Source organism: Gymnodraco acuticeps, unplaced genomic scaffold, assembly GCF_902827175.1.
Source record: "Gymnodraco acuticeps unplaced genomic scaffold, fGymAcu1.1, whole genome shotgun sequence".
Classification (NCBI taxonomy): Eukaryota; Metazoa; Chordata; class Actinopteri; order Perciformes; family Bathydraconidae; genus Gymnodraco; species Gymnodraco acuticeps.
Window position 1 is genome coordinate 1,216,584 of NW_022990368.1, and position 72,089 is coordinate 1,288,672.

The 72,089-nt window shown below is 40.6% G+C and overlaps 4 protein-coding genes across 9 annotated transcripts in view; 3 read left to right on the forward strand and 1 right to left on the reverse strand.

The window, feature by feature from the left end:
- The window catches only part of LOC117551458 (delta-like protein D), an 8,698-nt gene extending 6,860 nt beyond the window's left edge, over positions 1–1,838 (reverse strand). The window contains 3 exon segments of the mRNA XM_034224367.1: positions 211–271; positions 953–1,252; positions 1,356–1,838. Coding sequence (XP_034080258.1) covers positions 211–271; positions 953–1,252; positions 1,356–1,409 — 415 coding nt within the window. The 5' untranslated portion in view covers positions 1,410–1,838.
- Positions 1,839–12,481: 10,643 nt separating this feature from the next.
- Positions 12,482–31,012, forward strand: fam120b (family with sequence similarity 120B). 3 transcript variants are annotated; one of them, XR_004569789.1, is made up of 15 exons: positions 12,482–12,574; positions 12,880–13,017; positions 13,783–13,973; positions 14,414–14,547; positions 14,709–14,831; positions 15,136–15,327; positions 15,411–15,675; positions 16,942–17,125; positions 17,839–17,940; positions 18,236–18,408; positions 20,578–20,670; positions 24,162–24,399; positions 24,542–24,677; positions 29,458–29,662; positions 30,127–31,012. XR_004569789.1 is itself a non-coding variant. In XM_034224351.1 (15 exons), exons 2-15 carry the CDS (start codon positions 12,882–12,884, stop codon positions 30,155–30,157), a joined length of 2,172 nt encoding a protein of 723 aa, XP_034080242.1. In that variant the 5' UTR covers positions 12,482–12,574; positions 12,880–12,881; the 3' UTR covers positions 30,158–31,012. The 3 variants fall into 3 exon arrangements, 2 of the variants coding, with proteins under 2 accessions (XP_034080242.1, XP_034080243.1); XM_034224351.1 differs by having other exon boundaries at positions 24,162–24,368; XM_034224352.1 differs by having other exon boundaries at positions 12,880–13,011; positions 24,162–24,368.
- A 22,361-nt stretch (positions 31,013–53,373) lies between these two features.
- Positions 53,374–59,869, forward strand: LOC117551446. Its single transcript, XM_034224345.1, has 2 exons — positions 53,374–53,796; positions 59,138–59,869. The coding sequence occupies exons 1-2, from the start codon at positions 53,455–53,457 to the stop codon at positions 59,465–59,467; spliced, it is 672 nt and encodes a 223-aa protein (XP_034080236.1). The 5' UTR covers positions 53,374–53,454; the 3' UTR covers positions 59,468–59,869.
- Positions 59,870–60,548: 679 nt separating this feature from the next.
- rufy2 (RUN and FYVE domain containing 2) overlaps positions 60,549–72,089 on the forward strand; it is a 24,268-nt gene continuing 12,727 nt past the window's right edge. Inside the window, exons 1-8 of one of the 4 annotated variants that reach the window (XM_034224288.1) lie at positions 60,549–60,935; positions 63,100–63,347; positions 67,829–68,002; positions 68,122–68,239; positions 69,165–69,266; positions 69,438–69,561; positions 70,732–70,796; positions 71,352–71,417. In XM_034224288.1, the coding sequence (XP_034080179.1) occupies positions 63,272–63,347; positions 67,829–68,002; positions 68,122–68,239; positions 69,165–69,266; positions 69,438–69,561; positions 70,732–70,796; positions 71,352–71,417 (725 nt within the window). In that variant the 5' untranslated portion in view covers positions 60,549–60,935; positions 63,100–63,271. Of the gene's footprint in view, positions 60,936–62,132; positions 62,272–63,099; positions 63,348–64,171; positions 65,652–67,828; positions 68,003–68,121; positions 68,240–69,164; positions 69,267–69,437; positions 69,562–70,731; positions 70,797–71,351; positions 71,418–72,089 lie in introns of those variants that run through there. The other 3 variants (XM_034224287.1, XM_034224289.1, XM_034224286.1) reach the window with 3 other exon arrangements.

Genomic DNA, 72,089 nt, shown 5'->3' on the forward strand with positions numbered 1-72,089 from the left:
ATGTCATTTACTTATATATTTGTAGAAGAGAAGTGTTTATTTTGGTCATATTAGGAGTGTAGGCAGAATGTATCTAAAATATTAATCAAACCCCATGTCGCCCTGAGTGTGCACTTTGTGAAAAACATGCTACTGAAAGAAAACAAAGCCACTATTAGCCTTATGGCCTGTCTTTGAGTTACACTGGTGCCTTCTCTGGCTGCCACCCACCTGTTGCCAGGTCGTCCAGGGAGTCAGTGTGCAGGGCTTCAATGATCAGTGAAAACGTCCCCTGAGGAGAGAGACAGAGAGAGAGTCAACAGCTGCTCGGCCTGGAGGCTCCCTCCCTCCGCAGAGCAGCAAAGGGCCATAGGAGGCCTCCCAATAAACTTCACAGCCTAATTCCCGTGTTGATTAGGGGCCTAATAAGGGCTATACCTGCTCATTTTTCACACCCCTGCTACTATCACACTCTGACACTGCCGTAAAACCAAACGAGACGGAATTTCACGCTGCGCTGCCAATGATGTGCCAACTCAGAGGATGTTAATTTTCCTACCACGCCTGGTCGGAGGAGAGGAGCGTTTGGTGAAAACACCCCCCCCCCCCCCCCCCCCGCTACTCCACACACACGCCCACCTCCCCTCCCCGTTTTATCCTACCAAAGAGCACAGAAATACTACAATAGCCCCTCTCACACAGTGCTGACAAAGACCCTCACAAGTGTTGAGTTTGGGAGCATCTGTTGCGTTTTGCACTCTTCAAAGCTAATGTGTCCCACTGGAATAAGACTATAATAACTTCACAGTCTCACAGTTATACTCCTTAAACATCATAATGCAGACCACATGACATATATCACAGTAAAAACTATCAATTCAATGCATAATAAGTGAACATTATACAGTAATTAGCATGAAGTGATTCCCATGGGGGCAGAGATACAGTAATGCATGATCATTAGAGGTCTTACCGGCCATGTGAAACCGAAGGGGAATCGGATTGGGTTGGTGAAGCTTTCGGCGTTGGTCTCCGGCACCTGGAAAGAGTTGGAGCCGAGGACGGGAGTCACAGCCCCGCCGTATGTGCAGGGAGGCTCGGGGGAGACATTGGCCTGGTAGTGCTTCAGACAAACCCGAAAGAAAGTCTTGCACTCACACTGCTGGTGCTGGCTCTGAGCAGAGCCTCTGGGGCAGCAGTTTGAGTTCCCCTGTATCCCTTTCTTGTTTAGAAACTCCTGCAACTTCAGCTCAAACATTCCGGAGCACAACACCTAAAACACACAAGCAGCAGTGTGTTTGAGAAATCCATAAAAGTGTGCAAAAACACACACAACGTAATAGCTTTACACATTATCATACTCTTGTTGAACTTACCTGGCAGGTGAGTGAGGAGAGAGTGACAACCAGTAGCAGACACAGGCGTCCCATTGTGTTGACAGCCCTTCAACAAGCAGTGAAAGCTGCACAAATCCGTAGCCCGGATCAAACACTCATGGAGAAAGTGTTTTTGTTAAAAAACCTTCCCGATATGTCACAGTCAAGGTGAGGGAGGATGAAGTGAAACTTTTTCTGTGGTGCGTCTGTCTTCTGCCCCTCTATTAGTCCATACGAGGCACGAGTTTTTGACAGAGCGAGAAAAAAAAAGTTTTACAGTGTAAAGTAATCCTCAGCGGAAGGATCCCCTTGGAGAAGCGTGAATGAAATCCTCGATGAAAATGTAATTCCAGTCAATCGCTGTAGGATGAATATTTCGACGGCCTTGTTTATTTTCGCACTTGATTGATAATGATATGCTGATGCTAAATATCCGTGTCTCTGTGGCGCTCTCTCGGATAACAGTGCGTGTGTCTGATGGGTCTCCTGCCCTGCACAGGGTTTTATACCGGGCCAGCAGGCGAAGGGTAATAAGATGCAAATGAGCCCCTCGGCTCCTCTTCTTCCCCTCCCTCCACCACCACCACAAGTCCGCCCCGGGGCCATCACAAAGAAAGAAGAGGGGGGGAGAAGGGGTGCACACAACTTTTTCTAAACCCGCCCCCCCTCCTCTCTTTCTCTCAAAGGGACAGACCAAATGGCTAGTGAGCTGTTAAATGTGCAACAACCCCTTGCTTCCCCTGATGCCTCCCTCCTCCACAACATGGCACATTTACATTCCGACAAATTCTTTAACCTCTGCACGAAATCCTCCACATCTCAGCATCAAGTGATTTATACACAGGCAGTGAGACGGTGGCATCTCATATTTGGGGTTATGCTGGTGGAGCCTTGGCTGGCCTGTTTCCCTGCATGGCCAGCCGGCAGCCTGCCGACCCAACTGCGTTACAACGACCATCTGCTCCGCCACATTCCTATGGTGTTACCCCTGCCGTGGTTTTCACATTTTCACACCCCCAAAACAAGTCGATTTATTCCTAATACCTTATCTTTTTTTCTTAGTTGTTTGTCCTAAAATACACCTTGTCAAGTCCGGCTCTACGTGATGTATTATGTCATCTTACATAATGTGTTAATGCTGGTCTGATCTACTAATTAAATGAGAAATTTAAAAAAATGGCAGATCGTTAAATGCTTGTTGTTTATCTTAAATAATTGGATTGTCATATAACTGTATGCCAAGAGGTTTGGACTAATTTATAGTTCACTCATAACTTCGACTCTATCGTGATGACCAAAATTAACATTGTCTGTATTTATACTCCTAAATTATATTTTTAGAAATTTAAATGGGTTTAATATCAGCTATTTTTATGTAGTTTTAAGGAGGTTAAACGTTTGAAATCATGCGTAAAGACGCACGAAATTACGCACACTCTGGCTGCAGGCCAACACACCTCCACTCTTTTGACCGCATGCCTCTGGATTTTCTTAGACTATATCATGCTGTTAGGTAGAGCCAGTAAAAAAACTTGGTGGTGTGTCACTCGCGTGGCTGTCATTAAGGGACTTTGTGAGGAGAAGGAGGGGGAGGAGGAGGAGGAGGAGGAGGAGGAGGGGAGCCGTAGAGGGAGTAAAGTTTTTTCTTTGTGCTTTCAGCTGTATGGTAATTGGGACGGCAGCACCTGCTCTCCCACATAATAATACAACACCAGAGAGAGAGAGAGAGAGAGAGAGAGAGAGAGAGAGAGAGAGAGAGAGAGAGAGAGAGAGAGAGAGAGAGACCCGAGATATAGAAGAAAAAAGAGACGGAGAGATAGATAAGACGATATTCGACGCTCTCTCTCTCTCCTCTCTCAGCCTGTCTATCTAGAGAGAGAGCATGGCCAGTTGCATAAACAGTAATCTTACAACATGTTTGATAACAAAATATCACATTTCCATGCATACAATTACAAGGGATACAACATTATAGACTATAAGTCCCTGAAAAAATACTATGTGTGTAGTCTAACATGGAAACATAACACCGGCTCCAGACACACTGTCTAATTTGCATATCAGTGTGTATCCGCAGAAAAATGTGGGGAAGAATTCACACTTGTTGGCATGATGTTGTGATGAGCTTATCCCTGGCTGTGGGAGATGTTGGTATGGCATGAATATTGTCCATCTCTCATCAAAGTGAAACAAAACCCAAATCCATTGTGCTCTTCTGATTTGTGAATTGTTTATAAGCTCATGATTTATAAAATAAGGAGTATGGCAATTAACTATAATTTAACTAAACTTCAAAAATACAGCTTAGCAAGGAAAACCATGTATTTCTGACAAAATATCTTGATATATATATATTACCATATCGTATGGTTGACTATTGGTGTTTTAACAAAATATTACATACAGTTTTTTTTACAAGTAATTATCAGAAAAAGGGATTTAATGACTTATATAACTTTACTGCAATGCAACCTTTGAATTACAGGAAAATACAACACTTTTGCTATATTAAGATATCAAAGGTTGAGATGATCAATATATCTATTTTGATAGCATTTCTTTAAACATTAATAATAATTAGTAAGTATAAAATATGTTTGAATAACAGTATGTATCTATCCATCTATCTATCTATCTATCTATCTATCTATCTATCTATCTATCTATCTATCTATCTATCTATCTATCTATCTATCTATCTATCTATCTATCTATCTATCTATCTATCTATCTGTCTATCTATCTATGGCTGAGAGGGGAGTTGCTGATTGTTAGCTGCTGCACTTGTCAATCAACTCAACCCCTTTACAACACATTGTAACAGAGATCCAGAGGGCCTCCTTTCTGAAGGATTTCTTCATTAATGTGTTGGAGCAGGTATGTGACATCCGCATAAAACATATGACTGCAGAGTGATACACCACCTCTTGCTTGATTAACAACTTTAAGTGAAGCTGCTCTCTGTGCACAGCATCAATGTTTAGGTCTGTTGCTGTCCCCCAAGAAGGCATTCATTCACAGTGGTGGACAAGTATAGTCAGATCCTTGACTTAGGTAAACTAAGAACTTAAACAACAATATTTGCCCATTTGAAAAAATGTAACAAAATTGTTTTAATAACTAATTCATATGAATGCGTAATTACTTTTTATTCATATTTATTTTCATTGCTATCGGGATGTTAAGAACATTCCATGGAATATAACAAAAAGTGTATCTCGAGCCGGTTTCTCAAACTTACCTACCCCACCTTTAACCGTTCAAAATAAAAATAATTATAATGTAGTTTTTACAAAAACGTATAGCTTCATGTGTAAACATACTTTTGTATTGGTGCATAGAACACTAAACTATTATAATGATAAGTATAGCCTTACCAAAAGTTTGCCAATGAACAGGTGCCCTATTATCATATATATAGCTCACATGATTGCGCGACAATTAATTGTTAACAGTTAAACTATCATCAATATTATGCAAAATGAATCTTATGAAGATCATAAACATTTGGATGTTTCTTTCTTTGGGTGATCTCTAAGGGACCCGAAAACATGTGTGCACCAAACTACCCCCGTCTCCCCTAAAGTAAATGTGATCCACCACTGCTTATCCCTATGGATAACTCTCAGTCCATCATGTCAACACACACAGTGCTGCTGATGCATTGCTGTGTATAGAGCTGGTGTTTTCTTATATCATTGCATAAGTTTAATGACCCTGCCCATCTATAACTCCCTCTGGGGTCAGTGTATAGAAAAATGAGAATCCTAATGTGGTTGCGTGTCCAATATGTGCTCTTTAGACCCCTTGAGGCTGATTGAAAGGCCTTTAACCTTAAGCTTTAACACTATTATCTGTGCCTGCCACAGTCTTTCCAGATACCCGTATGTGTGTTTAGCTATAGGACGCTGCTCCTAGCTGCTCATTTCATTTAACCAGTTGATTTCAGCCCCCTTCTCAATAGCATACAATGCTCCTATGTGGCGTGGCGTAAAATCCCTCTCTTGAAGCCTTTTATTTACACTCATCCCGACGTTCAGAGGTCCTGGTGCTCTTTCTCTCCCTCTCTGTATTAGGCCAATATACTATCAGTCATTCATCACCATGACGTGGCACACATTTTCCGATTACTGCAGCAAAGCTTGACTGAAAGGCATGGTGAGATGGAAAGTGACCCTCCCTCCCTCATTTATCAGTATCAAGGCGACATTTTAGCCTAAAACATAATTTATGCCAGGAGATTCTCTAATTGTGTCTTAAGGAAACAGCAGAAAGTTTAAAAAAAAACTCCTCCCATCTGATCAACCCCTGTGTGTGTGTGTGTGTGTGTGTGTGTGTGTGTGTGTGTGTGTGTGTGTGTGTGTGTGTGTGTGTGTGTGTGTGTGTGTGTGTGTGTGTGTGTGTGTGTGTGTGTGTGTGAGGTTAAAAAATTGTTTAACTGGAGGTCGATTGTTTAACTGAAGTGCTTCCCTATTGTCTGTGTGTATGTGTATCTGCGTGTGCGCGCGTGTGTGTGTGTGTGTGTGTGTGTGTGTGTGTGTGTGTGTGTGTGTGTGTGTGTGTGTGTGTGTGTGTGTGTGTGTGTGTGTGTGTGTGTGTGTGTGTGTGTGTGAGCAGGAGCTCTGTGACACGCAGGGGGACAACAAAGGCAGAGGTCTCGCGCCCCGCCGCCCATTCATCCCTTTCTCTCGCGAAGTAATTCCCATTGATTCTTATTGAACGGCGAGTCGCGAGCCCCTCGGGGGAGAAACCGTGTGATTTGTGAAGGGTCGCGAGGACAAGACACGCCCCTCCTCGAGCCCCGGCCATCTGCTCACCAAACACCAAAACACTAACCAACTACCAAATGGCTTCCCTCATCCCTATCTCTCTATAAAGTCTCTCTCCTTTTACATTTCTTCTTCACCCAGTTCAGTACTTAAGTGCAGTTTTGAGGGTTTTGTACTTGAGTATTTTAATGTTGTGCTACTTTGTACTCGACCCCATAGACAGTTTACCATATGTGATAAACACATTAATGCATCAATAATCATCATATTATTATAAAATGTATAATGAGTCGAATTACTTTTGGTACTTTAAGTATATTTTGATGCCAATACCATTGTTCTTTTATTTGAGTAACATTTGCAATGCAGGACTTTTACTTGTACAGAGTATTCTTAGACTGTGGTATTTCTACTTGAACTAAAATACAGCATCTGAGCACTTCTCCCACCTGATCCCCACTCTTTATGTCTTTCTCCATTCTATCTGTCATTCCTATATCTCTTCCTCCTTTATCTCCCCCTTTATACAGGCCAAATGCCTCCATAGAGGGATGCTACTAGTTGCTTGATGGGACTCTGGGCCAAATCACAGTGGAGGCATGCGAGGGGTACGAGGTGGCCATATGGCCTGTGTGTGTGTGTGTGTGTGTGTGTGTGTGTGTGTGTGTGTGTGTGTGTGTGTGTGTGTGTGTGTGTGTGTGTGTGTGTGCCAAGAAATGGATGGATGGCCGTCGTGGGAACCACCACAATATTGCCATCACACCGACTACCCCCACACACACACACACACACACACACACACACACACACACACACACACACACACACACACACACACACACACACACACACACACACACACACACACACACACACACACACACACACACACACACACACACACACACACACACACACACACACACACACACACACACACACCGTTGCACACAGCCTTTGGTCTGGTCAGTTACTTAAAGAAATCAAAGTTCACTCTAGATCATTCAATTTGAGCCAGAACAAATGTAACTCCACATCTACGCTGATCAGGTTCCCACAAGCACAACCATAATACTGTTTTTTTAATCAGACAGGGTGCTGACTGAGATATCTAATTTGTGCCCTAGACTGAAAAGGTTTGATGACGGCTGAATGGAGACCGATATTCAATTACAGAAGTGTTTCAAATTCCTGTGGTGCTTTTTATTTCATTAGTCTGATTCATTGCATTTAGAGCTGTCACAAAATCAGATTGTTTATTACTCAATTATCATGACAAAAATGATTCAGAAGAGCAATATTAATGCGCCATCTATAAAACAAAGAGTTTTTTGTAAAATAAAAAAACTGATACAGAGAAAATCTGTAACAGTGCAAAAGCATATATATACTTATTATCTGATTGATAATTTAAAAACTGTTATCATCTGTGTATTTTTAATAGTGTTAATACCAATATTTTGAGAACCTTAATTGGATTCAAAGTGGATGGATTGGTCGATAGATAGATAGATAGATAGATAGGCAGGAGTTGATTATGATCATTCCTGCACTTATGGTAATGATAAATGGAGAGTCGGGCTAACTTGATGGTTAAGACTCCCCCAGCAACAACATCTCAGTCATATCAGAAACTTGAAACTCACAGTTCTCCTCCCCATCACAGCCACAGCGATCTGAGGCAGCACACCTACCATCCCAGTCAGGAATGTAACAACTTAGACCACCTGTTAGCCTCCATATGTGACACAAACTTGTAGTATACCTGTGTTACAGTACAGACATGATATACTGACAGGAATATGAAAGATAGGAAGTCCATTTAGTGAAAACATATTTAAGTAGTCTGTGTTAAGGTATCATTTTACTTTTTAGATTGGCTGTATTTTCAACATTCCTCTTAAATGTATTGATTGATTGAAAATTGTATTAACAGATTGCAGAATGGGTACAATACAGTACAGCTCAATACACACAATTGTTAAGGGGATGCAGACCAGAGAAAGACTTTCGTCTTGTTTACATCAGGGTCCCCCATTTTTAATAACTGTGAATAGTTTCAACATAAACATATTTTGCCCACTTTGACATGTGTTTTATTCATCTGCATGTTCCATTCTTACATTAAATCTGTGTTTTTAATAATTTAAGGTAACTGATTAAGCAACATTGCCAAACAAACTTAGTTTTAAAACCTCTAATTTGAGGATATGCTGTTTTTTCCATGTCTTTTGGGACATCAAATTGAATATTTTTAAGCAATCTTCCCACATAACATTGTTGTCACAGTTAAAGTCTTGCTTCACCATGAAATGTAATGTTTGATGTTGGCTTAAAACAAGCCAACATACAAACAAATAACCCTGCATTTTGAACAAATCGCACACTCCCTGCTCCCTGAGATCCCTGCCCTGTGGCCCCCCGGGGGTCCTTGGCCTTTAGTTTGAGAACCAGTGGCCTCCAGCAGCAGGATTAGCCTGGCCAGCTGCCCAGAGAGACCCTCGGCCCTGGACGCTGACACCAGGCCTGACCCCGAGGTGGCTACTATCAGCGACACTGACGGGATTTGGACAGCACTTGGTGTGTGTGTGTGTGTGTGTGTTGTTCATTCAGTTGGACAACTGTTGAGCCAGTACAGATTTGTGCAGCGGTGTTCTTTGTACGTGTGTGTGCGTGCTTGTATGGTCAATTCTTTCCGGGGGTTAACTGCTGATCCAGTACAAATGGGAGGGGTTGGGGGAGGGCTGAGGGCAGTCGTGTGCTCCTGGAACATCTGCCTCTGTTTCTCCTGAGTCAAGCTTTGGTCAGGAGTGGGGGAGGCAGCAGGGGGGAGGAGATGGAAGAGGAGAAGGAAGAGTCAGTGTAGGAGGAGGAGGAAGTTGAAAAGATACAACGTGAATAGGCGACAGACCCAAACACTGACTGTTGAAAATGGGATGCAGGATTATATAAACCCCTCTCCACCTCTGGTCTATTGTGTTCACATATAGGGGCATGAATTTAAAGCGTGTGCAGTGCTGAAGTGTAACTAAGTACATTTACCAAAGTACTTATGCTTATACTCGACTGCATCTCAGAAACAAATATTGTTATTTTTACTACACTACATTAGTCAGACAGCTGTGATTACTTTTCAGAAAGCAGTCTTTAAGACACTTCTTGTCGAGTGAAACCATACATTTGCATACGTTGAGGTTAAACGTACTATTTTAAAGCTTTTTCGATGAGAGTAAAATGCAACATGCAATGATGTATTAATGTAAAAAATACAAATGTTATATATAATCAGAGACAATGGAAGCTTACAGATTTTAAACAAAAGAGGCCCCAGAATAGAGCCTTGGGGAACTCTGTATGCCTGATTGTCGCTCAGATGTGTGATTACCTATTATACTAGATAGTAGTGCCTGTCCTTCATTCAGAGTTTCCTACTGTGCCAGGAAGTCCCACACAGCATTTTCAATGTCAATTCAATTCAATTCAAAACCTTTATTTATCCAGGTAAAATCCCATTGAGATCAATGATCTCTTTTTCAAGGGAGACCTAATGTATCACTACAGTACTGAGTTCCAGTAATACTACTGAGACTTTGCCACTATCTGTGTTTAATGTCATTAAAGACCTTAACAGGATAAGTCTCAGTGCTGTGGTGTGGGTGACTGTGAGGCAACAGAACAGTTATTTAGTGCCAATGTTTTTTTCAATATTACCCTAAAGCAGGTGGTTTGATGTGGGCCTAAAGTTTTTTTTTGGCAATGAGTGGTTTGATGACTGCAGTTTTCAGTGGTGAGACACCTCAGAACAGAAGTTTACGTCGCAGATCTAAATCCATGAGATTAGATTCGATTTTTGAAATTCAAGTTGTCAGAAAATAAAGGTGTCTACATGGGGGATTTCAGATCTTGTATAAAGTCCTTCAAGTTGTTATTGTTAATTTGATACAACTGTGTCATATCCTGGTCCTGGGTGACATTGTATGCCTTATTAAGACTTAACCATCACAACCATGTTTATGTATGTCTGTAAGTTGTTGCTATTGTCGGGACCCCCTTGAAAACGAGATGGTGCATCTCAAGGGGTTTATCCCAATGAATAACATTTATATATATAAAAAGCATTATTGGTGGGTAAAAACACTACGTTGCTGATCTGGAAAGATACAATTAATTAAAAAAATAGCACTCAATCTGTTGACAGAACAGAAAAAAAAACGAAAACTTTTAAAGGATAACGTCAAACAAACTGCATTTACAACTATACAGTATGTGCTTGTATACGTTGTAAGCCTTGGTCATCGGTTCGTCTCTTGCTCGTCTAGTTTTATTTTGTGTGACTACACTACTACGGTTGTATGTTGATGTACTTTGTATTGCATGGTTGTTGTTTATGGATCTTTAAAGTTTAAAAGTTTTGAACAAGGGCGAAGAGAAGAAGAGGTAGAGCAGCTGTTTATTCAACGTATTCACAGGTCTGCTGCCTGATTCATCAGGAGCAGAATCTGCTGAATTGGCCACGTATGAGTTCAACACCAGGAATTGGAATCACATTTTTCTGTTGTTTTATTGTATTTACACCAAAATAGAAATAGTAAAAACAAGGCCAAACAAACTGAACAAGAGTAAACATAAACATTTAGCTAATGTAGGCCTAGAAGTTGGTAAAACAAGATGAATACATATTTTAAAAGTATATACAGTATAAACACACTACAAGAAGGAAAATTAAATACAATGTAAGACTGTTTTTATCAATGGTAAACAACAATAAAATAGTGCAATGTTGTAAAAATATGCTGGAAGGATTTATGTAACAGATTTTTCTAATACTTGACATTGGTTGATATTTACAGCATGTATACCTTATAGACTTAAATTGGATCTTTGATCATTATTGTCGCAGGTGTTTTTGGAAACAGTATGAAAGCCATTCTGGATAAGCTGTCATCATACATCATATCCCAACACGGACTGAACTGCTCCCCTCATCATTGGAAAAGCCTTTAAAAAGACTTTGAGATTTTGAAGTTTTTTGAAGTACAATGTTGAATGATTTGGTTGGGACCTGTCACTGTGCGTAGCATTCGAACATTTCAAGATTTTATGCATTACTTAAAGTTTTTCTTGTGGTAGTTGTTAACTTTTTATGTTGCCGTCTTGGGCAGGTCTCTCTTCTGAAAGAGATTGTTGTTCTTATCCCGTTAGATATGGGTTAAATCAATTATACACATACAACAAAACATTGCACAATTTCTGTCTAAAACCAAGATGCATATGTGGTCTTCATGAGTTCAGTGGTCATAACTTTCCAGTGCAATAACGGGGGGCAGGTTTACAACACAGCTCCTCCCTCCTTGAAGATCAGTTGACTAGGAGGGGCTGGATTGTCCTCCCAGTCCACAGAGCATCTGGCTGAGGAACGACAGATGCTGACAGCTGGACTGACACCCAGCATATGTCCCTTTCTTTATTCCTGCTCCACTCAGACAATAGAGTAGAAGGGACGGGGGTGCTTTGTGTGGAGAAGGTAGACCTAATAGCTTGTGACTCCAGAAAAGAGCCCCCATTCTCCAGGAGAGCCTGGAGAGCAATTAGCCCGTCTCTGATCCTAGCCTGGGGAGTTATTATGGGTGGACTGAGCCCACAAAAACCTCTATAGTCTATTCTCATTCATGCCACATTAAGATGTTTATTTTTTCATTACTGCGCCAGTACAATGATGATTTAAGTTTGTTGTCCAAATTGTATTTCAGGGATAACTGCACACAGTCTTTTATAATAGTATTAATCAAACACATGGTTGGCTAGTAACGGATTACATGTAATCGGGATAACGTTAACAGATTGCAATAAACAAATAGCTAATCAGTCCAGATAACATTAGAAGAAAATGCCGCAATTAGATTTGAGTTACATTGTTGAGGTTTATTTGATAACATTTCTGATCATGTCTTTAAAATAAAACAAATGTAAAATGATGAAACTTTAAAAAATATGATAATGTTGGTTTGATTAAACAACATCGGCACGAAACAAGAGACAGTACAAAACAAGTAAAATATGATTTGCTTTTTTTATAGTAGGTCACTTTTCTCAGGTTGCTCTTTTTTTTGCAAATGGTGACTTTACTTGAAAATGTTCGTAACATTTTCAACAGAAAGACAATTTTTTTGTGTAAATGAATTATTTTCAATGTTTGATCCTGAAGTCCACATTATTCAGATTAGATCGCCTATGTGATTACAAATGTAATGTGTTCTATTCAATTCAGTAATTTCAGAGTAATCTGACCCAACCCTGCACACTTACTCTGGCTGCTACGTGCGCCGACCACGTGTGCTTTGTTTTGCTACGTGATGACGTCACCCAATGCGTAACATAGCGGAAGTAATTTGAATTTACACCAAGTAGACACAACACGGATACATGCAGCTCACTTACACCAATATTAAAGTAAGTCTCTGCTATGCGAAGCACTAATATGGGGCGAAAGTATTCACATACTAGTTTGTTTGTAAGCACAGGTCACTCAGAAGCCTCGCAATGAGAGGTTAGAAGCTAAGCTAACTGTTAGCATTGAGATCCATTTTTCTTGAATAGAGTCACAGTCTGTTTTTCTGCGAAGTGCAACAGAAACAGTCACACTCATGAAATGCATACACAAGACGTTACACATTGCCATTAAAGCGGCCGTTCAATACACTGCTGGTTACCTGACACATTGTGAATGAACTCTCCTTTCTGTCTCTTCTCTGCAGGAATGGGTGTGAAAGGTCTTCAGAGCTTTATGGACCGCTGCTGTCCAGAGGCGTGTGTGTCTGTGAACCTGAGAGAAATGTCCCGACAACACGCTGCTAAAAGACAGACAGGCTGCACGACCACTACTAACAGTACCAGTTGAGTTTATATCAGTGTGCAAGTAGACATAGAAGTTGTGTTAGGTTGTTCTGTTCATCTTTGTTTTAATGTTGTGTCTCCTGCAGTTGTTTGTCATCGTTTTTAGTAGTTTTGTGTCTCTTTGTGGTTGTTTGAGCTTTTGTGTCTCTTTGCAGCTGCTTCTGCTCTATTTGCAGCCTTATTGATTTTTGCTGTGGTTGTTTTGCCCCTTGTTGGTTTTATTTGATGTCTTGTTGCAGTTGTTGTGCTTCTTTGTGTAGTGTTTCTGTGACTCTGTTATTATTACGTGCATCTGTCTGGCCTGGGCGATGAGCCAATAAATTAGCTGTACATTTGAACAAATCAAAAATACATTTTATACACATCTTTTCATAATATAGATATTTATAGTATGACATTAGTTTAAAGCATTTTATGTATCTTCTTTTGGCCAAGTCAAGTATCTTATTTTAAGCTATGGTAGTTGGTTACTTGATTACCAATACAAACGCTGCTGCTCCCAGCTACATACGTAGACTTATCATCAAGTGAAGCTGGTAGCTTGAATCCGTAGAGTAGTGCAAACAGGAATACAGACAAAGGTAAATCAGTGACAGCCAAGGATATCAGTGTGAATGGCTGGAAACAATCAGGAACACAATCTTGATGATCTAATAAAACCAAAAGAGTCAAAATGACAGTAAATTACAAATGTCTTTCTGTCAATAATTTGGGTTAGCATGCAGACCGGCATTTTGTTACAGTTGTGTTTCCCCACCCATCAGGACCCACACTTGTTGTGGATGGTATGGCCTGCCTGCGCCACTGGTACTCGTGTAAAGACTGGGTGTGTGGGGGGCAGTGGAGGGAGTACATGGATGGGCTGAAGGGCTGGGTGGAGGCCTTCAGCTCAGCTGGCATCAGACTGGTCTTCTTCTTCGACGGAGTGGTGGAAGAGCAGAAGAGACAGGAGTGGGTGAGAAAAGAAACTCTGAACTTTTGGCGTTCAAATAATCAAGCTTGAATATGGTGCATGCCGGGCCTTCACTGTCTTCAGTTACATAGTTTATACAGAGTTTTCTGTAGCACTATAGTGCAGTTGTTAAGTTCAACTTCAACTTTATTGTCATCCAATCACATCCAAAGTATCCCTTTAATAATGTCATAGCATGTCGCACACAAAGTATGAAACGGCTCTCATATTTAACTATTAACTTGCAGAAGGACTGTGATTTACTCAATTTTCTTTTCTTTTTTTTCCTTTTATTGTCATTATACAGTAGGCCTACTTACTATGTAACAAAATGGTTTCTCTGCATTTGACCCATCCTAGTGTTAGGAGCAGTCGGCTGCCATTATGAACGGCGCCCGGGGGAAGATCATCCTTCTGTGAACAACATCTCCTTCTGTCCACAGGTGAAGAGGAGACGCAGAGTAAACGGGGAGATTTCTAAACTGTTTCGTCACATCAAAGCTCAAGGAGAGCAGCCCGGTAGAGAGCTCTTTTGTCTGCCTTCTGGTCTGGCAACATTCACACGCTTTGCTCTCAGGTCAGCATTTTCAAGACCAATTACGATGAAATCACAGTCATCTCTAAACACTGTGAAAATAAGTTTCTAATTGTTCGCAAGTTATTTTACAATTGGTTGAATCTGATATCCAATAATCGTTCTTGTTATACTTTTCTTAATGTATATTTGGCTGTTCGCAGGTCACTGGGTCAGGAGGTGTTTTGCTCAGTGCGGGAGGCTGACTATGAGATTGCCAGCTATGCTCGTCAGCATGGTAGTATGGGTATTCTGGGACAGGATTCCGACTTCATCATATATGACAGGTTTGTTAAATATTAGAGTAAATATATCGACCTAAAGGCATATTGTTTTCAATAACATTAAAATCAACTGATAAAACATTTGCACAGAGTTTGAAATTCATTGAACTTTACTATCTTTTAGGATCTGTTGATAATTCCATGCAGTATGGGTAATACAAATAATAGGAAGAAATCAAGAATAGCTTTTTAAAGCAGGCTAATTCACATTAGAGTACCTGCTTACAGTTTAAGTGCTGAAATTGATTTTTTGATTTTCGGGAATTTATTCATAAATTGCTCATGGAGAAAGTTGTATCTTTTAAAGTGCCCCCTGCTTCTCTGTGGCAAAGCTGCGGATACACAGCCTCACCACGGTCATGTACGACCGACAGAGGCTCTGCCAAACCATCGGACTGACTGTTGCCCAGCTACCACTGCTGGCCTGTCTCCTAGGTAACGACGTGGTGTCAGAGGATAAGATGATGCACATCAGGAACAACGCCATGGCAACATACAGGTGACTTGGGTTTTACATTGAGGGTTGCTCTTAGTTGAATTCATCTTTAAAAGTTGCTTTTAATCAATGTTTTTGTTTCTTAGGATAGACAACCCCATAGCACACTCTGGTGCTCCCCAGGGGCAGATGGTTATGGCTGTATCCCATCTCGTGAGCTCTGTGTGGGGCAGAGAGGAGCAAGAGACTGGGCTCATCCCTCAGACTCTGAATCTGTCAGCTCCTCACAGAGAGCTACTGAAGAGAGGCGTTCGCTCTTATTTACTACCTGGAGAGGAAGCTATTCAGCTCGGTGACATCTCTGCACCTTCCTCTGCCTTTGAGAAACATGTTAGTTCAGAAATATTAAAGGTATGTCCTGTACCTCCTTTAACTCATCAATGGAGAAGACCTGAGAGCCGAAACCTCCTCTGACTTAAAGGTCCCATGACATGGCCATTTCTACTGATCATAATTCCATTGTTGAGGTCTACAGAATTACATTGTTCAATGTTCCAAACTCACATTGGTTTCTCATGCAGCATCTCTGTATAGTATGTGTATTCACTTTCTGTCCTAAACGGCTTGTTGGAGCCCCTGCCCCCCTCCCTATGAGCCCACTTTGCTCTGATTGGTCAGCTCGCCCACTCTGTTCTGATGAGTCCACCACCGTTACAGCGGATCATCAGTGTTTATGTGTTACAATGGCGTTAGAAACCAGAAAATGACACCAGTGACAAGCAGATGAGAATGTTGCGTGGGGTCTGGGTGCCGTGTTGGCGGGGCTCGCTGCTCCGTCCTTTGAGGCTCGAGGAGCGGACAGTGTGAGCTGGATTACTGGTGTCGTTTCCTGGTTGCTGCGTGGGGTCTGCGAGACACCGCGGAACTCAGCCTGAGCACACACACACACACACACACACACACACACACACACACACACACACACACACACACACACACACACACACACACACACACACTCACAGTCTGGCTGTGTGCGGAGATCCCCGGAGCCGCGGCTGAGAAAATATAAGGCTGAGTGTGTGTGTGTGTGTGTGTGTGTGTGTGTGTGTGTGTGTGTGTGTGTGTGTGTGTGTGTGTGTGTGTGTGTGTGTGTGTTGTGTGTGTGGTGTGTGTGTGTGTGTGTGTGTGTGTGTGTGTGTGTGTGTGTGTGTGTGTGTGTGTGTGTGTGTGTGTGTGTGTGTGTGTGTGTGTGTGTGTGTGTGTGTGAGGCGCTCCGCGGATTGTTCCATTTGGACCTGGGTATCGTTACGTCACTATACTCAGAAAGAAAAAAATGGAACAAGAAAAATCTCCAATGAGGCGTTCTGGGGCAGCACAGACAGGTCTTTTCTGTGTTAGAGTTTTGCTCGCTACAGGGTGTACTTTGAGGGTTTGTGACTTTGCAGACCGGTTACATAACACACAAGGGGACGGGTAATAACCAGAAAAGCATGTCATGGGACCTTTAAATAGATATGCATATGGAGCATAAGAAGTGTGCACATTTTTTTCCTACTTTCAAATCTTTCTTCCAGTGATCAGCAACTCAACAAGTTATCTGTTACTGTAACGCTATAATACACAATATATTACATATCAAATGATCTCATTATGTTTAAATGTGTTCTTCTCCAGGCCTGTAGAGAGAAGCATGTAGCAGCAGAGGGTTTCATGGTTTACAGTGTTTTGTGTGAGGGAGTGATTGAGTGTAGCAACACTCTGGAGGATGAGGAGGACACTGAGCTGCTGCCTCAGGCACTCGTCTACAAGCCCTGCAGACAACGCATCTATGGGCTGCTGCTGTTCAACGGGCATGAAGGTAGGACAGTCGATTACTGGAGATCATAAATACATATATACACACAGATACAGACACACATGCACCCTGGCTAAACCATGCATTAAGTCAGAGAACAACAAATGTAACATAAGGTCATAATCACAAAAATGTACTCAAGCAAATGTAACTTTCTCAGGAGAGTCTCAAGTATACCAACCATGTAGTCATACTCTGTTTGGTTTAGGCCAGGTGTGACGCCTGGGAAGAGCGGCAGGAGGCCTGACATGGAGCATATAACACCAAGGTTACATTGCCGGATCATCATTTGTTCATAAATGACCTCTTTAGCCCTCCTCCTGCCAATTTCTACACAGATTTGATGTTTACAATGTAGCATTATCAGGTGGGAAAAGGGTGTGTCACCTGGAAGAGTTGATAGTGATTTTACTGCATCTCAAACTCATTTTATATCCACCACAGGAGGAAGTGACACTGTTAGTCTTAAGCTCTTACCGTACCAGTGGGCACGAATAAGGTGACGTTTTCAAAAGTGTGGCATCAACTTGTTACCACAGTATCAGTTTAATGACATCCCAGCTATACCCCAGGTAAAAGTACGTTTGATATCAAGCAGGAATGATTAGAACATTAACATTTTCAAATGCAGCTCCTCCGGGTAAAGTATAAATAATGTCAGGGTTGCAGTGCGTGTGTGAAACTGGCTGACCCTAACTCTGACTCTGTGTTTTCAGGCAGCAGGGTCGACCTTCCAGCCATCAGGGAATGGTTCGTCTACGCTGGAAACGCTCTGAAGGAGCCTGACATGGTCCATCCCGTTCCAATCAGCCTCCAATGTACTGTACCTGCTGTTTTCCTCACATACTTCACATACACAATCTGATTTCCATCTAGTAATGCCAGGTGATGATAATTAAGACGATGAGGACATGAGTGTTTTTAATGTTTTTTAATGCTTCATTGGAATGATAATTTCCTCTATAATTAAATTATTCCTCGGCATCAATGAGTGTCGGAAAGGCTGTGAGAAGCTTCGCCTGGTTGTGCTTAATACATTAAAAGCATTTGCCTCTTTTCCTGGAGTGTTTTTCAACACAAAGACAGCATGTTTTTCTCTGTTTGAATGTGTAGATAATCAGCCCGTTCTGGACTTGTTATGGTTCGGTAACGGTCCTGAGGTTTCGTCTCTCCGCCTGAAGTCCTTCCTTTCGATGTTTGACTGCCAGGAGCTTTCAGAGTTATATGGAGCTGTTGAAGACTCTCTCCTGGCTGCTCTCTGCCTCGTCACCTACATAGCCCTCCAGGTATCACCAACTCTTTCCTTTTTCTTTGATAGTTTTTAGGATAAGGAAGGAAATAAACAGAGATCAATAGCCTAGCTCAAACACATGCAGAGGAGGGATTATTTGAGTAAAATGAATTTAGCAGGAAAATGTGGAAATACTTTGTCTAACTACATTTAGTCCAAAAAGGGAAACTGAAAAGCCCACTCAAGATTTGAACAAGCAGTCCAATAATTTCATTATGGGACTTATCACTCCCATATCTCAAGAATCATATACATGTGTCAGAATGTATGTCTATAGAAACAATGAATGGAAAATCTCATTACGTTTTATGTTATTTTAATTGAAAATACATACGTGGTTTTCTTCATGGTGGGTGTTCTAATTGCTAAAACACATGAACACATTATTAGTCATGGGTACTTCACTGAGATTGATGTGGCTGTTCTGGTTTTCATTGGTCAGGCTGCATGTTTGGCCTAGCCTTCAATGAATATGTTAAAATGCTCAATGAGGAGGCATCAGTTTCTACTGAGGCATTTCAGTCCAGATAATGGCAGTGTATGGACAGTAAAGCTACACCTGGTGATTTATGTAAACAGAAAATGAAAGACTAATGTATTTGGTGACAATTAAACACACAAGTCAGCTTTTGATATGGGATTTGCTACAGCAGTATATACAGTAATTATTCCACCCTTTGTCAACTTGTGATTTGGAGTTAAACATCACTTGTTGACAGTCTGTTCTCTGTTGTTTGGCTTAATGGTAGCCACTATCACGCAGGGCCCAGTTTAGCCGCAGACACTGGTCTTTGTAACTCCGGCTCTTGCGTCAACACCGGCTCTGATAACCACCCAGGAGCTTTGAATATCTTAAGAGCCAATACCTTATTCACCCTATTACAATCGGGTCCTTATTTTGGTTCTACATTGTAATGTGTCCTTTTTGTAATTCTGTTGTAATGCCTTGTTGTCCTAGCAAAGAGATAACTTTTCAAAGTTTGTTAAAGAAGCAGAGATTTGTGTTTTTGCTTTGTACATACTGCATATACGTCATCTGATTGAGCTTTAACACACAAGAAATCACGGGAGCACAACACCTGGGTAAAGGTGCATGCGTCATTTTGCAGAATCGAAACACAAATTACACTGTAGATTCATTTATCAACTACATAACAAAAAGACAAAAAATGTATTTCCAAAGAAAATAATCAAAGTGTTTTCAAAGTGCTTTGATTGAAACATCTTTGTGTATAAGAAATATACAATGCTTTAGTTTAGTTTCAAGGAACTGTAATCAATCATTGCATTCCAATAACATCGTCGGATTGAAGGTAGAAAGTATATATTTTGTAAATCAAAATTGATGCAGCAGATCCAGAGATATCGTCTATTTTAAATCTATGCATTCTTCTTCCTTGTCAAAATATGTTGCCATTATTACCTTTTGAATTAAAATGCTATATTTCTTCTTCTCTAACAAAATCGCAAGCAAGCCAGCTTTTTCAAGTCACAGGTGAGAATATTCACAATTAAGAAAAATAGTGTTTTATTACAAATCGCAATAAAATCCTGTTGCCCAATTCCTAGAACCAACCACATTGTTTTTACAGTAACAAACAAACTTAAAAACACAACAAAAACACATGAACAGTGACCAGAATCAAACATACAATCTGTGATATTTTTACAAATCAGCTAAATGTTAACCAAATTCTACCCAGAAGCACTTTTTTATACAGATTTGAACAAAGTGCTTACAAACACTTACATTAACAGGCAGCCTTTTAGACAGATTTAGATGGACACTTGAAGCCAATCATTTAAATGGATGAAGGACCATCAGACAGACAGAAGAGCATCTTGTCAGGCTGCCGTTGGATGAGTGGTCAGGCCGACAGACAGCAGTAGCTGTTGTTGTCTGATCGCTGCTGCATTCACATTCCCTCGTCACTCTTCAATTTAAATAGCTGCAGGGTTTGTTTGTTTTGTACACACAACTGGGCAGCCTTGTTTCTGCATCCAGCATTGTTCCTTTCTCTGTTGAATTGTTGCACAGACAGCAGACCAAACAAACTGAGCCACACAGAACACACACTGGATGTGATTGAATTGGCTAACCATATATTGTCCACTGTGCGGGTGTGTGTGTTTGTGTGTATGTATGTGTGGTGTGTGTTTTCAGATACAAACGTTGTCTCAGGAGGACTGTGATGCTTACCTGAGTCAGGCTGTGTGTCTGAGACTTAAATCCCAGAAGGAGCTTCAACATATCAAGGTTAGTAATAAACACACATTCTTCAATACTTTTTTTTCTCTTCAGAACAGATCAGTTTTCAGATTTGTACTCACTGGCTTCGTCCCGATGCTCCCTCAAGTTGTTGAGTTTCCTGCCGCACAAAGACAATGTGCCCTGCAGTTGACTGTAAACAAGGCCTTTTTGTGACAAACACAGTGGAGAAAGTGTTTCCAGTTATAGAAAGTGAGGAGAAAATGGGGACAAAACATAAATAAGCTGCTGATTGTGCCCCAAGAAAAACAAATAAATAAACAAATAACCCAAAACAATTCTTCTTCAACTGCAGTATGTTTGTATTGCTAATGGTAATTTTCTGTTTAATTTTGGGCGACTGTGAAGTGTATTTAAGTGTCATCGAGCAGCTGGCACCTTGCATGTGTGTGAATACTTGTATATGTCAAAACGCTTTGAGTAGTCGTAAAGACTGGATAAAGTGCTATATAAATACAGTCCACGTTTCAAGGCTTTATTGTCATTAGCACATTAGCTACAGTGTAGTTATGGCAATGAAAAACTTTTAAAAAACACATACATTTGTCTAGTTTTCATCAATGAATATATTATTTGGGAATACAACATCAACAAATACACATATTTATGCAAAGACATCCTGAAAGCTCAATACGACATCACTGTCGCAGCCGTAGGTAAAGTTGCACCATGAGACAAACATCGTGAACAGCTTGGATTGCTGGTGTGTCTTTAATTTATAAACAAAGTACAACTAGCTGCAGACAAGTGTAGGTCATTACAATCTGAATGATCAGAGCAGCAATCTGCTGCTCAATGATGAAGAACTGATGTTCAGAACGACGTGATTGGACAGAAATGGACCGAAAATGATTTAGAAATAATTTTGACAATTAATTTAGTTATGTATAAAGTAGAAACACTGAACTCTTTCCTTTTCCAGTTTCCTAAATGTGAGGATTTGCTTATTTTTCTCCTCCAACTTTATTTGAGTATGTTTGGGACTTATTTAAACGTTGTGCTCCATTAACTAAGGCTTAATAGTCCGTTAAATCATAGGAGTAATTCATAGTTGATCATTCATTCGATAATACCTATACTCAATAGTTGCAGTCTCCATCTGGACAGAAACGTCCCTGAATCAGCGATGCTTCATGGTTACTTTGGTCTCCTCTTGTGAACTCTCACAGACTCGAGGATCAGAGAGTCAGCTGTGCTTTTCCATTCTCTGGGAAAACGGCTGTGCTGTTTGCTGCCTTGTTGTAGCGCCATTTATTTTTACTGCTTAATTACCATACTTATGTCTAGTAATTTGTATTTTTGGTGCTCGACTGTTTTCTACACAATAATTAGGGCTGGGCGTTGATTTGAATATGCAGTCTGGGAGAAGTTCAGAGTTGCAGCATGGGGGTTAACTAGTGTATGGATTACCTACACACACACACGCACACAAATTCAACACATGAGTATGCTCACATATGCACTCGGAGGTGGTTCAACACACACTCATTGCTATTTGATGTTTGTGTGTGTTTGTGTACACAGTGGCTTGCTCCCTTCAGCGCATCACATCAGACCTGTCCCTTGTTTCTTCACTACACACCCCAATAACAAGTTTCTTTTAATTCAAATGTAAATAGTGTGTGTGCATGAGTGCGTCTTCTGAGTGAAAATTAGCTGCACCATTTGTGTGTGTGTGTGTGGGGGGGGGGGGGAGGGAAAGGGGTTGTGGGTAGTTTTGGGGATATATTGGGTTTGTTGCAACATTCCTCCCCATGGGACTGTGATTGTGTGCGTGTGTTGATTGTGTGTGTGTGTGTGTGTGTGTGTGAGAGAGAGAGAGAGACCTAGAGAGTGCTGGCGACAGTCGCCTGTCTGTCCTGGCTGACGCTCACCACATGGAGCTATTTACACCAAGCACACTCCGCCCCGCTGGACACACACACACACGTTTCTGTCTTTGTCTCTCTCACTTTGTGTGTTCTCATATTCTTTTTCTTTATATTCTCAACCACTTTCCCTTTTTTATATCCCTCTTCACGTTGCTCTTTATCTCTTTTCTCTCCCTCTCTCTTTGTCGCAGTGTGTTTGTGTGCTCTTTCAGGCTTTTGTGTCTCTGTCCAGTGGTTCATTGTTTTCAGAAGGTGAAGCTGTGTTTGACTGGAAGCAGGTGGCAGGGAGGGCTGTGAGTGTGTGTGTGTGTGTGTGTGTGCATGCGTGCGTGTAATCACGCTATCTGCCAGAGGACAGGTGAGAGCAGAAAACACACACTCACACACACACACACACACACACAGGGAGAACATCTGCATGCTGTCGTCACAGTTAGCTTGCTCTCAGCTTCTTCTTCAACCTCTTCATCTTCTCTTTCTTTATTGTCCTCCTCCAGTATCTTCTTTTCTTCTCGCCTTTTATGGTCTTTGTCAGCAAACAATGCAACCCTAGCCCTGTGTTTCCCTTAATGGGTCAACTGAAACTATCATAAATAACAAATAAAAAGGAGTCGCATTCATATTTAACATAAATCAAGTAAATATAGGTTGACTAATTGTTTTTCGTGGTATATTTCAATTAAGGTTTATTTAATTGGTTTTTATGCTTTTTTAATGCTGATTGAAAGAAAATGAAAAAATTCACATCTTTCGTAAACATAACATAAAATAGTGCTTTTTCAAGATTCTTGACTAATTGATTAGTCGACTCAGAAAGAATTGAGTCAATTAAGACAGACATTTTCTTTTGTTTCTATAAAAAGCGTGAAATTCAGAAACCAGACCAGCCAATCACTTTACCTTGCTGCTCGTGGCAGTGAAGTCTGGTGGTGGTCTGCGTCGTATATAATTGTCTGATTTATGCTTCAGGGTTGAGAAAATAAGGTTGTGCAAATTTGGGTTGGGAAACACTAATTGTTGAAGCAGCTGTGAGTAAACATTTTAGAAATTTGTTCTGGATGGTGACACTAAGCATATTGAAGAAACAGATGGCTCTCTACAGCGAGACTGTTTAAATGATGCTATGCTGCAGAGAGCTATGCTAAGAAAGCTATATATACCATCAGGCATTGCACTTAAGGATACATGGTACACTCAAGAGAGGAGAAGGAGTAAAAGTGTTTATTGTGAGATAAAATTCCACTTGTGAATTACTCCAAGTATTTTGTAAACAAATAACTCAACACAACTTTTTTTTTGGCTCATTTATTATGGATGGTCCACTAGCATTGATCTGGATTGAATGAATTGTGCAACAGCTATTATGTAACAGTACAGAGAAATTATCTGAGTATCCAAAAGTGTTTTCTTTTGCTACACCGATTATATATTCCGCTATCCCTGGATTGTGTGTAGGAAATGAATGAGTGATTTCAGACACAGCCACTGTTGCTGCAGTCATAGTTGTCTTATCTTTAAGGCACATTGTCTCAAATGATCAAGCCTCCTGATGAAGATGAACTAACAACCAAATGTAAAACCAAACATTTCTTCCATGTTCTTTGTCAGTTGCCATTCCTGTGCAGTCGGGCGGTGCAGCTTGGCTCTCTCTACGTCCGGGGACTGGCCCACCTGTTGGGGGCTAACTGTGCGAGCGGCGGCCCGCTGCCCGGCGCCGCCCTCATGCCTTGGAGCAGCTTCGATGGACGGCTGTTCCACTCAAAGTACCTGCTGGCTCACAGTGGCTCAGACAACACTGTGCTGCTGGACCGCGATGTGAGTGGAGATGGAAAACAAAAAGGGGAATGTATGTGGTTGTGTTGTATGTGGCATGATTTTGGGGAGAGACAAATATTACACAGATGTCTTCTGTTGCAAACTTTTACAATAAATGAAAAGATTGATATTGAGATGTAATCCATTGTGTGTTTTTGTCTGACTCTCTCCAGCCGTTCTGTTTGTCTCAGTTTCTCTGCCTGAGAGAGAAACTTACAGAAACCTGCAGGAAGCGAGGCAGAGTCCTGCAGTCCAGACCCAAAGCACCACAACAAGCTCCTGGACCCCCAAACAGAGACAGACACACAGGTGAGACACAAGACTGATCATCAGAGATTAACACTAGCCATTTACAACCTTAGCCAACTTTACAAGTTGTTTTCAGTAGGGCAGATAATGAGAATCCTTGAGATGTGTCTTAAAGGTCCCATGACATGGCCATTTCTACTGATCATAATTCCATTGTTGAGGTCTACTAGAATAGATTTACATTGTTCAATGTTCCAAAATCACATTGGTTTCTCATACAGCATCTCTGTATAGTATGTGTATTCACTCTCTGTCCTAAACGGCTTGTTGGAGCCCCTGCCCCCCCTCCCTATGAGCCCACTGTGCTCTGATTGGTCAGCTCGCCCACTCTATTCTGATGAGTCCACCACCGTTACAGCGGAACATCAGTGTTTATGTGTTACAATGGCGTTTGTTAGCCACCAGAAAATGACAAACAGATGAGAATGCTGCGTGGGGTCTGGGTGCCGTGTTGGCGGGACGTTGCGGGGCTCGCTGCTTCGCCTTTTGAGGCTCGAGGAGCGGACAGTGTGAGCTGTATTACTGGTGTCGTTTCCTGGTTGCTGCATCTGAGAAAAGATAAGGCTGAGTGAGTGTGTGTGTGCCGGTGAAGCTCCGCGGAGTACCGCGGCTGAGAACATATAAGGCTGAGTAAGTGTGTGTGTGTGAGGAGCTCCGCGGGTTGGTCCATTTGGACCTGGATATCGTTACGTCACTATACTCAGGAAGCAAAAAATGGAAAAAGAGAATTCTCCAATGAGGCGTTCTGGGGCAGCACAGACAGGTCTTTTCTGTGTTAGAGTTGTACTCACTACAGGGTGTACTTTGAGGGTTTGTGACTCTGCAGACCGTTTACATGCATAAAAAGCTACATAACACAAGGGGACGGGTAATAACCAGAAAAGCAAGACATGGGACCTTTAAAAGTGATTTGTGCCTGTTCGGCTCAGTCAGTAGGGGCTTGGACTGGGAGCTGTAGGGTCGCCGGTTCAAGTCCCCGACCAGACCTAAATATGGAGTGTGGACTGCTACTGCGACAGTTCACCTCCTGCCCTGCCGTGGTGACCTTGAGCAAGGCACCGGACACCCCCCTTCCCCCCCCACTCCCATTGCTCCCCGGGCGCTGTTCAATAGCTGCTTACTGCTCCTAGTGCTAGACTCCTGGTACTAGGATGGGTTAAATGCAGAGGCCAAATGTCGCTGTGTGCTGTGTGCTCTGCATGTGTGACCATTAAAGAGGGTTTCATCCCTCCCAATTCTATTCTCTATTATTTTATTCTCCTTCCTAACTTTAACTCAAAATTCACTCTTCACTAAATGTTTTTTCTTTGTTCTCTCGTGTAACATAATTATGTTCTATTTATGCTGGGACTCTTTGGAAAAAGAGTTTTTGATCTTGTGACCATCTTGGTTAAATAAAGGTCAAAGAGAGAAAACGTTTTGACCTGAATTAAGAAATGTTTGGGTGTTTGTAGGGCGCCCTGGTGGCCCAGTGGTTAAGATGCATATTCTGTAACCACAACGTAGCCTGTGCAAATCTGTCTGGAGACCTTTGTGGCACGTCACCCTCTTTGTCTTCCCATGCATACTTTTCTACTGTAAACCAGCCAATAATAAGCTAAATGTCTAACATTATAAAAGTAGAATGATGATGTTTGTATTGTTTTATGCTCATGTGGCTCTAGTTTTGGAGCTAGTCTTTATTTCGAATGACTGTCCGAAGTACAGAGAAGTAAAACATCCCGCAGTGATGTGTTCGTTAGAAGTTAGAAAGACGCTGTGGTTGAAATGAAAAACTGATGAAAATACTGCTGGAGCCAAACATTGCACTCTGACAGCTCATCTGTGGTTGTAGTTCTCTGGTGCCCCTCACCGAACCACATTACCCAGAGGGCCGCGCTGTAACGAGCTCCATGTGTGCTGCGGCCTTAATGCATACCACCCTGTGCACGTGCACACGCACGCACACGTGCACACTTAGCTCCAGACGTGCTTTGTCAGTGCACTAGTAATAGTAGGTTTCTGTTTATAGAGAGCTCTATTTTAAGACTCACAACAAGACTCACTGATTACAGGCCTCTCTCTTCTGTCCCCCCCCTCTTTGTGCTCCCCTTCCCCACAGTCGTTCCCCTCCGTATAACTCCTCATCCTTTTATTTTTCTTGATTTTTTTTCTTAACCCTTTCTCTCTGTTTCTTTCCACTGTTATTCACTTTCTGGTGCTGCGTACAGAGCCTTGACATTCTCCAGAAGCTTTTCCTTGGTATTATTCACAGATTTTCAAACCCTTTCACCCTTACCCACCTACGCCTTTGTTCGTGTTAGTGTGGCCTTTCTGAATATGATCAATCTCAGATATCTGCTTATGAATGCAGAATCTGTAAGCGACTGTATACTGAGCTTTTATAGTCTGAGTTGCATTCATCAATCAGGTTTAAGCGGCCTTTGGTTGCATGCAGATAAACAACTCCTACCCGATCAATTAAAAATGTGATCATAACTAGTTGAATACAATTTTAAAAAATCAGTCTCAGATACAAGTAAAAGAGGTGCAACCAATCAATGAAAGACCTGGAAACAGCTTTTTATGTTATGGTAATATGGCTACTTGTAAAACAATCCTGTCGTTTTTGCCACTCAACACCAACTCCATTCTCGTGTCTCAAACGGCTCATCAGGATGTAAACAATGCACAGTAGAGTAAGTCTTGGCCAGGATATCCGCTTGCTACACCGGACCCCCCAACGTATTGGCCGTTGACAGATAGTGGATGGTGTCTGAGATTGGAGCATGATGCTCTTCACTTGGTTGTCTTGTTCTCCCTTCACAGCGCGGTGGTCAGAAGACGACTCAGCAGTAATTTATGAAATCTGAACCCGCAGTTTCTTTTCAACCCTGTTCCTTGTAAACCTTATCCATATCTCTGCCTGCCATGTTGTCGCAGAGTCTCCAAATTGCGCAAAAAACTGTCAAGTCAACCCTTAGTGGGTCTCATGAGGATGTTTCTGGTTTTATAGATGGAAGGCTATACACTCTTTATACCTCAGTGTTTCATTTCTGCCAGACCCAGACACCAATCATTACTACAGAACTGTGGGGATACAGAGTGTGTGTGAGACAGAGAGTTTGTGTGTGCGTGAGAGCAGTGGTGGCGCTATGTGGTATTGTTGAGGGCCCGGTTTGGTTTTTGTTTGGAATCGGGCCTGATGTTTAGTCTCCTCAGCAAATATCTCCTCTGCCCGCCTGCCCTTGCAATTACACTCTTTAACAGTGAATCCAGTGTAGCTGCTCTCCCATGGCTCTGCAGTTTATTTCTGCATGTGCCCTGAGTTTGTGACTTCAATAGTGTTGAAAGATGCAGTCACTAAATTGTACAGATGTGTGTAGTTGAGAAAGTTAAAATGATTGTTTACTTCCAGGATTGGCTTAGTCTGAGAGCAAGAGGCGAGGACTCATTGGCAGTCTAGCTAAATAATGTACACATTTGGTTTTGAGACTAGTGTTATTCCATCACAAGATGATCTCTATTTCCTGCTTGCTTCAAGTGGCCAGAAAATCAAGCACAAAGTATTTCTCTATAACGTCAACATTTCAAGACAAAATAAGTATAGTATGAAAATAAAAAATGTCAAACCTAGTCCCCAATACATATAATATAAAATAAATACCCATCATACCACTAAAGCCCTTTGCATTTCGACCATAGACAATACTGATAACTGAAGTTGACTTTGGCAGAGCAGTGTGTTCAAGTTGCACGCATCTCTGCTTGTCTAGCTGACATCTCTCAGTGGATGTCTGCTCACCACCTCAAGCTCAACCTTGACAAGACTGAGCTGCTCTTCCTCGCGGGAAAAGATTGTCCCACTCTTGACCTAACAATCAACATCGGCACCTCAGTTGTTTCCCCGACTCAGACTGCAAGGAATCTGGGTGTGACCCTAGATAACAACCTGTCCTTCACTGCAAACATCGCTGCTACAACCCGTTGCTGCAGATACACGCTTTACAACATCAGGAAGATACGTCCCCAGCTGACTCAGAAAGCGACTCAGGTTCTGGTCCAGGCTCTCGTCATCTCACGCCTAGACTACTGCAACTCCCTCCTGGCTGGTCTACCTGCATGTGCCATCCGACCTCTGCAGCTCATCCAGAATGCAGCGGCTCGTCTGGTCTTCAACCTTCCTAAATTCTCCCACACCACTCCGCTCCTCCGCTCCCTTCACTGGCTTCCGGTAACTGCTAGAATCCACTTCAAGACACTGGTACTTGCTTACCATGCTGCGAATGGATCTGGCCCTTCCTACATCCAGGACATGGTTAAACCGTACACCCCAGCACGTGCACTACGCTCTGCATCAGCCAAACGACTCGTTGCGCCCTCGCTGCGAGGGGGACCCAAGTTCCCATCGGCGAAAACACGTGGGTTTGCTGTCCTGGCTCCAAGATGGTGGAATGAGCTCCCCATTGACATCAGGACGGCAGATAGCTTGCACATCTTCCGGCGCAAACTGAAAACTCATCTCTTTCGACTCCACTTCGAGCGTTAGAACTATTAACGAAGTACTTTTATACTAATAAAGGACTGGCTTACCTAAAGCCAGTTGAGTAGCACTTGAAATGTTTGGCTCTATGAAACCTGATGTACTTATATGATTCTGTTTTCTTCAAGGTTGTGTCTTCCTGGTCGAATGTACTTATTGTAAGTCGCTTTGGATAAAAGCGTCAGCTAAATGCAATGTAATGTAATGACTAATTGCTCATTGTAATAAAACACGTTCTTTTGGACTTTCCACTTTCAGGTGGTGGGGAGAACTGGAGCGAGAGAGGAGAGACGACCGGAGGAGGATGGAGGGAGAGAGGGGAGGCAAGAGGAGACCCTAATAAATGTGAAAACCGAGAAAGACTGTGGGAGAGAGGAGGAGGAGGAACGAGAGGAGAACATTTTCACCCTCATCCCAGAGGTCGATCGCATCGCAGCAGAGGCAGATACCAGCTGGCCCCTAGGTAACCGTGTGGATATATATCGATATGATATACTTTATTGTCTCTGTAAGGACATTTGTTCTGGACTCCGTCCTGCAGTTCCACATACATGTACATATACAAACATAGTAAACATTAAAATACATACACATATCATCACTCATACACCGTTTGAACAAACACAATACACAGACGCACATACTGACAATGGCGACCTATTGCACAACCCTCATGGCCAACATTTAAAAAGTACATTTCATTACATGTGAATGTTAAGAAGCTTAATGGACATAGGTAGGAATGAGTGCTTATAGTGATCAGCCTGCTCTTCATCTTCTTCAATGTTTCTTCTGTACTTATCTGCTCTAATGTCATTGTTCCTCCTCTCCTCTCCTCTCCTCTCCTCTCCTCTCCTCTCCTCTCCTCTCCTCTCCTCTCCTCTCCTCTCCTCTCCTCTCCTCTCCTCTCCTCTCCTCTCCTCTCAGATGGTCACAGCCTCCTGCACCAGGAACATAACCCCTAACCGAGTGGAGAGAAGAGGAGGATTAAAGGGGAGGATTTGAGGAGTTAAGAGGATGGGGAAGACGTGATGAAAGGAGCAAAGTAATCAAATTTCTCTGAACAAACTGATTAGTGAATTAACCCGTCAGGAATGTTTGTCTAAAGGATGCAGAAGGTAGATATACGGGGATTAGGAGGAGGCAGCATGAAGAGATTAGGAATAAATCATTCAATTTACCAGTTTAACTTGAATTTGTCTTTTTGTGCTCGAAATTGTCCTTACAGATTACATTTTTTTAAAGTCAATAATTTTAAAGCCAGTACTTTATTTTAGGGCAACTTAACTGTCTCACAGTGACAGCAGATTTTAAATATACATGAGCACTCCCCAAACAAACACAGAAATGCCACTTCAAATGGATTAATGGTTAATCCTCAAGGCTGTTTTTACCTCTTATCTCTCACAATAAAAAGAGAAAGATCTTAAAAGCTGTGTGTGTCCAGTGGCATAATCCTTTTAAAGGAATGGTTTCAACTGGATAAACAGTAACGCTAGTTTCAAGTATCGGCTGGGATAGGGCTTCAGCGCCAGAGATTGACACACTTCTGTAAACTGATACCAGGAGCCATTTTATACAATAGATATTAGGTTATACGTAAACTGGAGTCTCTTAAGATATTTTCCCTTGAATTGTTACATCTTTTGTTTTCTTTCTTTCTGTCTCCTCGGAAAACACATGGAGGTCTTTCTTGTTGGAACAACCACTTTTATTCTGTGCATATAATGAAACGTTATTCTTGAATTCAATTAAGACCCAGAACCAGATGACACTATTCGGCCTGACAACATTAAAACCTCACTGCATTAAGCTGAGTGTGTGGTTTGTGTCTGTGTCTGTGTGCGTGTGCGTGTGCGTGTGTGTGTGTCTGTGTGTGTGTCTGTGTCTGTGTGTGGGATTGTTGGGTTGTTGAGGAATGTATAGCCTTTACAGCCGAGCTGACTGTCTTCCTGTTGCACCGTGAACGTCGTAAAACCCACCGGAGAGGAAAAGGATGCAGAGAAAGTTCCACAGCCTGAGTGCTTTCATTCCTCTGTGTTTGAGTGTGTGTGTGTGTGTGTGTGTGTGTTTTCCTATAAGCAGAGCATTAAAGAAATGTGAGAGTACATTTCTCAACGGATGGAAACATCTGAGGGGAAATCAGAGTGTTGACACAGTGATAGTGAGACTCTGTTTGGCGTGGCTGAGTTACATCGCTTAGCTCTCCTGAGGTTCAATGACACTCGTCACACAGGCCTACATTCAGGCTGCTTATCAAGCTATATATATCTTACATGCACTGAAGATACACACTTATCATTCTATTTTAATGCAGTATGGAAAATATGTATCCTTAAAATAATGAACGCCAACATGTACATTTGTACATTAGTACAGTACAGTCTCTCAAATATCCCTTCATAGGAATACTTTACCCCAAAAATGATCATTTGTGTACCAATTGCCAGCCTGTGTTACCAACTTTTTATTTCATACCTTTATGACGATCAAACAATACAAAAACTGAGAAAAAGTTAGTCTTTAGATATGGTTTTGCTTTTGTTAACGCAGCCCCACATTTTTAATAAGACTTTTCTCTGTTTTTTTCACCAAGGAGTCAAGCAAAAAGAATACAGTGAGTAGTTGATACACAAAAGATAATTTGGAAGGGAAACTCTTAAATATGACTGTTTTATGAACATTAAGCTGTGGATGGCGAGAAACCAATGCTATTGGAGTGCATAAAGTAATACGTTCATTACAGAGCAAGTCATGTATTGAAGAGATGTTGAATCTTTGCTAAAAGTGACAGAATCAAATTAAACATGTTATTTGCATTCTGAAGTTGTATTAGGCTTAGAGGACCAGAAATAGAGCCCTTTAGTGAATATTAGAGTTTTTAAGGGGATTTGACCAAAGCATCCACTCCCTGTTTTTCTTCTCAGTCTACAGGCAGCAGAAGAAACAACAGAGAAAGTGTGCGTGTAAGCGCGTTTTGAGGTTAGTGACTGTGGAGTGTGTGAGGGTGTGTACCATGAGGAGGGGCAATAAGGGTGGGGCAGGCAACACACACACACATGACCCGGGTCCATTAGCCCCTTCTACATAATAACAATAACAGGAGGAGGAAGCAAAGGATGGAAGGTTAAGAAGAGAGGAAGAGGGAAAGAAAACTGTGTAAATGAAGGAGAGGAAAGGTAAACATTGAGAAGAGGAAGATGAGGAGCGGAGGAAACACACCAGAGGGGTGGTCGATGGAGAGGTGGAGGACTAAGAATAGAGAAAACAGGATGAGTGTGGAGTAAAGAGGGGAGGGGAAGACAGAAGAGTAAAAAAAAACACAAGCAATCTTGAGTCGGTAGTCTTGCCTCAACCACAGGAAACCCTTTTGGCTGCCCGACAGATCGGCTTCCTGTGTGTGTGTGTGTGTGTGTGTGTGTGTGTGTGTGTGTGTGTGTGTGTGTGTGTGTGTGTGTGTGTGTGTGTGTGTGTGTGTGTGTGTGTGTGTGTGTATGTGTGTGGTGGAGGTCTGGGCGTGGTCCCTCCAGCAGCAGGGAGGCAAAAAAGTTGAACCCCCTTTCGAGGCCTCCTCCCTGGGATAGACTCAGGCCTCCTTCCCCTCCGGTGACAGTCATTCAACAGGCTGTCATTTTTTTCTGTCTTAGTCTCTCTCTGTCTTATCTAAAGTCTCTGAGGCTCTCTTCCTGCCAAAGTCATCAAGCGAGGCACCCAATTGTGTTACCCAGCTGCCCCAAGGGGATTTCATTTAAACCCTTGTGGTGTCCAATGGGTGGCACCTAAATGGGTCCCATCCTGACCACTAAACCACTTCAACAAACTTTAGCCGAAGCAGCCAGGCCACTTTGAGGCAGAGCTCTTGAATCCACACATTTACCTCTGGAAAGGTGAGGTGTGGTGAAGTATTTGATATGATGTGTTTTGATATGACGACGTTTACTTTTATGATTTTAAAGGGATAGTTCAGATTGATTGAAGTGGGGTTGTATGAAGTAGGCTACTTATCTATAATAAGTCTACCTACAGTACGGTAGATGACGGATGGCACACTCCCGGGAAACAGAAAGGTGTAACGGCAGATAGTAAAGCATTGTACTGCAGTGGATGGGCGGAGCTGCAAAACATGTTTTAGCCATATTTTCTTTTCCATTAACCAGTCTCTAAATAATAGCAGAGCCCATAACGTGTTTTCAGATGATTTCTCCATTCTTGTCTTAGTTAGATTTGTTACAACTATAAAAGTGTTCTCAAGGTGCATGCCCAAGACCCTGTTAGTGAATACAGAGCAGCAAAACACTTTTCTTCTTGCTGTTAGTAAGTGTTGTGCGCAGGTGTGGACCGTCTCTGGGTATACATAACCCCATAATAGTATCTCCATGTGGTTGAAACAGGTTGAAACATGTAATTCACTTATGTTGTCCGTACTTAATATTTTCTCATCATCCTCAGCTGTACTTTTTTGTGTTAATCAGCAAATGGTTACCAGTAAGTGCATGAGATGCATAATGCTCCCTTGTTGTTCAAATTCTGCAGCATCCAATAACAGCATTTTGGGAGAAAACTTGAGAGAAGACAGCAATTTACCTGAACTACAACACCACCTGTTAACACATGAGCATGCTGTTAGCGAGTGTAATTGTTATTATTATACGGGGAATTACACATGTTCTAGTTAGTTAACAAGCACCTTCAAATTGGTGTTTAGGCTACTCTTAAGATACAGAGTGAGCATAAGAATTGGAAAACCGGTTAAACACATTTTATAAATATTGCAAATCTTTCTTTTGTCTCAATTAACCCCTGTATTTATGCAATGATGTGTCTTTATTCATCAAAGCTGTTGCTACAAAGACGATGGCCTGTTTGTTTTCTTGGTTGAATTGTGTGTGTGTGTTGTGTAAGTGTGTTTTTCTCTGTGTCTGTGTGTGTGTAAATACACAAAGAAAGAATCTTGGCCACAGTAATGGCTCTTTTGTTGTTTTTGTCGCACGCACCAAATTGACACAGTCGTCCAAAAATACACAGAGCCATAGTGAGCAAATATAACCCTTCTGTATTTACAGCAGAGACTATAAATACAAACGTCTTTCTTTAGCTGAGGCCAAAACACAGAGGGAACAACTCCCAGACTGCTTTGTGCATGTGTGTGTTTGAGTAACTCAAACTAAACCAGGCCTATTTAATTGGCAGCTCTTCTACAACCTTTATTTTAAATATACAATTGTGCTAAAAAGATAAAATAACATGATTAAAAATGTCTGGTTTACCTTGAAAATGTAGTCTGGTTTAACGGCACCTTGGCTAACAACTTAAAAAACAAACAACAAACTTCTCATTTCTATATGTCACACCTAGAACAGTGTGGCGTATTGAGAGCTAATGTTCTTGCAGGAGTTCCTGCTGTTCTTGGTTTGTGTCTTCATGGTTGATTGCACTTACTGAAAGACGCTTTGGATAAAAGCCAGCTTAATGAAATGTAAAGCAATGTTTCACACGGGACTTCTTTGAGTGAGAAGATGATAAAACATACCAGTTATTTGAGTCTAATAACCACAGATAACACTCATTAAATCAGCTGAAAACACTCACCAGGTGTCTTAAGGTTTTTACTGCACAGAAAAGGGGGCGTGGCCTCTCTCTTCACCACCAGGTCAACATCAGCTCATACACTGTGTTTGGGTCCAGTGGTGGCTCTCTGTCCCGCCCTCCCTCTGCTCCTCCTATCAGCTCCCTCCCTTACTCCTCTCATCCTCTTTTATCTCTTTCCACCTCCACCCATCTCTCCCTCGCTCTTTTGCCTCTGTTGCGTATCTCCAACCCCCCCCCCCCCCCTTCTCTCCTCTCCTCTCCTCTCTCTCTGTCCTTGAAATGAATGCTCTCTGACTAGTGGAACATATGCTGCTGGTTGTTCAATACCCTCCCTCTGAGCGGGGGCGCATCCATGCATGTGTGTGTGTGTGTATGTGTGTGTGTGTATGTGTCGTGGGTGTGTGTTTGTGTGTCTGTCCCCTGTGTGAATACGTGTGTGTGTTCATTGAAACATATGCCTCCTGTTGCACATCGGCCATCTGTTCCTTGAATGGACTGATGGAGTGCTGCTGTAACCATGGTGATAGGCCATTCAGTCAAATAGCCCGTCAAACAACCCCTGGCTCTGTATGTATGTGTGTGTGTGTGTATGTGTGTGTGTATCTGTGTGTGTGTATGTGTTTATGTTTAGGAATTGACTGGCAGAGTGGAGGAATTCCCACATGTTGATGAAATGAGATTGACCTTTTCAAGACGACCCACTCCTACGTTATCCCGTTTCTCTTTTATTCTCCACATTCACACACTTGTTTTTCATACTGTAGCTGACTGAGGTCATTGTCCTACTAACCCAACCTCACCATTTACACAGCAGGACACACAACATTTTACAATACACCATTTAAAGACAAAGATAGAAATATCTACATACACTTTTTACCAGAGAAAATAAAAGTGGGGAAACTTGACTTGTGTTGTATTTAAATCAGTGTTAATCTAAACATTTAATATTACGAAGAAGTTAATTAGTTACATAAATTGTTGCTTTGGATGTTTTTTAAAACATGCCTTTAGCTCTTGCTGAAAGTGTTTTGTTTTGTTTAAGTATTTTTTGTATTTTTGGCCTTAGGGAAGCTTGAGAAACAAACTATTTTCAATGATTTTATTATGATTATTTGTGGTTGAAATACATCTGTAAAGTTTGAAGGTGAGAAAATGTTAACAGTTATATTAAAAGTTAATTCACAAAGACAATATTATTTGTTACACACAAACACAAGCAGCAGCAGGGCAGCAACAGTGGAAATTAATATTGAGTTTCAACTGTCTCTAACCACTGGTCTATTCATCTGTACCCTCAGTCAGCAGCCACACACACACACACACACACACACACACACACACACACACACACACACACACCACACACACACACACACACACACACACACACACACACCACACACACACACACACACACACACACACCACACACACACACACACACACACACACACACACACACACACACACACACACACACAACACACACACACACACACACACACACACACACACACACACACACACACACACACACACACACACACACACACACCCTGCTCCACCCAGTGCAGTGGTCTGCTGGCCATATGTCAGCCCATCTCCTCACTCTCCTGGGACCCTCATTTCTTTTGTGTGTGTGTGTGTGTGTGTGTGTGTGTGTGTGTGTGTTGTGTGTGTGTGTGTGTGTGTGTGTGTGTGTGTGTGTGTGTGTAGATCATACATCAGCTCAGTACATGATGGGTGTTATTGATGGTGGGATATTATAAAGTCCAGTTACATCTTGTAAAAAATGCAAGGCTCTGTAAGTCATTTATAGTGCTGTTAGGAGAGGTTTTACAGATATATAAAGACATCAGAAGTCACTTTGGAAAACATTTTAAAGGTGACCTATCAGGCTATATTTGAACAATATATTGTAGGGCCATACCTATATAAAGTATATAAATATAGTTTTTTTTTCAAAATACCAAACAGATCGTGCATTTTAGCCATGCCTCATTTCGCTCTATATGCTCTTTCCAGCACTGTTTTTGCAGGGGCTGATTCTGTGAGCTGCAGCTGACCACGCCCCCCTGCAGGAGAGGGGAGCGTGCTTTGATATCAGCTGCTAGGCTGCAGCGGGGAGAAGAGGGGGACAAAAAGAGATCTCCGACCGTCCTCCGTGTTTTATTCTTATATATGATTATATAGAGTCATTATTAATTTGTTTTAAAGCTCAATAAATAACAAAGAAGACCTTTGACCGGCACTTTTCTAATTTTGTCCGGAAGATTTAAGCTTTAACGGACATGTTGACTGGCGAAAACAAATCTAACTGAAACTCTTTGTCATCTGCTGGTGGACTAACCGGAGAGAATTACAGCGAGAGAGTGATTGCAATGAATAACAGCAGCAAGAGCAAACGCTTGCCTCTGGGAGGGAGAAAAAGAGCCACAGCGGAGAATAAACAGAAGGGCAACCATGACAACCATGCGCGGGAAGTCTTCTTCGCTGCTTTTGTGGCAGACTACAGCGCTACTTACAGGCCTGGCATATGTACTACAGCGTCTCCAGCGCTTTCGAGCGGCAATGGCCGGCGGTGGCCCAACCCCACATTCCCCTGATAGGTGGAGAGTTGGCCATATAGGCGGAGCACCACTTCTGTGACGTAGAAAATAATTCAAATCTGGATCAGTCTGTATCAGATCTGTTGCAGCCCCGTTTATAGAGATTTGGGTATGGAGGAAAAGAGAGAGGGTTGTGTTTTCTGACACTTGGTGAGTTCCCTGGAACACCGGGGACACATATATATTTATGTATAAAAGACGTACAAAAGTGCATTTTGCATGATAGGTCACCTTTAAGTTAACAACCAGTTTTTGTGTAGTAGTAGAGCATTAAAAAACATACACACACATAACACACACACACACACACAGGGATCTCCTAATACGTCAGTAAGGTACTAACTGCAGTGTATTGGTGTTTTGTGTTTGAGTCCAAATTATGATCTCGGTTTAAAGTCAACCATCTAAATTCTTTCCCATTTCAATGTTTCTCCCATGCTCCACAAAGAGACATGCCTACATGTCATGTTATATTTTCCATAAGTAATATTTTTATTAGTGAATGCTGACTACTTTGAAAAATGACTGGATAATTCAAGACTGAATTTACATTGTCCATCATCAACATAAAAAAAACAATAGATGTTTAAGGGTAATATAATACATAATAAGTCGGGTTTTCCTGAAATACAATGTATGGACTGACAAAATGAATCCCTCTTAATCATTATATGACAATAAGTGTGTGATCCTATCATGTCATATATGTTGAGTACAACCAAACTCAAGTTCACAGGTTTTCAATTCATCAGCAAATTCATTTTCAAATCTATTCTTCAAAGGAGTATTTATTTGACTTGCACTTTTTGACGCAGGCACTTTGAAAGCCCATTGTCTCAATTTCAAACTCTATTGTTCAGCTTGAACTGACAATGACAACTTATTTGTACATGCAGTAGTTTAGTCTAGTATCCAGGGTCTCAGTAAGCACAGATTCTGGAGCTTCTGCTTTTAGTTTCTTGGCTTTGTCCTGAGCAGTTGTCGTGATGTCTTTTTTGACAGATACAGAAAAAGATGCAGAACAACACAACAAATCTCTGTGTTTGCGGGGGGTGTAATATTGTGCAATAACAGTTGAAACATAGAAAATATTTAGCAAACACAGCATTACTGACCACATTGTCAACTAGTCATGGTTAACCAAGACGTTTCTCTACATTCTGTACATAAGCAACTTGTGTAGGACATCTGGTGTGTGTGTGTGTTCCTGCTGCAAACACTTGTAGCCTCAGACAACTTTCCACTTCTTTAATTGTACATTTTTTCTTGCTATCTTACATTTCTTTTATATTTTAACAGATTATCACTTTCTCTGTTTTCTCTTCTACTTTTCCCACCTTTTTCTCGAATGTCTTCATTAAGCGGATGTTCTTGGGGTTTAGTGGAATTAGTGCAGTTTTCTGACAACTGTTCAGACACATCCATCCTTACCCCCTACAACTATAAATATAAATCTTTAGTTTAGTTCCGCTTGGAGCAAAAGGGTTTAGATAATTCATTCTCCACCGGGTCAAGAAGGGAATTTTGTCCGTCTGTCAGTACTGGATATCGTTGGTTTGACATCTACCAAAACACACCAGGTCATAGACACGTCATGACATTAAAACCACGCACACACACACACACACACACACACACACACACACACACACACCACACACACACACACACACACACACACACACACACACACACACACACACCACACACACACACACACACACACACACACACACACACACACACACACACACACACACACACACACACACACACACACAGTCCTTTGCACGCATTTAATTTGAGGTCAGCAGTTTGGCCCGTGTTTTCGTAAAATTATTCAAACATCGAGCCACAGTGTCTGTGTGTGTGTGTGTGTGTGTGTGTGTGTGTTTTTGTGCTGTGTGCTGTGTTTTGTCACAGTGACTGCTTCCATCTGCAGCTATTTTGTGTTCATCATAATGGTGAAAAACAACATCCATTCTTTTGTCTCTTATTGGCAGAAAGTCACTTTACAGTCGGGTTTCATTATTGTGTAGTCAGCAATGTATGTGTCACGTAACATCTAATATTGGGTCCCAAAGGTAACAGTAATTACAGTGACTATGTTACAGTATTAGCAGGAACATTTATTTATTGAAGAATTTGCTTTAGTGAGGATTACATATATTACTATAATTATTGTTTTTATGTAAACTATGGATCCTGTAGGAAGTTATCTCAGCTCTCCTCAGCTCCTCAACTGTCACTGTTTTGATTTTGTAGCTTACAACTGGACTGTCATACATTAAGCAACACAAGAGCCACATCATTCCCTCAGGAGATGGTAAAGACCAAACATATAGATAAGAGAGTGAATGTCAGACTTCACTAAATCATTAATTCCCTAATTCTGTGATATTCGTGTACACTAAATAAGTTACCCAAAACGTTCTAATTAATTAGTAAATGCACTGTAGCAAATAGTTATACAAACAAGCACAAGTACCACCAAATTGCAATTAAAAAGTGATGTGTGTTATTTATTTTTTTCCTCACTGCTCATTGTTCCAGTGACAGCTTACGTCTGTAAAGCATCACTGGTCAATTAAAGCTAAAAACATTTTTCAACTGTACTGAAGCATGACATAATATGAGCTTTAGGCCCTGTCCACACGGAGACGAAAATGAAAACTAACCGAGGTCGATATAAAAAAAGTATTCCGCCCACACGGAATCAGCACCAGAAACATGTCTGTCCACACGAGGCCGCTCGACCCGCTGGAGACGCTGTAGTACATATGCCGGGCCTGTAAGTGGCGCTGTACTTCTGCCACAAAATACACCAAAAGCAGCGAATAAGACCCCCCGAGCATGGTTGCCATGGTTGCCTGGTTGCCCTTCTGTTTAATCTCCGCGGTGGATTTAGCAACATGTAGTTCATGTAGTTCTCCATGTCCACTTGTTGCTGATGGTTGTGGTAGAGGCAGGCCCGGACTGGCCATCGGGAGGACCGGGAGGTTTCCCGATGGCCTGGCCTGTTAAGTGGCCTGCTGGCCTGAGGATTCTTTTTTTTATGTATGGATTGTGAACGCAACGCTGCGCAAATGTGGGTCTGACTCTGCCTCACAGAGGGTGACTGGCTGTCTCCATGATGTGGCCTGCCGACATGGCCACTTTCATACAGATCATACTAATGCCCTCGATTGGTCTCTGTGTGTCATTCAAGCTCGGGAGGGTATGTATGTGTGGCGCGAGAGCGAGAGAGAAAGCGCGTGCACCGGTTACGTGTATTGTTGTTGTTAGCATCTGGTGCTAGCTAGCTGCGCTAACGCATATCATGAGCTGTCAACAAGGTGGAGGAGAGTCCTCTCCAGTCAGACTGAGAGACTGATAACTACAGCTCAGGTGAGGTAAAGGACTCTGAGTGTTTAGATAGTTAACTTAGTCTAAGTTCTCTGTGGGTCTCAAACGGTTTGGTCACCATTTATGTAAACACATATTTCCATTTGAAGGGGGAGTGATTAGTAAAATATGGATGAATAATAAAAAAAATGTTTTAACTAGGTGAACAAAGGGCAAGATAAACGTGTTAGCTAAAACTAGTCTTTGCTGCTGCCTCAAAGAGGAGCGGGGGAGAGGAGGGAGACAGGAGAGGCTGGTTCAGGAGCACAGACACACTCACAACTATAAATGTACCAAAAACAAATAAATAAACAAGTTTCAATGTTTTTTCATATTGGATATGGTATGTTATTGGTTATGGCCATGTTATTATGATTTTATGATTATTTAAATGTATACAGTTCTGTTTCATATGGGTGTTGTTTCTTTATTTCCCCCTCAAAGTGAACCAGATTGATGCATTTAAGTCCAACATTTAAAAAATAAATCTTACCGGGGGAGCATGCCCCCGGACCCCCCTATAGGATTTGAGGTCCACCTGCACTTAAAATATGTTCACATAGGTTCCTAAATAGATTTGCACATTATTTTAAACAGTAACCCATGTCCATATGTTTATTCTGGGGTAGTAGATTTAAAGTTTAGGGCTATCACTATGGGCAGCAACGCTGTAAATATTGACAAATAAATCCAGAAAAATGGCACAAAAGAAAACTGGTAGTGGCCTGGCTGGGTGTATAATTCCCGGCCTGACTTATTTTCCCAGTCCGGCCCTGGGTAGAGGAGCTGTAGATTTTGCACTAACATCTGTAGCATGGTCAGTAGCGTCAGCAACCCTGTGATCCGCCATTGTTGTTGTTGGCGAAACACATCAGCAATGACGCGGGGGTGAGCAGCAGAGGTGGGGAGAGGCGGGGCTATGGCTTCATCGTTATCAGGAAATTATCGTATAGGGCGTACACACGGAGCCGTTTGGCCCCCCAGTGCGTTTCGTCCGCGTTTCCGTGTCGGCCTCGTGTGGACGAACCGTTTATATCAGGGGTGCCCAACCAGTCGATCGCGATCGACCGGTCGATCGCGGGGAGATTCCCAGTCGATCGAGAGATGTGTCTAAAAATAGAACAACAATATTTGTATCGTTAATGTCCTATAACATAATCTTCCTGTGCCAGAATAATGCACTTGAACGCATCAAAGCTTTGTGATTGGCCGGTGTGACCCCATGTGTCGGGGTGTGGCTTTATGGCAGAAGGAAAAAAGCCCAAAATATATAATTTTCACTCCGAGTGGGAGTATGATTATTTTTGTATCTATTCCAATTCAAAGTCCATCTGTCTCATCTGCAATGCGAGCGTGGCTTTATCGAAGAAGGGTAATTTAGGAGCGGCATTTCAAAACAGTGCACAAACGCTACGAGACGGAATTCCCTCCTAATTCTGCCCTACGCTCCCAAAAGGGGAGGGACCTGAAAGGACAGCTAAATGCACAGCAGTCCATTTTCACCAGGCCCAACAACAAGAGCAAGGCTGCTACCATAGCATCTTATCGTGTCAGTCATGTTCTTGCGAAACACATGAAGTCTTTCAAAGACGGCGAAGTTGTGAAAGAAGCATTCCTGGAGGCTGCCGACGTGCTTTTTGGGGACAGTAAAAATAACAGAAGCATTTCAACAGGTTTTTGATATAATAAAAACTCAAGTTAGATACCGTTATTAATCAGCTGTAAGTTTTAGTTTGTTTGAACTTATTCATTATAATTATTGTACAATATGGTATAAGAATGCAAACTTAAATTGATTATAATCTATTATCAATTCAGGTTAGGAAACCAGTGTTGCTTGCATCCTATTTTAAAGGCATTTCTTTTTATACTCTACTAAAATGCAACAAAAAAAGGGTTTGATTCTATTAATTTTGTCTTTTTTATTGCACTTTGGCAGCAGATTCCTGAGTAGCTTCAGATCTGAGTTGTCTTGTTAGTAAGCCTAATTTATACTTTTGTAGCAACACTATTTTTATATAATGGCAAAGAAAGGGTTCAGAGTCTTTTCTTTTTTTCCTGTGTCATACAGTATGTGACAGCACTTATCAATGTTTCTTGAAAACATTACCCACTGTAGTATGTGACGTGTGAATAAACTCCAACTCTGTATCAACAACACTGTTGTGTAATTCAGTTAAATACTTGTATGTGTGTAGATTAGAAAGAGGTAAGATAAAGAATCTGCAGTATTTTATGGAGTATTAATCGTGCAAAGGTCAGTTTTATACAAGTAGAAGTGTGTATTTACCTGGTAGTAGGCTGTCAGTAATGGCTACGCCTCTCTATTCGGACTGGTAGATCTCGGCTGACTGGCAACTTTAAAAGTAGCTCTCGGTTCAAAAAAGGTTGGGCACCCCTGGTTTATATGATAGAGAACTGTAGCGGATACAACCCGTTTCGTTTCTGTGTGGACGGGGCCTTAGTTTCCACAAGTAAATAACTACAGTCATCCATTGTTAACATCGTGTCTAAACCATAGACTGTATATATAAATGGACGTAGGGTCCGTGACGTCACCCATAGGATTCTGCAGAGTTGCCGTGAAGCCCTTAGTAGGCGGAGTCGGCCACTAACGGCTCGACGGTGTCGTCAGAGTCTAACTCCCGCCTTCTCCCGCCTTCTCCAAATAAGGGCAAAGAGGCGGGACAGGGCGGGACCTGCTGCCAACGAGCGTGACGTTCGAGTCCTAGCTCAGGCTAAGAAGCTAAGCTAACATGCTCTCAGTATCAATCGAATGTAAAACATGATTGATGAAAGTAGTAAATCGGTCAGATTTGACCCGAAGACAACAGGAGGGTTAATGCCATATTCACTTAGTAACGCATGAACAACTTTTACAAATATTTCTATATAGTCTGTGTTGGTAAATGTCATCTAGGTTGCACATTTCCTGCTGAAATACATGCATACCAAGTCACTGCGTGGCACTTTGGTTTTGATAAAACAGTGTAGTTCCACTATATAAACGTTACATTCATAATCAAACGAGACAATCTGCAAGATAATTAGCTATTTGGTATTATTCTTAATGCTTGTCATTCACACGTTAATAAAATAAAATAAGTACCGATACATAGCAGAATAATTGTGGCGGTGTTCAGCTTAATAAGCCTTGCTCAACATCATTTATTTAGCTAATACTACAGCGGGCTGCAGGCGAACCAAGTCCGCGTTACGATGCATTCCTTGATCTCCAGTTATAACGCCGGACTCCGCCGCTGGCCGAAGCTAACGGAGCCCCAGGGTGCTAGCTACGGCCGCCGGGACGCGCTAGCGAGCTAGCACCCTGCAGCCCCGTTAGCTTCGGCGGCGTGGACTCCGGCGGCCCACCCCTTTTAACATTTGCTCCCGTTTAGCATTATGGGCGTCATAGCCATATAGTATCTTACCCAAGGCTGAATCATAAACTAAACTGTATATATGTATAAAGGGTTACGTCCTTAGCTGGCTAATAAGCTACATAACAGGCTAAGCTAACAAGCACACAAACACCTGCTAACGGGGTTAACATGTATAATATTATCATTTTACTCACCGAAAAAAGCTGAAAGTCTTCTTGGAAGATCTGTTAATACATTCAAGCGCACAGCACGACATTTTAATTATCTGGTATTTGTAACAATATTCCCTAACAGGCACGATCACCACGAACACAGCTAAAGGATCAAGTACAGTAACTACAACTAACTAACGTTGTAGCCTCTATGGTCGGCCAATATATGAACTGCAGTGTGTGGCACTTCCGTATTGGCTTCCCGGCTCTACCCCACAGTTTGCCGCTTGGTCTAAACTAATAATTTGAGTCTCTCATTATACAGCTTTGTTGAATATTCAGGGAATTCTGCAGCCTGCTTTTGCGGAATAGCAGAATATTGCTATGGATGCTGCTTGAATTGTATCTCCATTGATGTATATTCAATTGTATTTCCGACAAGACCAAAGGAACAACTGCACGCATGGACTTTGTTTTGCAGCAGATTCTCCTTCTAACTGAGTTGCATGCTCATCATGCCCCCCCCCCCCCCCCCCCCTTGCTGTTGGAAACTATCGTTCCTGTTCCACACCTCAATGGCATTCCTGTGTTAATGCATGAATCATGACGCTTCTCTTTCTTCCTTTCCTTCAGTCTCGTTCATGCCGTCCTCTCTCATTCTCTTTCTCTCAGTAACGGTTTAACCCGCCACAGATGACTTTGTGTTGGGACTTCCTCTGAAGTGCTGATGGATCACATGCATGACGGCCAGGTTAACAAGCAGGCAGGTTATGGAGGTGGGTGTAGGGGGTCATGGTCAAAGGTCAGGATAACAGGGAAATCCCAGAGCTCAATGTGGGGCCGCTCATCCTCCTGTGGGACGATTACTTCTGAAATCTTCTTTGATCTGCAGCTCCATACCAGTAGGCTACGTCTTGTTCAACAAATGACTGTTCTTACATATTCTGATATCTTGTCATGTATTCCTTGTGCTGTTTCTTTTTATACTTCAACATGCAGTACTTGCAACTACAATTTACCATAGCAGCATATGGCTAGTTAACATCCTGTTTGTGTAATACTGTGAAGCAACAGGTGGTTTTCTATACAACATGTATCACTCAGTAAAGGAGTGCATTGCTTGTTTTTAGCTGTCTGTGTAACTCTGTATGTTACTTGTTTCTTATATATGTTCAAGGAAATGTTGCCAGTCCATCCATTTTGCAGCAATTCAAACTAACTTACTTAACAATTCAAACTAACTTACTAAACTGTGTAAAGTAAACACATTGTCACCCATTATCTTACGTCATTTTCTTACATGAACAATAACCCAGAGGATCAGGTCTGCGCACTGTTGGTACCTTCCCTTTCACACACAACAAGAGATTGTATGACCCACTCTCACTTACTGGAAATACTTTGTGTGGTTTAGGTATGGGTTGGCGCCTGCATGGAGTGAACAGGAGGCACGACAAGATGTGGTTTACACTGCGATTATAGTCAGGTTTGTAAGAAGATTTCAAGTTACAGCCCTTACAGACAGAAGATTCTCCGGATAGAGATCTTTACATGTACATGTCTCTTCTTCTTTACCTTTGCATGATTTGTTTCTCTTCAGGCTTTGTGTGAGCTACATTATGTTATCAGCACACCCCATTGCTTGCTGTCTCTTTTCCCACATGGTTTCAATTAGACTTGATGGGTGGTTGGCATGTGACACATGTCGGATGTCCGGTCCACATTTTTTGTACATTTACATTTCCACATTTCTAAGTTTCGGGTTGCAGTGTTTGCATAAAACGGCTTTAATTCATCATGACAATTTCCTAGAAATTCTACTTTGAAAATGCAGCGTTGTCTGAGAGAAACTAATGGAAAAGGAGCATTTTAAGTGACCTTTTAAAGTCGGTCACACCACGGTGGCGTCTTCCTCTGTGTAAATCACAAGTCATGGCTGTAAATGCCTGACTGGAAACTCTTTGATCAAAGGGAAAAAAGACGAGAGAGGATGTCGACATTTCACTGCTGAGGTGCACCCCATGTGTTGCCAGGTCATCTTTTTCCAACTGGACTCATGCACCTTTGGAGGAATTTAGAAGACTAGATTGAATTAGTCTGCAGAACTGTATTCAACCTGTGGACAAACACAACAGAGCCCGTCCAAATTAAAGTTTTAAGGTGGAAAACATGTATGCGGGTCTGATAAATGCCCCCAACACATACCACACACACACTGTCTCTGTGTGGTTGAGGATAATAGCACAGTAATAAAGCTGATAGCTCTTCAGCAGGTACATGTCACCTCATTCTGCTCTTTGATTAGCACAGACACTTCCCTTTAACATGGGACTGACAAACACCCACCCGCAAACACACACACACACAATCTCGAGTCAACCATCCTCTCTTCGTCCTGTCTCACAGTTATTTTTTGATGACAATTTTGTTATGCATAATTTGCCTTCAGTCCACATTTAGCTGTTGTGTGCACTAAAGTCCAGCATTTCAGAAAAGGCTTTATTTTCAAACTTTGTTGTTAGGGTTCATTTTGAATGCTAATAGCAAACAATCTACTATTTTTATTTTTGTGAGAATTGTTGTATAGAAAGCCTAAATAATTTATTTTATCCTTGTGGAATAAGTAGCATTTGATCCAATCATATCTTCTTATCATGGAGACTGATTGTTTTTATTTTATTTTGAAGTATATAGTGAGATCTGGTCATCACTGAGTCATCATCAGAGTGGTAGGGAACAAAATAGACAGCAGTAGACCCACAGAAACAAATAATTCCTCATTTATTTACCTTCAATTAGCAGAGATACAAGTCATTTTTTATTATGCATGAACACAAGAGAGAAAGTGTGTTTGAATGAGATCTAGAGTTAATGAGAGAGGGGAAAAGGCCCACACACACCCAGAAGATGAGTAAGATGCTAAACAAGGAGACAAGAAAGGAAGAAAAAACTCACAGAAACCTTAAATAGTACAAATGAGTCACAGTCTCTCTTTAGCATGTATCTGCTAAGAGGAACATGATGTGTGTGTGTGTGTGTGTGTGTGTGTGTGTGTGTGTGTGTGTGTGTGTGTGTGTGTGTGTGTGTGTGTGTGTGTGTGTGTGTGTGTGTGTGTGTGTGTGTGTGTGTGTGTGTGTGTGTGTGTGTGTGTGAGATAGAGGCAGCCTTGTCATTAAGCTTTGGAGAACCTGAAGGACATACACATGAACACACACAGATTCCTCATGACTGTGATGCTGCTGCCATCAGAGGCCTCAGTGTGCTATCAAACGCTTCCCACAGCGCCCCATTGGACTGGAAAGATGTCTCTAGCATCAGTGAAACAATGTGACAATAAACTACAGAGGCTCTTTTTTCACATCACTATAAAATAACCATTTAACATGTCAGCATGTTTGTGAGAATAGTTCACTTTTGCAAAACAGGAATCCTGTTTGATGAAATAATGGCTGTCATGACCGTAAAGACATAATTCCTGTGGTTTTATCATGCAATTTACTTAAGTACCAAATGTTTTCCAAAAACATACAATAAGTTTTGGACTGATTTTCTACCTTCAGGGCAACCATTAGCTTCCATTCGGTTCACTCAGTAAGAAAATCAACGTAATGATATTTGAAAACACAGAGGGTATTGTTGTTGTTTATTGTGTTCACTTGAAGTAACATATCTTAGTGAAACAGTTGCATGCTGGTGCATTTATGTACAGTCAAACAGTAAACTTTTTAATGCAGGAAAGGTTTTCATTTACATTATCCTTCAAAACTAAAATATGAAACATGATTATCAGTTGTTTTGTTTTTTCTTTAAGTTAGATTTGTTGACGTAACATAGTATGTGCAACAATTATTTAGCAGTCGGCACGTTCTAATCTTTGAGCTTTCATGAATGCTTTACTGAGGAAGAGTGCTTAAAAAGCATGCCCTGCTCACAATTGCATTTCTTTGAAAATACAATTAAAGCTAAGTATAACAAAGTGGATTTAAATGTCTTAAGAGCACCTATTAATAAAAACCATTTGCTGCACAACTGAGATCTTATTGTTCTTAAAGTATACATTAATGGTCGAAAGTTGGTGGTATGTTCCTTAAGGATTCCTAGTTTTGTCTGTGTGTATGTGTGTGTATAGAGCAGTGGTTCTCAAAGTGGGGGGCGCAGAGGCATGACAGGGGGGGCGCGAGAGACCAGGAGAAAAAAAATGGTTATTTAAAAAAAAAAAAAATCATAATAAAAAAAATAATGGATTTGAAAATAATATGATACAGTACAGTACTATTACGTCTGGGTCTCTGTGTTTCATTAAGCTTCCGGTGCTAGCGAGCTACGCTAACGGATAAGGAGTTTTCTCAACAACAAGGTGGAAGAGAGTCCTCTCCTGTCAGACTGAGAGGCTCAGTGAGCTAAAGGACTCTCTCAGTGTTTAGATAGTTAACTTTAGTCTAAGTTATCTCAGTGGGTCTCAAACGTTTTGGTCACGATTAATGTAAACAATTATTTCCGAGGCACACGTTTATATGATCATTATAGTTATAAAAAAATAAGAGAATAAATAAAAAACAGGTATGAAATACTATATGACAGTAAAAAAAGAATAAAGTTTAAAAGGGTGATTTTGTAAAATATCCATAAAGAAAAAGTAAATCTGTTTACAGTTCTGTTTCATCTGGGTGTTGAGAGAGGTATCCATAGATCTCTTCATTTTGCTCTCAACGTGCACCAGATTGATGCTTTTAACTTCAATATTTAAAAATAAATCGACTTTTTTTTTCCTCCAAAGGGGGGTCCTGACAGAAAAAGTTTGAGAACCACTGGTATAGAGGTTAGTTACAGGATCATCTCCTACCGTCAATGAGGTGTGAACCCCAGACTTCTCACGTCCCCCAACCCCCCATTTACACCAGCCCAGGTGTTAAAGCCCCCACTGAGGTGACACTTATCACTGGTCTGGGAAAGGGCTGCTCTGCAACAACACACACACACACACACACACACACACACACACACACACACACACACACACACACACACACACACACACACACACACACACACACACACACACACACACACACACACACACACACACACACACACACACACACAGACGCTGATACTAGGGGATGACTCAGGTTGGAAAAAGTATTTCCTTCTCACCAGATATTAAGGTCTATAGATTATCAGGCCGAGACAAGATTGATAAACATGTGTTTTCTTGATGACGCAGGACCTTTGCAACCATGAGATGAGATTGTGGGTTCCACTAGCCCAGTGATTCCCACCCAGGGGTACTTGCGCTTGTATATACTTGTAATAGTCCTCAAATAGGAATTATGATTTGATTCAAATAATAAATCACCTAATCATGTTGCATTTATTTAGGAATGTGTAAAGAACTATAGGAAGCAAGCACAGGTATAAATAGGTAAATGGTAGTTAAATGTTAGAAATAAATATCAAAAAGTATCAAAAAAGTGCTGCACAAACAGTTCAAATGAATAGCTCTTAGCATTAAAACATTGCTGACCAAACTAAATATAGACAGTTCTGCAGTATGCAATGGTAACAGCTGCCACTATTTTGTCAAATAAAGCGATATATATATATATATATTTGAAACATGCGTTGGCAATTGAGGAAGGATTAAGTGAGTTCATCTGACAAGGCTGAAGGGTTACCTCAGACCAAAAAGGATGGGAACCACTATTCACTGATCTACATTATCTCACTCAGCTTGTCTCAGATACTCACACAGGCAAAAACACTTACTCACAGATTTATCTACGACTACCTGCCTGGTGTCTGTTTTTAGGCTGTGTATCTTGCTCTATCCTCTCTGCTCCTTTCCTCTGAAGATAAATATGTCACTCAAGCTGCAGACGATGTGTGTGTGTGGGGATGACCGACTGTGGAGACAATTTGGGAAGTTGAGTCACCCACTAAGGTCAGATAACACAGCAGACAGACAGACACATCAGCATTAAGAACACAAAACAAAACCATTGATTATTTTGCCTGTTTGGCACGCTTAACAAATGCGTGCAACAGGACATAGAGGATAGTACATAAACATTTGTGGAGGACAGTAGCCAAATGGTTGCAGAGACGACCTCTGGACCAGTGGGTCAGTGGTTCAAATTCCTGAAACAGTGTGGCAGGGAAAGTGGCTGAGTCACAACAACTGCCGTCAAATGCTGCAGAGCAACATACACCCAGTCATTGCGATGGTTAGCTGTCTGAACTTTTTCTGTTTGAATAAGAATGCACTCGTCATGCTGTTGCTGCTATCAAGCCTGGACCGATAAATGCACTTTAGAAAACTGTATACAACTTATTTTGTCACTCACACTTAAAATATAATTTCCACATATGAATCAAAGTATACAGTGCTTTATATTTGTACTGTATTTTAATTTATCTCATTACACGTGTAATCATTGTGGATAAAAGTGTCACTTACTCTTAGACTCAATCATCTTTCATCATATACATAGTGCTATATTTTTACATTTATGTCTCACACCTTATTGTATTGTTTTTCAGCTAACAGAATGCACCTAACATAAATCATGCAGCTTTCATTTACTGATGCAGACAAATAGCTTTTCTGATGAGCTCTCAAGTCGTTGGAAAACTCGCTGCTGCAGCTGAAGGAAGACGAATGCTCCGCTGCTCTCTTGTGGTTCCCTTCTGTCTGCTGACTGTCTGCCACGATCACGTAAGACGCTGATCGGCTGAAATGGTAATGCATTCGTGGTTTAGATGCCTAATATGCCAACAGTCTAAATCAAAGAGGAATCTACCTACCTCCCAATGAATTAGACATATTTGAAAGCAGACTTTTAAACACACAGAGCTGGAAATATTTCTCAGTAAAATAAGTTATTTTGTAAGCATTTCTAATGTTAGGAAGAAAGCCAGTGTTTTCTGGTGTTGCACAAGGTTTAACTGTTCATCTCTTGTTACAGAATGTTCTACATGTTTATTCCTGTGGTTATTAAAACGTTCTAATAGTGGTTTTGTCAGCCTTTATTGCAGGGTCCCCATCAAATGGTAATCCTCAAAATACTTGCGACCCCTAAGAGTGTTGTCGGTTTTTCATGTGAAGTAACATATTACATCAGCAGAGATCTCTGAGGATGAGCCTTTCTGCACATAAAGCATGAACAAGGTAAGCCAGGATGAACTTGCAACACAAATGGCATCTCTGCATGTTTATCAGTCCAGATTGAATAAAACTGCTGACCAACTCTTAGGATGTCTATATAATTTGTGTTTCCCTTTAAATGGAGGTGTCTTGACTTTTTGGATCCCAATAATAACAGGTTGCCAACTCATGTGGCCCCTGTGTAAGTAGTCTAGTCAGTTGTACTGTAATTGTCACTGTAACTGGGTGTGCCATCTCTTGTGATAATAGTTGATGTCCTGATAATTGGTGTTATCCATTGTGCTGTCCCTGTAATCTGTACTGTCCCACATGAGCAATCTGCAAGGTGACACTTACTGCAGTCCAACAGAGACCATGTTTGATCTGTCGATACTCACCATCGAGGCCTTGACATGTAAATGCAATTTGATGCAGAGTATTCATGACACCTGACTGGAGTCTTCATGTGGTTACCATTAAACAACTATTTAAATCAGCCTCTATTTAAATGATTGCCTTTGATAATCATACATGATCACAAACCAAAAGTTCCCAACCTCAGTGTAATAAACACAAACACCTAAACACATTTAAAAGACAACACAAAAGAGTAAGCCTACATACAATAGACATCAAAGCAAGTCCATTTATATTTTTTATAAGACAGACAATTTTAGGAGTGTCTTGGATACCAAAAGCTGCATACCACATTAAATGATTTATTGTGATGTTTTGGCAAACAATTGGATTTTTTTTTCAAGGGCAGTTTCTTTATATAGACATAACATTCACTTAAAAAAGCCATTCACATCCTGATAGCAATTATGTTAATTATGAAGTTTTGACCAAAATCAACACTTCTGGTGTGTGCTGCTCACCATTATGTTTCAGTAGCATAGATACAAATATGTTTAAGTCCAAAAAACAAACATAGCGAGGAAGAATAAAATACTATTCTCCAAAATTATGGACAATACAACCCAGCCACATGATTTCTAGTCTCTTTCGTTTCTTTAAAGAAGACGCTCATTAAAATTATTAATTAATTAATTTTTATTTCTAGGACTGTATTGTGTATGTCCTTAAAGCCAACCCATATCTTTATTTATTGAACTATATCAACTGTTCACTCAGTCAACACATGCAAGAATAGGCAGGCCTTGAGGTGAAAAGAAAAAGAGCAAGTGCGCCATCTAGTGAAGGCAGGCAGAGAGCACAGTGCAGTTCTTAAAAATGAAGGATGAGTAACAATTAATTTAAGAGATGCAACCTTTTGTAGCGACTATCAGGATCTAGTCTTGTGAATATGTATATGTTGTTGACACCATACTCTACCCTGCTGTTCATATATATATATATCTTATTTACTTTTAGTTTATCATGCAGCACATCATGCACTTTTTTGGGGGGACAGTATTTTTGTTAAATGTATGTCAGATAAGCTTATATTTTGAAATGTTCCTATATGCTAGTTTTAACGTTATGTTTGTTTGAATGTATAGTTTCTTAATGATTAGACGTGGAGAGCTGAACGTAAGTATTTAATTGTACAGTACAACTGCCTGTTATGTATATTTGAAAATAAAACATCTTGAAAGTAGATTCTGATATTATTTTAAAATGTCCAACAAAGAAAATAGCCAGTTTGAGCCAGTTGTGTTTATGTAAAGGTCATTTGATGTGTGCAATGGATTTTATCTGCATTGAAAATGTTTTGATGTTTAAAGAGAAGAACACAATTATATTTGTGGAACAATTTTTTCTGGCTCCGTCCATTTTTAGGATAATCTGCAAAACATTAAATGTTATTGTAATGCCAATTGTTTTTCAATGATTCCTATCAAGAAGATGTCAAAAACAAAACTTTTATTTTGAATTTATGAAGCTTCGCATTCCTTCTTCCAGCTTGAACCAGGCGATGAAGACGAACCTCGCGCGTCGTCGCTCGACGAAATGACTTCGCCATGAAGTAAAATAAGCAGAAAACAAAAATGAACATCGTAGAGCAGAAACTAGCGGAATTGGTACGTGAACATCCGAATCTGTACGATCAATCCCGGCAGGACTACAAAGACAATCTGAAGGGGCATCTGTCATGGAAAGAAATCTCGGACAACATGGGAAAGTCTGAGGAGGCGGTGAAGCAGAAATGGAAAAATCTACGCGACAAGTTCTGCAAGGCGAAGAAGCGAATGGCGAGGAGAAGCTCGCCTCTGCCGACAGACGAAGAGATCCCGCTGGACCGGGCCGTCCCGGTGCTGTACCACCAGCTGGCCTGGCTCAGCTCGTATGTCAAACCCAGGGTAGAAACTGTCCCGGGAGAAACCGACGGGGTATGTTCGCCTGACTGTCATTCATTGATTTAAAATGCATCCCTGATATTAAAACACTAGCTCGGAGCAGCGGCGCAGCGCCTATATGGCGCTGGCTCGGAGATATAGCTAGAATCAGATTAGCCTATGATACACAGGTAGACGTATAAAGCTAACTATATTCATGTGTGCACAAGCTAATAACATCCAGGGTGAGCGAACAGTCTGCCTCTAGTATCCAGGTTTACTTTTCAAAATAAAAGCCTTCTCTGCGTACTTTTTAGTGTCCCAGGGAAGTGTAAAGTGTGTTTCAAACAATTGTATGTCAAATGTAATATTGCTTACTGCAATTTTCTATTCATATTGCTGGTATATTTGTAAAGGAGAAATGTGTGTCAAAATACCATTTAAAAATAGGCTATTGGCCATGTTTTCTAATTGATTTGTACTGCTCAAATGATAACCCACTTACTTAAGATAATCCACAAACCAAGTTGTGATGCGTTTCATGTAGTAACATCTTTCTGATTTCCTTGGCATTTTTGTACTGAATTTTTATATTTTAGCTTATATATTGTCCTCTAATATCTGCCTGCCGATTAAACAGTAAACACAGTACATGTATGGAAGCAAACAAGAGACAGAAGTATTTGAATTGTATTAGACACCGAATTTATAGCATTGAAAATAATTACTTTGAAAATCATGTATCTGAATGTTTTTGCTCCGAATTTACCTATGTGAAATAAAAATGTAAAAATTCAAGTGAAAAAAATTCGAATGTTCAAATTCAGATCCCAAAAATTAAAGTGAAAAAAATTCGACGTCAAAAAATTCGGTGTATAAAATTCGATGTCCAAAATTGCGATGCAGCATCATCCGGGCTACTCAGACAGGATAAGCAATCGAGCCCTAATGCAATCAAACCGACTTCTGGCCTATCAGAGCACGGCTTTGTCCGTCATGTGATCACAACAACCTGGGAGAAAAATGACGGAGAACAGCGGGGCTCGCCGCTCGGGTAAGTTTGTGCTCTTTATTTTACAAGCAGTGAGGGCTCGACAGCATTTGTATCTTACATTAGCTAGCTAAATGAGTGAAGTAGCCTTGTGCCTTGCTGTTAGCAAGCTCCGTAGTTATCATTAATTGAAGTGAATCACAACGTTACCCTGTCCTTTGTGTGTGTGTGTGTGTGGTGGGGGGGGGGTGACGGTTTGCAAAGTAACGTAACGATCACTTCGGTTAGATAAGTCAAGTAGTAGACCATGCTACACTATACGGAATACTCTCTTACAAAAGCCTTGCATTTAAACATGTTAATGTTACTTTAGTAAAAGTATGCTAGTATAATTAGGAAAGTGTTGTTAAAGTATTTAAAGTAGACACAAGTTATACTATTATATATCATTTGATTTATTGTTATTACCGATGCACGAGTTGACTTAACTGTTGTAGTTGGAGCTCATTTTGAACAATGAGCTAACTAATTATTACTTTCATAATGGTGTAATGTGCTGACTATTTTCTACATTAATAGATGGTCTGGTTTGTTCAAACTCTCAAAATAGTACGACATGCTGTCATAATTACCCAGAGTCCGAAGTGACACCTTTACAATGTTAAAAGCTGTTAGATAAATGTAGTGACGTAAAAACTAAAGTATTCAAGATAGTGTAGTGGAAAAGAGATAATGTTTTTTTTTTTTTAAAGTTACCAAAACAAAATCTCTTGTTTTGGGCTGACAGTAATGATTCAAGAAATAAATACACACACCAATTTGTTGTGGATGGAACACAACAAATGGTGCTCTTACCTGTGATGCCTCCTCCAAACATTATAACCAGACTGTATCATTCAAACTATAAGTAACAGTTCTAGCTACTTGACTTTAGACAAACAATTCAAAAGACAAAATCAACACAATTTATTGAAAGACCAATCTTTATTTCTCTCCTTTTGTTTGCATTATTAAACCCTGTCAATCTAAAAAAACTGAGCAACTCAACAGTTAACTTTATATTTCTTATTGTCCAAAGCATCTATTACACTATTTGTTCCCCTCTCATATTCACAGGATGGATGATTAGAGACCTTGGGGGAGACCTCAGATTTATGAACGTCCTGTCTGTTGGTTTGGCCAGAGAGGGCTGAGGGTCTTTCCCTGCGAGGAGGAGTACTCGCAGGGAAAGACTCTGCAGGCCTGAGGGAGGAGGACCAGACCTGATGGAGGAGGACTTGCACCAGCTGCACCTACAGAACTTAGCCCATGCTGGGCATAGCTGTTACCACCTGCACAGGCCTAGCCTGTCAATTAACAGATTAACATTGAGTGTAACTTATGTATATTATTTCGTTTTTATTTAAAAAAAAAATGGTGATGGTTCATGCTTGATAACTTTTAGTTCACATTTCAATAAATTGTATTTGCACTCCTTTTGTCCGTTATTCTTACTGAAAATGTTAAATTACACATTCACATCTGACTGAAGATTGGCACCATTTATTTGTGACGTTGCCAACTCTGCGGTACAAGACATAAGTATTGTGAAGCTCATAAAGTGAGGCAAATGCATTTGATCAGCTGACTTTTATCACATTAGCTTCTCCTTTCCCTCTTGGATGTTCTTCTGGACCCTCAGAGAAAGAGAACGTGGTGAAGCAGTCCTGTCTCTCAGGCCTGTCCTTTCCTAACAGAAATATCAAGAAACATATTATTGCAGAGCAAGTGTGTTATTTAAGAAAGAGGTGTGTTTGTTTGTTCATAAATATAATGATTTTCTTATTTGAATGTGTTTTTTAAATCTAACAGTGTACTACAAAGATAATCAGGTTATGAATAAACCGTTCTAAATTCATCAACATTGAAATAAATGTATTATTCAAATAATATTTAACTGTTATCAAAACTTAGTGCAACTGTAGAAGCTTGCTCTGTTCGGTTGTCTCACTGAAAGAATCACTTTTAACATGTTGTTTTACAGTCAGTATGCAGAGACAAAGGGTCGCAGTTCTCACTATGTTCAATAATATTTGCCTTAAATACATTGAAATGTGAAAGTTGAACAAAAAAGTGATGTTGCTTGGTAAAATGTAAATGTAACCTTTTTCTAAGAAAGTGCACTCAACATCACTGATGTGTAGGTGATCTAGTATCAGTATTTAGTCATGTTTAATGGCATGTATATCAGTGTATTAGAGTCATTACTTTATGCATTCTTTGTAAAGTATGAAAAAGGTGTACCTTGGAATCCGTGCTGAAGTTCTCTGCTGTTAGGAGTCCAGATCTGTCTCTCCTCCTCTGGTCCAGCCTGTCTGGATCACCTTGAGGACACTTTGAACAAACAGATGTAAAGTTACATGCGTGGGTTACAGACTTCTTTACATGCAAACTACTTTTTATCTTCTTTTAAAAACAGGTCATAATCTTATTGTTATACTTAAGAAATTGCTGGATATCACAGTCCTTATACTGTATCAGTTTGATTGAGTATTATTGTGTAGGTCCTTTTTATTTTACCGTTACTTTGGATGAGGTTTTCATGAGTCAGTCAAATTAATTTGTTTTCATATGCCATATTCATATGTATCACACACGTAAGGATAAGACACAAACCTATTCAACAAATGCAATGCAATGGATAAGCTTCATTTCCACTGAAGTCACAGATAACGTCATATCTAATATTTAAACAAATCATTTCCTTGTCACTAAAGCATTGACTACGCTATTCATAGTCCTTAAATGCAGATATCAAGTTACATGTTCCGTTCTACAGCCACGATAAGGCTGTTTCTCAAGTGTGATGATAATACAATTAAAAGAGGCATTGGTAATAATATTAAAAACAACAATGTTTGGGTCGGATAGGCGGTTAGCTGCAATAAATAACTCCAGTTCAACAAACCATATTACAATATCTAAGGGAGCGTTATTTCTGGACCATCTTGAAATGTGACGTTCATATTTTAAAGTTACACACATTTCATTGTGAGGTTGATTTAATATACACTAAGCCTCTCTTCAACAATACGTTGACGTTAGCTAGTCTATTTTATGCTATAGTAGAGCATAGCGAATTTAAATGAACCTTAACAATGCATACAGTAACCTAACTAGCAAACTAACTATCTAACGTACAAGGATGACCTTATTTTAGCAACCTCGCACAGAAGCCTTTTGGTAAACAGTAGCATCCCACTTAATGTTATACACTCTTGGATGCTACGCATAGCATCGTTAGCACAGATGGAGCTACGATTGCTCAAATGCTAACCCAACTCTAAACATTAATTAACGTTAGCTTAATAAAAACACCAGTAACATAACATAAAGTACGCAGGGTTGACTTACCGAAGAAACTGCATTCATGGACGGTCTGTTTCAACCGCAGATAAATCCTATATTTGCATGACGAATAGTCCACCAGGAACCAACACAACAAACACGGCAGAATTCAAGTAGTGTTCTCCTCATGCGCTGAGCCCCTGTAGCATCACGGAGCTAACAGTGAGACAGAGGAGCTAGGAGCAGCAGTCCCGTTGTCATGAAGGGGGAATTTAACTATATACAGAACATGTTTTTGTGGATCCAGGCTAGAAACATGTTCATTTTCTGATGTTAAGTTGGACATTTTAACATAGGGTCTACGGGAATTTCTCCCATCTTCATCCATCGCCTACAGTTTACAGCATTGGGCTTCACCGCACTGTCCCGGGGTTTGCCGCTTGGCTCTGATAGGCCAGAAGTCGGTTTGATTGCATTCGGACTCGATTGCTTATCCTGTCTGAGTAGCCCGGATGAGGCTGCATCGCAATTTTTGACGTCGAATTTTATACACCGAATTTTTTGACATCGAATTTTAAACACCGAAATATTTGACGTCGAATTTTTTTCACTTGAATTTTTGGGATCTGAATTTGAACATTCGAATTTTTTTAACTTGAATTTTTACATTTTTATTTCACATAGGTAAATTCGGAGCAAAAAAAAATTCAGATACATGATTTTCAAAGTAATTATTTTCAATGCTATAAATTCGATGTCTGATAAAAATTCAAATACTTCTGTCTCTTGTTTGCTTCCATATGCACTCAACTCTAATATACTTGCATGGGATAGCAGTTTTCAGTCCCTATCAAACAAACCATCAATAAATAAACAACTTACAAAATGATACGCATCTTTTAAATTGTTTATTTTTCATCTGTACTGTCACAAGATATTAGAAGCCCAGTGAAAACTGTAAATCTGTCTTTGTTCCCAGTAGGAGAGGTTGTATAAAGGTCTTTGATAACGACGCTTGTTATATGTTTTGTTATCTATGCTAACCGTAATGCTATATGCTTTGTTTGTGCCACACAGTTAGCTGGAAGCGGTGATGACACGGAGAGAGAGCAAGATAAAGAAATGAAGGAGCAGCATTACTCTATTCCTGTGGTTAGTACCAGCTATTCTCTAGTGGAGTCCTGTCCAAATAACCACCAGGAGATGGGAGTCTCTCTTAAACGTAAAAGGCAAACCACCACAGAAACTGAGATAAGTTCTGCGGATGCACTTTCCAACCTCAGAGATGAAGATGAACTGTTCCTGCTCAGCCTGCTGCCCTCACTGAAGAGGCTTAACATTAAAAAAAGGATGGAGGTACGGATGAAATTCCAGCAAGTGCTTTATGCTGCAGAGTTTGAGGACTAAAGAGATCTTTATAAAAAACGGTATGGTTGCTGGTGTTGCTTGTTCTGGTTTATCAAAAGCATTTAACCTGTAAATAGATTTGTTTTAATTATGTTGACTTTTTTAGTATTTATTTTTTGATCACCACTTACCACTTTCATTTTTAAATTGTAATTTCAGCCATTAAAGCACTTAGGACTTAAAATCGGCAAAACACGTGAGCACTTGTTAACTTGGTTACTACTCTGTGATGAAAAATGTACATTTGTTTGGAGCTCTGTTCGTCAGGGTTTCCTGCTTCTTTCAAATGATATGTGTAGATTAGACAGAGCTCTCTGACTGTACATTAATGTCTCTGCTTTATCTTTCTGAAAAGAGTCATCGCAAATGTGTATTTTTTATACAAATACATATTTTATTGCTCTGGAGAAAAACGTTTTTGCCTCCTGTTATTTTTGCTTGTCTATAGACTTAAAAAGGGCACTGTATAATCAAGTAGTCAATTTCCCCAAAAAACATTTCTACAAATCCTTACCTGCTAGTATTTTAACTTGGATGCAAAGTCATCTATACACACACACACACACACACACACACACACACACACACACACACACACACACACACACACACACACACACACACACACACACACACACACACACACACACACACACACACACACACACACACACACACACACACACACACACACACACACACTGTCCATCTCAACAAGGACCTCCCTCACTGTTCATGGATTGGATGCTAATATCAGGCTTGGCCCTCCTCTTTTGCAGAAAACATTGTTCACCAGTTTTTGTGTGTTTTCATTCATATGAGCGGTATATTGAGCTGATGTGTGGGTGGGGTGTGTGTATGAGTACAAGTCAGTTCCCCAGTTTCTCTCACGTCTCCCCCCTCCTCCCTGTATATCCCTGTCCCTTCCCCCTCTCCCTGGCTTCCTGCTCTCCTGTCATTGGGTGCTGTGTGGGGTGATGGTTTCTGTCGGTGATGTCTCCACAGCGTGTACCGGCTTCAGAACTATAGAGTCTTATTTTGACAGCCTTGCAGGACCAATTAGATTAGATAGAGAGATAGATATATGGATACATATATACATACATACATACATACATACATACATACATACATACATACATGGATAGATAGATATATGGATACATAGACAGATAAATGTGTCTGGAAAGAACATGTAAAATAATATACTAAGAAGACTGTTCATCATCTCTATGGAAGTAAGCTGAAGTCTCATGGGACACCTAGGAGACGCTGGATGCTGCATGTAGCTGAAACACCTGACACCCTGAAGCTTGGACTGCATTCTGCCAGGAAGTGGAGGAATCAAGCCCATTATGAACAGTTTCCACACTGTCATTCCTTCAGACTTTGTATACTGGACCAGAGCATAGACTTGAGTGCTAACAAGCAACAGAAAAAGGATCAACTCTGCGTTTTACTGCATGAGGTGAGATGCAACAACCGCATGATAACATATACTGTACATGTTCATGAGGGGGGATGTTGTTATGATAATATAGATTTTTCCACTATTCATATTTTCTGCTTTTATAGGACTATATTATTACTATTTCTTGTTTACCACTAGTATAACAAAATCTATGAATTGATCACAGTGAGCATAGCATCACTTCAGCAGTGCTGCTACTACGATGAAACAGCATCTCTTCCTCTTATTGGTGGATCGAGGTTCCACTGAAGGCTATTTATTTGTTGCTCCGGGTGTCTGTCATGTAGAAGGGTGTATTCCTACAGTGGTCATATGATACAAACATACCACCCTAGTGTAGTGTGTGTGTTTAGGTGTGGTTCGGAGATGATGGGAGAGCAGAGACAGAGTGGAGGAAGAAGGAGGATGCAGGGGAGAGATGGAACAATTTGATAAACAGAAAAATATTCAAGTTTACTTGTAAAATCAAAAGAACTGGCATGCAAGACTGGATGAAACATACTGACATTTCTATGCATGTCCCTTTTGCATCAGGATGAACATATGCAATCAATAACATTATATATACATCTAAGCACAAATGCTTATTCATAGTTGCTTGTTGTCATGATTGTGCAATCTTTACATGTAACACTTTAGGTGGAGAAAAACAGGCATGACTTATGAACAGCCAAACAGGTGTCAAAGTAAAAGAAAATTCAAGTGAAACATTAAGTAGAAAGAAATCAGCAGATATAAAGATACAGATCTAGTGCCTGTGAGGAATACAATTATTTAGATATACAGACAAAGAAACACAATACAATAAATAAGATGGACATCCAGGAAGCAGATGTTTAAACTATGAATTATTATTTTGTGAATGCTGCCTTTCATAGAATTAACAGGCAGTATGCACTCAGCTAAGAGATGTATGGATCAGCAAGAAACCGACGGTCATATGATCCCTGGTCAGCCCCTCAGCTATTAGAGAGAGAGAGAGAGAGAGAGAGAGAGAGAGAGAGAGAGAGAGAGAGAGAGAGAGAGAGAGAGAGAGAGAGAGAGAGAGAGAATAGTAGAGAGATTAGATAGAGAGAGAGAAGAGAGATCGTAGAGATGATAGAGAGAGAGATGAGTAGAAGAGAGGAGAGAGAGATAGAGATCTAGATCGATAGAGAGAGAATGTTGAACAGGGAATGAGAAAGCAGAACAAGAGGAAACAACAAGAGCAACAGTTTTTCTTGCTGTGTTGTAATGGAGATCAAATAGGCCAGTTGAAGCATTTGGAGGCTTTTACATTATGGTGAGGTGGAGCCCCACTGGATGCATTCATCATAAACCACTCAAAGAAAAGGTAAAACGCGCTTTAATTCTATGTTATATTCTGTAATGTCAACTTGGTGGTGTCTGCACTAATAATGAAATCTGTATCAGAGTTTAACGGACTTATTCTGTAGTGTGGGTTTGAATCAGTGAGGAGGATGTTAGGATTATAATGTTTTCTGACAGAGACTAGACAGCCTTAGCTTTGACACTATATTGCACAAGCTCATTTGGAAGCAACGCAGCAAGAATGAACAGCTGTTTTGTCAAATCCTATTCTTCAATTCTACATCAGGAACCAGGTTTAAAATTCAAATGGTTTGTTGTTTTTCATTTGGGCGTCGTGGTATGCCAGTGGTTGCGTATGTCACAACACCAGATTTTCATTTCCCATTTATCATGGCCAAAAACACAATTCACGATAACAAGGCTGTTGAGATTTCTGTAGAAAATTAAAAAAATGTAAATAAATAATGCAATAACTTTAATTCAATTCAATCTTTATTTCAGACTCAAGGTCCATATCACATACAATAATCCATCTATAACTTTTTGTATTGACATTTTGTCTCTTTTTTTGACAAATTACATTTAGAAAACAAGTGTAAAAAAGGTGAAGAGTCTAACCATAAATTCACAAAGTTTACATTTATTTTCTGCTGGACACAATATTATCACATGTGTACTGCTGTATCAGTGCATCCTAAATCTCAAAAATAGTTCTTATGTTTAGTAATGTTCTCACAGTATGCTTGTTTTGTGTAAAGAAGAGTGGAGCATATATGGGAAAAGTCATTGAATTTCGTGTTTGCTGATGCTGAAATTGTTTTAGACATTCTTGTTTTATCTCCTTGCTTAGAGTCAACAGGTTCCAGGGAAAAACCCTACAATCTTGACAGTGTGGCACCAGCTCAACAGAAAACCAGACCAAAGATTACCACTGCAGGGCTCAGGGATTTGCTTGATTTACTACAATTCTCTTTGCAACATTGACATTGGCAAGACAGTGGGCGGAGTAGAGCCCGCTCACCATGTACTCGCCTCAGAGTCTCCACCGCTGGGGCATCACTCACAGTGAGAGTATGGAGCGGTTAGCCTACAGCCAAGGTAGGTTGGCAAGTATTTTTTATATGAATAACTTCATCAATTATACAACTCCTGTCAAGACTTAAAGGTCACCTATTATGCAAAATCCACTTTTTCATGTCTTTTATACATAAACATGTGTCCCCTCTGTGTAAAGACATTCTCTCACTTGTTGTCCTGATCCATTTACAGTATATCAAAACCTGTCTGAAAATGAGCTGATCAGATTTTGGCCACTTTATGATGTCATAACAATTTTCTGGCTTGTGTAACATTAGCCAATCACCAACCAAGGTAACCCTCCCACCTTATCACCTGAATCTCCTCCTAGAGCACCATTGTGGTTTTTTAACCAAAAGCTCCTTATTTTCATCTAAAGTAACAGACAGAGAATCAGCACATTTGAAACAGGGCTGAAACAGAGGGGATTATGGGATGCTGCAATGATCTGTTTGGTATTTGGAGCCAAACACTTCAGATATATTTTTTGTATATATCTGAGACCTATACTATATTGATGAAAAACAGTATAATAGGGGACCTTTAATGCCCACCTGTTCTCATACAATGTTCCGTAACGGTATACATCCATACAAATCTCTGGATTTTTATCACTGCATTGAAACAAAGCATATATCCTCTCTGCTGTTCACTCCTGTCTAATGTATTACAACAAATCACAAATATAACATTTACATAATTAGCACTCTGACACTAACCTAATAGGTAGACAGTAATTTATCTTATCCATAGGCCTTTTTTAAATTTTTTAAATAAAGAGTGCCTAACATTAAAATAGCATAATCTTAGCTAAAGTGTGTGCGGTGAAGTCTAATAAAGAGGTTAAACATACAATCAGTAGCATTCTTATTATAGAAAAAAACACAAAGTATTTTTTGTCTGCATAATTAATTGAACCAGCTTATGTTACCAAAAATAATTGTATACATAGGCCTTCATAAAGAAATCTCAATTTCATTTTGCAAAATGCATATCTCCCATCAAATGGCATATTGCTCTGTATGAATGGGTTGTGAATGGGTGAATGATGAGGTGTGGTAACGACTGGATAAAGCACTAGATAAATACAGTCCATTTACCATTCCAGTCCCCGGTCATAGAGTGTTGACCGGTACTTTTAGAGGTGCCTGTTGGCACCCTGGGCACTGCTGAGATTCCATTGAGCAAGGCATCGGACTCCCATACTTCTACCTAGTATAGTAGCTGACAACTGCTCTTAGCACTTGAATGGGTTAGTCGAAATTTCACTATTCCCAAAATGACACTACTCTGTCCTGGAGGTCAATTTTAGGAGGTTATTACGGAAGAGGATTATGGCCACATTTTTCTCAGAATTCTGAGTTTAAAGTCAGAACTAAACATTTTTTTTCTTTTGGTCACGTCCCAATGTTTTTTCTCATGTGGCCCTAATCCTCTTCCGTAGACAAGAGTTAATATTAGACTTCATTGTTTTATTTTTTTACTCACGTATCTTAAAATAGCTGTTAGGGCCTCCTTGTCTCCAAGCCTTTGTCCCATCTTCCACCTGAAGGCTGCAGCAGTCCCTTCCACCGGCAGCAGGGGGCGACACGTCCACAACACAGCAGCCTGAAATCATTACGTAGTGCTGCTGCTGCCTTTTGTGTGTGTCTTGTGAGCCTGCTGACACCGCCCCTCCGGAGGGTGCAGCGGGACCGTCACACGCCTACTGTGTCGGTTAGGTCTGCTGGCTGGCTGTAAACAAAACCCTACAGCAGCGCGATGTACGAAATATACCTGTATCCCGGGGAGATAACGGAGCTAACGGTGGTAGCCATGTAAACCGCAACCACGGGTTACAGTACTGGAACGTTACGACGCTTGGTGGTTGCCAGAACTGTCAGTGCTTTACTCGGTGGTTTTACAGGTATTTTTCTTGTGCAATGGTTGTCATAATGGTCACCCGGTGATTTGTACATCAAAGCTAGCTTGCTAACCGTGAGCTAACCGTACACATCTGGCTGCTAATTTCGCACCACTAGCTATAATAATTCCAGATAAACGTGAACATGGCAGCAGCAGCGGAGCACGACCTGGCTCTGTCTGAGGCGGACAGCAGCAAGGAGAAGGCTCAGGTGTTTGGGATTTTGAGGCTACAAGAGGAGAAAGCTGGTGTTGTTGGGGATAAAGCTAGCAGCACAGCGAGAGGAGGAGGAGACGGGCGATGGCAGGCTCCTATCTTCGCTTTGGCCAGGAAAGCATCCGAGACCATTTCAGGGAGTATTCACGTCCTGCCCAAAGTGTCGGAGCACAGGACGTCTCTGCCCGGGGACTGGGCCGTCCAAGGTAGAGTACAGAGGGGGAAGAAGTACTCAGATCTTGTACTTAATTAAAAGTAGAAGTACTAGAGTGTAGGAATACTCTTAAGTAAAAGTACAAAGGAATTAGCAACAACATATACTTACCAAAAGTAAAAGGACTCATTATGCAGATTGGTCCATTTCAGAATGGAATATGGTTTGATTAGAGTTATATTATTCATTAAAATGGTATCAAGCTGGTAAAGGTGCCGCTAATTTAATAACTGTATTTACTGCAGGGTAGCTTGTGAATGTGTGTCCAGGTTTACAGAAAGTCTTATTTAAGAGTTGTTATTATATTATATATGATTATTATATTGCATTATCAATCCAAATCTGGAAAGTAACTAAAGGTATTAAATCAATGTAGTGAAGTAAAAGTACAAAGTAGCACAACATTGAAATACTCAAGTAAAGTACAATTATCTCAAAATGTACTTAAGTATGGTACTTGAGTTACTTTACACCACTGGTAGAGTATTATCAGCATCCAGGGTGTGAGGTTAATAATAACAGGTCTGAAGACACCCAGTATATCATTGTTTAAGGATAATGAAGACACGCTACTATCTTTATCTTTAACTTATCAGTCCCCCATGAGATGTTCAGACTCTGACACTCATTCAGGCAGCTGATAATAGGATCACAGATAATAGTTTCAGTTAGTGTGAGTAGATAAACCGAGCTGTTGCATCCCAACATATCTAACATGACCTCATAAGTGTGTGTGTGGGGGTGTGTGTGTCCCATTGAGTTGTCACAGATCAGAGCTGCTCTCATGCTTTGATGGTACAGCCTCCTCTAATAATGTTGGCTGGCTTCTTCCAACACACAATGTAATGGCCTAAAGCATCACATGCTGCACTGATGCAAATAGACTGCACTGTTTTTAATATTTCCTTTGGGGCTATCATCATGCTTGGTGCACTGTGTGTGTATATGAAGTGTTGTCTGTATGTTTTATCTTATTGTCGAAACCATTTTCAACTCAGTCCAAGTCCCAAATATATTCATTCCATAATTTAAACACAAAGCATTCAAAATGGAACCACCAAACGTTTGGTCTTTTAGCTTGACAAGTGAACGACACTAATCAATGGTTAAGCATAATAGCGGCTGGTTTCTTTTCTGTTGAGCATCATCTTCTGTCATTTTATCAGAGCTCTGGGCTTTATTTTGTCTCTGTCATTGCGCCTATCAGCCATTGTCTGTCTGTCAGTGGAAGTTGTCACTCCCCACACACTCACTATATTTAGCTTCTTATAGATTTCAGGTCCATCACAGACTTGCATTCTAATTTACTAAAAATCTGCATCATGCATTGAGTGCAACATGACGTCCTTGTTGATCGTTTTTATTTTAACAAGAACACATGACACTAATTTAGGAGACGGAACATTTTAATCCCCCATAACTCAACAATTGAAACATTAAGACACTTCTGCGTTGTAGCTATTTATTCCTCAGAGTTTGATGTACTCTACAAGTCACATGGTGTTCACAGGCAATGAAAGGGTTTCTTTTTTTCTCTCAGAATCCTCAAGGCTCACCACCAAAGGGCGTCAAGAGTCACGCTGTTCCCAATAAATCCTTGGTTGATTGGTCAAGGCCAACCTGATGGGGCAATTAAGCTCTTTTGAAATTTGCTAGGCAACATCTCTGCACTGTTTCACCTGACATTGTTTTGTTCTGGCATGTTTGGCTACACATTAACCCACGGGTCCACATGTAGAGCCTTTAGTAACATGTTTCCATAGGAGGGGACAGTCTCAGGCTATGGAGGTTTTATATAATGTAAATGCTGCAAACAAGGCAAATATCTAACAAAGCTATATAAAATGTAGGTACATAAATATTTCTAAGCTAATTAATCATTTTCAAGTTTGGATGAGTTATTATAGATAACTTCGATATATTTGTATTTACCGATGCAGTTGTATGGTCATTTTAAATATTTGAATGACTATTGTTTTGCACAGTCTATAAACAAACTGCTGTGTTTTTTATGTCAAGGCACCGAAAATAAACTAAACATGGTATTCTTAAGGTTATTAAACACCACAAATACTAAAAAAGTATTCGGTATTAATTTCTTAGAATCTTGACGGGCGTATTTTAAGCATATTTTAGGTTAAATGTTTGTGTGTGGCTTTTATCCTGCAGCGCTGCGAGACCCCATGGCGATGGAGCGAACCAACCTGCTAAACATGGCCAAGCTGAGCATTAAAGGGCTGATCGAGTCAGCTCTGAGCTTTGGACGGACTCTGGACTCAGACTACCCGCCTCTCCAGCAGTTCTTCGTTGTCATGGAGCACTGCCTCAAACATGGCCTTAGAGGTAAAAGTGGCGTCTCAACTTATTAAAATTGCTGCACAGTTGTGTTTGTGTTTCTCTCACTCATAAAATATAGAATTCCTGTATTTTCATATGCCAGTTTTGTCTCTTTCTCTCTGCAGTGAAGAAGTCCTTTCTGGGCTTTAACAAGTCTCTGTGGGGTCCTCTGGAGCTGGTGGAGAAACTTTGTCCTGAAGCAGCAGAGATCTCCGCCTCTGTACGCGACCTGCCTGGACTTAAGTAAGGAGGACAATGATGTACACACACACACTTGTGCTCAAACACAATAACCTGACATCCTGCTGGAGGAACATGAGCCACAACACAACCGCACACACAGTAACATGAGAATGTGACGTGAGCCAGAGCAGGGAAATACCTGTGATTTACTTTCACTTCACCTTTCCCGCTCCCTGCAGCGTTACTTCTCCTTATCTATTCTTTATCAACATGATATCTCTGTGTAACATCTATGGCAAAAATAGACACATTTTCCGAAGTAATCAGACTGAGTTTTGGTCACCTGTTTATAATCAAAATAAGTAATGGGGCAATAGTTTATTTGCATCCAGTGTTGAGCAGATTGTGAAACATTGTTATTTGTTTTTCAATGTCACTTCCTGCTATGACTATCACACTTATTTTTAAGATCTGCAGTCTGAGGGGGGACAGTATTGGATTATAAGAACACATAGTAGCCTTTAAAGTGCCCAATATGGGTCGTGGTCAAATGTATACTTCATATTCAAGTTGTGTCCTCTAGTCTAGTGGCTTTGTACTCTCATTCATGCTCATGATTCTGACGTCATACTTTGTTAATAATCTATCAGTCCCTACATACCAGAGCTTCCAGACAGGAGACAGAGTGTGTAATATTCAGCAGTCTGATCCAGCAGAAAAAGGGAACAGTTGTGTTGTGACAGTGTGTTTCCTCTAGTGGTGCTGAGTCAGACCAACAGACATGTGGCAGAGCGTTTTTTCAACATGTGCAACAGTGAAAACGTTTTTTCTTTCTCTGGAATAATGTGATGCATTAAAAACGCAGTTTAGGTGGCTGATATGTCACAGAGGCAGAATGAAACATAGTTGTGTATTCAGATTGTAGTATTGTGTTGTAGATCCTGTAACACTTACACCTCTGTGTTTTTCTGTGTGTTATTACCAGGACTCCATTAGGCAGGGCCAGAGCTTGGCTGCGTCTCGCTCTCATGCAGAAACGGCTGGCCGACTACCTGCGACTCCTCATCACCAGAAAAGACCTGCTCAGGTACACACACATCCTGTTCACATAGCAATAGGGGAATTACACTTGTTTAGAAAAACATACATTTAAAATTGGTTATATGAAAAGCCTTTTATCAGGCATGGTAAAGTTAATCAAGTTACCATTTTGAGATATCAACAGCAGTTCCTGAATCTGTTGTGTGTTTCTCCACAGTGATTTCTATGAGAACTCAGCGCTGATGCTGGATGAGGAGGGGGCCGTGATCGTGGGCCTGCTGGTGGGCCTGAACGTCATCGATGCTAACCTGTGTGTCAAAGGCGAGGACCTGGATAGTCAGGTAACAGCTGCTCCAAAACAGTGCTTAGAGCGTTTGAAAAAACACATTCATATAAGACACAGATTTAGATCGAATGTGTCTGATGACGATGCTGGTCACAGCTGGTGTGCTCTCCCTTCTGTCATCTCTATCATTTCATATTTTTTTCTGCTACACCATACTAAGCAAATAAATTAGAGAGAAGAGATGTAGGTCAACACAAAAGAACGTTATTCCACTTCCTATGCGCACTAGTTCATTGACGTGAAACAGTTTATCTTTAGTGACACAGACAAGATGTGTCTGTTTGCTCACATTATCTTGGCGTCAGGCAGATAGAAAGCAGACGCTGTGGGTTCATGTTTCTACTCCATGAGTGGAGACTTTGTCCTTAACGCAAACATATTTCTCACTAATGCAAACACCTTGCAGTCACACCTGACTGAACGTGCAACATGATGCAATCAGGAAATGTTTGTTTAGATCCAGTGGTCACAGAATGAGTCTACAACACACAGATTTTCAATTGAATGGCAGCTGTGAATTAGGTCTGATTCAATTCCTGAAGAAAAGTTGATACACAACATGTTTTGAGAATCAGAATACCTTTATTAGTCCCACGGAGGGGAAATGTGCGTAGTTACAGCAGGAAAAAGAGCCACAGACAGCTTAATGTTACATATGTTAAATATGTGACATGCATAAAAATGCATGCAAAAAATAAAAAGTTACATAATTAAAAAAAATAGACATCCTGTAACAGTTCTTAGGATTTAGCAGCCAGGAATATATTACACAGTTATTAACGGCATCTATAAATATTGCACATCTAGCACATATTGCACATAGCATAGGTGGTTGGTATTTAACAGCAGCAAGTTACACAATTTACAAAATACAAAATACACACCTTGTAACAGTTCTAAGGATTTAGCAGCCAGGTATATATTACACGGTTATTAACGGCATTTATATATTGCACATAGTTTGTTGGTATTTAGCAGCAAGGGGTGATATAGTCTGTGTTGTGGTGTGTGTGTGTGTGATATGTGTTCCGATGTTCGTGCTGTTTGGTAGTTACATTTATAACTAACACTTCATACTTTTTATATGCAAACATATTCGTTGGTTAAATAATTGGTAACTAAAGCTGTCAATAAATATAATACATAAATACATTTTTCCTTTGAGGTTGGGGTGATCGACTTCTCTATGTACTTGAAGAATGACATTGATGATTACCGGAGTGAAGAAAGGTATGATATTTTTGTCTCCCATTTCGGTACCACTTTACAATAAGACTACCCTTATAAAGGGTTTACGAATAGTTTGTAATTCATTTATTAATTAGGTTGTGAACACTTTATAAATCATTAATAAGCTTTTATAAGACATGAGATAAACAGGGCAACTGTGACCGGTTGCTTGCTAAATAGTGAGCCCACATTTATCTGTACTGCTAAGCCTTATATTGGCTACCTAGCTTACTTCGTCTTCTTCTTCAGCCAGCATCCTTGGTATCTGTTGCTCACTGAAATAATTCTCGCTAAGTAGCCATTACCAATATAAGGCTTAGTCATCTTGCCAAATAGTGAGCCTGTGTTGATGTATGAAAACTATGTTAGAACTGGTTCTTAATGATTAATAAAGTGTTTACAACCTAATTCATAACCTAATTATAAACCCTTTATTAATCCTTTATAAGGGTAGTCTTATTGTAAAGTGGTACCCTTATTTCGATACATTGGGTCTCTTTAGGACCCCTAAATGTAATGCAGAACTCAGTTTAATGTATGTTTCCCTGGCAACAGGAATAGCCAGATAGCGTCCATCTTGGATCAGAAGAACTACGTAGAGGAACTGAACCGACAACTCAAGTAAGACATTTCAAATTGTTTTTAAAGCAGATGTGCTTGCAAGAATGTTAGTACTTGTTGAGTTTATGATATTAGTTACTTTACACCAGTGGCTATAAAGATAGAAAGACTAAGCCTTGCACAGAGGCATGAACATACATTTTCAAAATGCTCAACAGTGCTGCCAAAATTATAAATTGACTGCTCCACAATTAAAATAAATGCTTTTATATATTTCTATTAGATGTGACTCTTTAGCGTTTCTGTTATTATTAACTGCTGCTTTAGTTGCTCTGACTGCTAAAATCCTGTTATTCCTCATTTTAAAGCCGATATTCCGTGGGGTCGGGGGGCTCGGATCCTTGTCACCTTTTTCATACCTGATGAATTTGCATCCCTGACTACAGTTGCTTTAGCGTGTAGAAGCTAGTAAGCCTACTATTTGATTTGTTTTAGATAGGCACCACATGTTTCATATGCAGACCTTATTTTCCTGTTCCATGTTCAAATAAACCATTTTCAGTGGTTATTTTTTTTTGTTCATGGAAAATGAGGTAAAGGTCATTGAGAAGTCATGGAAAAGTCAATTGGTGAAAAAGTGTATGAACCCTGGTTAAAGGAAATTGCAAGGAATGGATATCCTCTGTTTAAAATGCTGTGCATTTTGTACCTTTTCAAAACTCTCTTTTTTAC

What these genes read in the sequence shown, in the direction of transcription:
- fam120b (XM_034224351.1), top strand. Translation starts at nt 12,882, where the DNA reads ATGGGTGTGAAAGGTCTTCAGAGCTTTATGGACCGCTGCTGTCCAGAG. An exon ending in GCTGTTCAACGGGCATGAAG is followed by an intron (nt 17,126 to 17,838) that starts GTAGGACAGTCG and finishes CTGTGTTTTCAG; the next exon opens with GCAGCAGGGTCGACCTTCCA. An exon ending in CTGTGCTGCTGGACCGCGAT is followed by an intron (nt 24,369 to 24,541) that starts GTGAGTGGAGAT and finishes GACTCTCTCCAG; the next exon opens with CCGTTCTGTTTGTCTCAGTT.
- LOC117551446 (XM_034224345.1), top strand. Translation starts at nt 53,455, where the DNA reads ATGAACATCGTAGAGCAGAAACTAGCGGAATTGGTACGTGAACATCCG. An exon ending in TCCCGGGAGAAACCGACGGG is followed by an intron (nt 53,797 to 59,137) that starts GTATGTTCGCCT and finishes TGTGCCACACAG; the next exon opens with TTAGCTGGAAGCGGTGATGA.